Source organism: Rutidosis leptorrhynchoides, chromosome 3 (assembly GCF_046630445.1).
Source record: "Rutidosis leptorrhynchoides isolate AG116_Rl617_1_P2 chromosome 3, CSIRO_AGI_Rlap_v1, whole genome shotgun sequence".
Lineage (NCBI taxonomy): Eukaryota > Viridiplantae > Streptophyta > Magnoliopsida > Asterales > Asteraceae > Rutidosis > Rutidosis leptorrhynchoides.
The window spans coordinates 423,124,888-423,196,976 of record NC_092335.1 but is presented as its reverse complement, the minus strand read 5'-3'; the positions used below and the strand labels follow the sequence as shown (position 1 = coordinate 423,196,976).

Sequence of the window (72,089 nt, the reverse complement as noted above, 5' to 3'; positions counted from 1 at the left end):
AATATGCGCCCCTCTTTTCGGTAAAGTTATTTCGGTTCCAAGACCTAATTTAACTCATGACGAATTTTTGAAATATTTTGGTTTGATTGATTAAAGATATTTATACCTTAAGAATAAACGTTAAATTTCGCAGTGATGTAATAAATTTTTGAATGATATCAATAATTTCGGTCGCCAAACCTAATTTTATTCAATACCAATTTAATACTTTTTAGCGAACAAATTAGCGTTTATTATCAAAAGGTTAAAAATAAAAATAAAAATAAAAACTGTACAGACATACCTGTTGAATAGATTTTTTAGTTATATGATCTATCCCATTCATAAGATAGTCGGTTTAATTGATTTTCCATGGCTACATAGGCGTAACCTCGAGCATTCAGTGTCTTTTCTTCTAAACATATGAACGGTCCGTCTCTGCATAAAGTAACAAATTCGGTATTTGAATAGGTTTGATTATTTGAACATTTACCTCCATGTGACCATTTTCCGCATTTGTGACATCTTTCTAGGTGTCGTGCTCTACTTTTCGCTGCGGATTTTGATTTTCCTTTACCAAATTGTAACTTATTATCTTCGCATCTGGATTCTTTTCTAACTCCGTCCATTCTTTCTCTGATTACTGATACTATTTCACTCGGTAGTATGTCATTATTACGTTTAGTGATCAAAGCGTGTAGCATTAGACCATGGTTTAGTTCACAGGCAGTCTTCATTTTGTAAAAACCTAAAAAAAAATAAAAATTCAGAATGGGGGGAGAAGACTAGTTCTTTAGGGTCTGCTAGGGAAAGACCATTCGGGTTCCATTTTCGAGAACTACACGAAAACAGACAATCTAACTCTAACAGAAATACATATTATCCTTTAAAGACTTGATTCTCCCCACACTTAATTAGCTGTGTTGTCGAAATTGTGATTAACTTCGTTGTCGACTTCCATCGGACCATGTATGTAATGTTTAACTCTGTGACCATTAACTTTAAATTCAATCCCATTTGAATTTATCAATTCTATCGTTCCGTATGGGAAAACTCTTTTGACTATGAATGGTCCAGACCATCTTGATTTCAATTTTCCAGGAAATAGCTTGAATCGTGAATTGAAAAGAAGAACTCTGTCTCCTTCTTTAAATTCTTTTGAACTTCTGATTCTTTTATCATGCCATTTTTTCGTTCTTTCCTTATAGATTAACGAATTTTCGTATGCTTCATGTCTTAATTCTTCTAATTCATTTAGTTGACTTAATCGTAGACGTCCGGCTTCATGTAAATCAAGATTACATGTCTTCAAAGCCCAAAATGCTTTGTGTTCAATTTCTACTGGAAGATGACATGCTTTTCCATAAACAAGTCTAAAAGGTGTGGTTCCAATTGGAGTTTTGTAGGCTGTTCTAAAAGCCCAGAGTGCATCCTCCAATTTAATGGACCATTCCTTCGGATTTGATCCTACGGTTTTCTCTAGAATACGTTTTAAGGCTCGGTTGGTATTTTCAACTTGTCCACTTGTTTGTGGATGATATGCGGTGGAGATTTTATGAGTTACTCCATATCTTTTAAGAACTTTCTCAAGTTGATTATTACAGAAATGAGTACCCCGATCACTTATTGGTCGTTTGCGTCTTCAATTCGTCGAATCTGTCTTTTATCTTCACCTTTTATTATTTAAACGAATATCACTTGTAAATAGAACAATTGCAACTAAAAGCTTGTCTTTCTTGAGGAATAATGCTATGAAATATATGTTCGTTTTTAGCATTATCAAATATTCCCACACTTGAGCGTTGCTTGTCCTCAAGCAATATCGTCTTGAAATACTAGAATCACTTCTTTATTTTTCACACTTTGTACATCAGTGATTTCTATACGGCGGTATAAACAATGGTAGTAACGATATGGTTTACAGTCCCACATGACTATAAAAATTTAGATCCATTAAGGAAATTGGATCTTTATGAAAACATTTGATCTTTTGAAAATTAAATCTAGTTTTTACCCTAGATAAGTTTTCCGGGATAACCCTTTACCGGTGTTTGCAAAATATTTTTGTGGGTTTGGTGGGGTTCAGAATTGAAAATTTTAGCTCAAAACTTGCTGTTTTGTGTCACCCACTTGCTAACCTTGTATTTGGAAAGCAACACATCCAGTTTACTTGTTCCGTATATTACCTTTCGGCAAACTACTGTCCGGTTGTAAAGGAAAGCGTTGAACAAGCAACTGTTAAGGCAATGTCCCGTGACATGCTTTTGATTATGGTCTATAACGTGTCGGACGCAATTACTATCCTTGGTAGGAGCAATAGTAAAGCTTACCCTTATAATTTTTCGGTCTGGCACAAGGTCCTGTCTTTGACCACTATGCAACCACCGTTCTTACGGTTGACACCCGATTTAGTTCAGGTGACCTAATGAATTCCAGGTGAATTCCTAGAATTTTACGTTCAATGGTAATGAACGCATTGAAAATAGGGTTTTCAGAAAACAAATCGGTTTGTAATTTTGATCAAAATATTTTCTCGTTTAAGCTTGAGTTTAGATATCATCGAATTCCATGAGTTTGTAATTCTCAATCTTTAAGGTCAATCTCTAGGATTGAGTAATATCAGTCTTAAAAGCTGATTTTTAATCTTTAAGGAGATTATCCTTTCTGGGGATCTGATTCATTAGTCTTATCAAGCTAATTTGCACGGTGCCCCCCATTGTACGAAATAAATCCTTCTCATGGTTAGGATAAATCTGACCACATGGCGACCCTGTTTAATGCTGAGGTCCGTGGATTTCCTGCTGATTTTAGTGATGACTTTTCTAGATTTTTCGTCAACCTACAGCTGGTCTGGACGACAACTTCTTGACCTAAATCAAGAAGCGCGTGTCTTTTTCGGAAGACTTTACTTACTTTAATGATGGAATTGATTCATCGTGTAGATCCATCTCTTCTTTTCTTTCATCGGGTAAAACAGTTTAGTTTAGTCCAAAGCAAAAGTATTTTCAGTTATTTGTTACAGATATATGTGACATATGTTTAAGATAACTTGGTAAATTTTCCCACACTTGGCTTTTATTTTCCTTTTTATCGTCCTCTATTCCATTTTAAATGAATTTTAACATTTTAGTTTGTTTCTCAATTTATGTCCTTTCCGAGGTAACAATAATTTCGGTGTTAAAACCTAGTTTTATCGTTCATAAATATGTATAAACATGATTTTGAATTCATTTAATTGAAAATTTTGAAAAATTTTACTAGAATTGGGTAGTCAGTATATAAGACTAGGGCTGTTCTTTTTTATCAGAGAGCACTAGATTCTAATACAACTACTGTTTTACTAGTATTTTTAATGGTAACCAAGTGTTTAAGATAAAAATTTTTAAAATCCGAAAGAATTTAACCCCTTCCCACACTTAAGATCTTGCAATGCCCTCATTTGCAAGAAAGCAGTAACAATTTAAATTATTGAGGGTGATTAGTGTGAAAATGATTAAATTTTACCAAAGTTTCCAAATATATTGGCGTTTGTTTGCTGAATGATAAATGGTGCACATCATTTGTTCATTCCGTCTTGTTGTTATTTCACATATATTTTGCATCTTGTCGTCAAAATTAGTTGCTTTTGCTGAACTTAATGCCAGTCTTTGAAAATGCGTTGTTTTACCCTGTTGTGTACATAAGATAAACTGCAAACATATATACATATTTTTGAAGTTTGGTATATTACCCCACATTCAAAAATTATTAAAATCTAAGAATAAAAGTTAGATAATTATAAAAATGATTACAATATTAACAAAAGTATTAAACGTATCAATAATTACAAATTACAAAATAAAAAAAAATAATAAGTAAACTAAGGATGATATTGGTACCAATAGGGGATCCAGGCATAACCATAGGTGCTATAGAATGCTTCGGCAGGGTCATACGTAGGATATGGTGGCTGCATCTCTATAGACCAAGGAGGGAAGATGGGTTTCGGTGTAGGAATATAGTTTCTACCTATATGTTGGCAATGAGCTATGATTTGGTTCTGATGAACTTGCCAATCTTCAAATGCTCTCTGTCTAGCATTTTCGTATTCCTGAGAAGCTATAAACCTATGCATTTCTTGCATCTCATTCCCCCCTCCTACATTACCTTGCTGCTGGTTTCTCTCCACCTGTGGATGTCTACCATGGTATCGTACTGCGGCGTTATTTCGCCTCTTCAAAACTTTCGCACCATGGTATACATTTAAACCTATAGTATCGCGGGGTTCTGGTTCTTCTACTAATAATCCCCCCCGACTTATATCCACACCGAGATATTCACCAATCAAAGTAATAAAAATACCACCTCCTATTATGCTATGCGGTCGCATCCCCCGAACCATAGCTGATAAATAATAACCCACACAATATGGTATACTTACAGCGCTTTGTGGGTCTCGAATACACATATGGTAAAACAAATCTTGTTCATTTACTTTTTCCTTGTTCTTACCCCTTTGTGTAATCGAATTAGCTAAAAACCTATGTATCACTCTTAATTCGGCTCTATCTATATCCAAATAAGAGTAATTTCCCCCTTTGAAACGGTGATGGCTTGTCATTTGACTCCACACACCGTGTGTATCAAAATTTTCATCTATCTTTCTACCGTTTAGTATCAATCCTCTACAATCGGCAGACGCTAACTCCTCAGGCGTATATATACGTAAAGCCTGAGCCATGTCCAGTAAAGACATGTGGCGCATCGAACCGCCTAACAAAAATCTAATAAAAGAACGATCGGTTAAACTAGCTACCCGATCATTCAACTCTATACTACATAACAATTCTTCACACCATACTTTATATACAGGTCTACGTATGGTGAATAAACATATCCAGTCATTAAAAGAAGAATTACCATACCTCTGTACAAGTAATTCTCTAATTGGCCCGGCCAATTCTACAGCTTCTAAGGGTCCCCATTCTATGACCCTTGGTACCTCAACAACCTTAGAATGAATAGTATGCAAACCCCTTTGATATTTTGGATAATCTATCCAAAGTCTGTCAAATCTCAGGTTCGGGTGCAACTCTTCCAAGTGCATATCGGAAAAGGTCATGACTGGATGAGGTATATCCTGCTTGTAGTAGTTATCCACCTCCTGTTGTTCCAAATTCTCAGCAGGAGCATTACGGGCTTGGGATGAAGATTCACCCCTTTCATTCTGCAAAACACATCAAACACAATTTTTGTGCATCCAAATATGCATTAGTGTCAGCAAAATCATCAATCAAAATAATTACAATGACATTATCAATTTATATCAAATTTAAGCTCATTTTCACATTTTTATCAAATCTACACTTTTTCAAATAAGCATATACGAAAATGTTCGGCAAGTTCATAAACATTCAACTCAAATAACATGTCAAAATAATCATTACTAGCAATTAAACAAGTCTCAAATGGCATTATCTTTCAAAAATCAAGTTCATGAATTTTAGACTTGAAAAAGTCCACTTTAATTCTCAAAATCATGTTTAGGCTCAAAGTTTGGATCATTTAACTACCTAGACATGTTACACTACTCAATTTAGCAACAATTCATGACAAAAATTGGCCATAACCTGTTTATATCAAAAAGCCCCAAATTGCTCAAGAACACAAACCCTAGATTATTCAAAATTTGAAGTTTAAGGCTTCTAATCATGTTAAACAGCATCAATCTAGGTTATACAAGCATAATACATAAACAATTTAAGCATAATTACACTAAAAAGCATCAAAATCAAATTGAAAAAAAAATAGCTCAAGAACACCAAATTTCGGATTAAATGGTGTTTAGGTGTAGAAATTTACCGTTTTTCTTGAGTAATTCTTAGATAGCATCCTTCTCAACATGATTTTAGCAAAAGATTTGGTGATTAACGGTTAAAAATTGGGATTTTTGGTGTGTTTTTGGGTGTATTTTCGGCAGTATTTCGCAGCTGTTTTTGAGTTTGTGGAGTGTGAAACTGAGCTGTTGCAGCTCTTATTTTTTTTCTGTAATCCGGTCTCTCCGCGAGTCGCGGGGATTAACCCTCCAAACTCCGCGACTCGCGGAGTTTGGTATATTTTTTTTTTTTTTTAATCATTAACTTATTAAAACAATTAAGTAATTAATTTTAAAATTTTGTTTCCCTTGTTATTTAGGACGAGGTCGTTTCGGATCGATGTCCTAGTCCGTCCTTCGACAAAATTTTAAAATTTGTCTTTTTGTAGCGATTGTTTTAAAAGCTAAGATTTTTGGGTTTTTTCAATGTTTTTGGCATACTCTAATTCAATAAGATTAAAAATAATGATAATAAAAGTTCTCGTCCCTCCCTCGGGTAAAGCAATTTCGGTTCAAAGACCTAGTCTTCAACTTACGACGAATTTTTAAAAATCATATTCTTAACTTAATGAGATAAAGTAAATTTTTGTTTTTAAATTCACACAACTTAAATATAAAATTCAAAATTATTATTAAAAATTCACACCAAACTTAAAATTTGAAATGCATAAAATTAAAAATTTATATTTTAAAAATTAAAAATTCACACCAACTTAATTTCAAACTTATATTAATTTTTCAAATATTTACAATTTTAAATATATTGTTTTTACAAAAATTACAATATTAATTTAAGATTTAAATATTAATTTTAAAAACATGGTAAAAATAAAATTAAAAATCTTTTTGTCTTTTTATCCCACTTTAATCAATCAAATATTATCAAAAATATGCGCCCCTCTTTTCGGTAAAGTTATTTCGGTTCCAAGACCTAATTTAACTCATGACGAATTTTTGAAATATTTTGGTTTGATTGACTAAAGATATTTATACCTTAAGAATAAACGTTAAATTTCGCAGTGATGTAATAAATTTTTGAATGATATCAATAATTTCGGTCGCCAAACCTAATTTTATTCAATACCAATTTAATACTTTTTAGCGAACAAATTAGCGTTTATTATCAAAAGGTTAAAAATAAAAATAAAAATAAAAACTGTACAGACATACCTGTTGAATAGATTTTTTAGTTATATGATCTATCCCATTCATAAGATAGTCGGTTTAATTGATTTTCCATGGCTACATAGGCGTAACCTCGAGCATTCAGTGTCTTTTCTTCTAAACATATGAACGGTCCGTCTCTGCATAAAGTAACAAATTCGGTATTTGAATAGGTTTGATTATTTGAACATTTACCTCCATGTGACCATTTTCCGCATTTGTGACATCTTTCTAGGTGTCGTGCTCTTCTTTTCGCTGCGGATTTTGATTTTCCTTTACCAAATTGTAACTTATTATCTTCGCATCTGGATTCTTTTCTAACTCCGTCCATTCTTTCTCTGATTACTGATACTATTTCACTCGGTAGTATGTCATTATTACGTTTAGTGATCAAAGCGTGTAGCATTAGACCATGGTTTAGTTCACAGGCAGTCTTCATTTTGTAAAAACCTAAAAAAAAATAAAAATTCAGAATGGGGGGAGAAGACTAGTTCTTTAGGGTCTGCTAGGGAAAGACCATTCGGGTTCCATTTTCGAGAACTACACGAAAACAGACAATCTAACTCTAACAGAAATATATATTATCCTTTAAAGACTTGATTCTCCCCACACTTAATTAGCTGTGTTGTCGAAATTGTGATTAACTTCGTTGTCGACTTCCATCGGACCATGTATGTAATGTTTAACTCTGTGACTATTAACTTTAAATTCAATCCCATTTGAATTTATCAATTCTATCGTTCCGTATGGGAAAACTCTTTTGACTATGAATGGTCCAGACCATCTTGATTTCAATTTTCCAGGAAATAGCTTGAATCGTGAATTGAAAAGAAGAACTCTGTCTCCTTCTTTAAATTCTTTTGAACTTCTGATTCTTTTATCATGCCATTTTTTCGTTCTTTCCTTATAGATTAACGAATTTTCGTATGCTTCATGTCTTAATTCTTCTAATTCATTTAGTTGACTTAATCGTAGACGTCCGGCTTCATGTAAATCAAGATTACATGTCTTCAAAGCCCAAAATGCTTTGTGTTCAATTTCTACTGGAAGATGACATGCTTTTCCATAAACAAGTCTAAAAGGTGTGGTTCCAATTGGAGTTTTGTAGGCTGTTCTAAAAGCCCAGAGTGCATCCTCCAATTTAATGGACCATTCCTTCGGATTTGATCCTACGGTTTTTTCTAGAATACGTTTTAAAGCTCGGTTGGTATTTTCAACTTGTCCACTTGTTTGTGGATGATATGCGGTGGAGATTTTATAAGTTACTCCATATCTTTTAAGAACTTTCTCAAGTTGATTATTACAGAAATGAGTACCCCGATCACTTATTAAAGCTTTCGGTGTTCCAAACCTTGCAAAAAGACGTTTTAAAAAGTTGACTACAACTCGTGTATCGTTAGTTGGGAGAGCTTGTGCTTCCACCCATTTAGATACATAATCAATGGCTACGAGTATATATAGATTATTATTAGATTTTGGAAATGGACCCATAAAGTCAATACCCCAAATGTCAAATACTTCACATACTTGGATGACATTTTATGGCATTTCATCACGTTGACTTATTTTTCCGGCCCTTTGACATGCATCACAGGATTTGCAAAGAAGGTGTGTGTCTTTGTAAATTGTAGGCCAATAGAATCCAGCTTCATAAACTTTTATTGCTGTTAGTTGAGGCCCATAATGCCCTCCTGTTGGTCCTGTGTGACAATGGTTTAAAATTTTACTAGCTTCATCTCCAAATACACATCGGCGTATTATTCCATCGGGACAACTTTTAAACAGGTGTGGATCTTCCCAGAAATAGTGTTTTATATCACTGAAGAATTTCTTTCGTCTTTGGTACGATAATCCTTTTTCAAGGAATCCACAAACTAAGTAGTTTCATAGTCTGCAAACCATGGGATTTCTTTATAATCTATCTTCAATAGATATTCATCTGGGAAGTTGTCTTGTATGGCCGATTCATTTAGAACTTCTAATTCGGGATTTTCAAGACGAGAAAGATGATCAGCGGTGAGATTTTCTGCTCCTCTTTTATCTCGGATTTCAATATCAAACTCTTGTAAGAGTAAGATCCAACGGATTAATCTTGGTTTAGCATCTTGTTTTGAAAATAGGTATCTAAGAGCAGAATGGTCGGTATAGACCACCGTTTTTGCTAGAACGAGATATGATCGAAATTTGTCAAAAGCAAAGACAATAGCAAGGAGTTCTTTTTCAGTAGTTGTATAGTTCGTTTGTGCTCCTTGTAATGTCTTACTAGCATAATATATAGGTTGAAATCGTTTTTCAATCCTTTGTCCTAAAACGGCTCCCATTGCAAAATCACTTGCATCGCACATTAGTTCAAATGGTAGATTCCAATTTGGTGTTATCATGATCGGTGCATTAGTGAGTTTTTCTTTAAGAATATTAAAAGATTTGATACACTCATCTGAAAAGATGAATGGCGCATCCTTTTCTAGGAGTTTATTCATAGGAGTGGCAATTTTAGAAAAATCTTTTATGAAACGTCGGTAAAAACCGGCATGCCCTAGGAAACTCCTAACTCCTCTAACATTGGTGGGATGTGGAAGTTTAGCAATTACATCTACTTTAGCTCTATCCACTTCAATTCCTTCTTTTGAAATTTTATGTCCAAGAACGATGCCTTCTTTAACCATGAAATGGCATTTCTCCCAATTAAGTACTAGATTTGATTTTTTGCATCTAATTAGCATTCGTTCCAGATTAACTAGACATGATTTAAATGTATCACCGAAGACTGAAAAGTCATCCATGAATACTTCCATGCATTCTTCTATCATGTCGTGAAAAATCGCCATCATACACCTTTGAAAGGTTGCAGGGGCGTTGCAAAGTCCAAATGGCATGCGTTTGTAAGCAAAAGTACCATAAGGGCACGTGAATGTGGTTTTCTCTTGGTCCTCGGGTGCTATTGGAATTTGAAAATATCCGGAAAATCCATCTAGAAAACAATAGTAACTATTTCCGGCTAATCTTTCCAACATTTGATCTATGAAAGGTAAGGGAAAGTGATCTTTTCTGGTGGCGTCATTTAATTTTCTATAATCAATACATACACGCCATCCTGTTACAGTCCTAGTAGGAATAAGCTCATTTTTCTCATTTGTAATGACAGTCATGCCACCCTTCTTAGGTACGCATTGAACTGGGCTTACCCATGGACTATCAGAAATTGGATATATCAAACCTGCATCTAGCAGTTTAATAATCTCTTTCTTAACTACATCTTGCATATTAGGATTTAGTCTTCATTGGCGTTGCACATACGTTTTATGACCTTCTTCCATAAGGATTTTATGTGTGCAATACGAAGGACTTATTCCTTTAATATCATGAATCTTCCATGCAATGGCTGGTTTATGAGCTTTCAACACAGAAATGAGTTGTGATTTCTCATTTTCAGTAAGAGAAGACGATATTATTACAGGTAATTCAGATTCACCATGTAAATAAGCGTATTCCAAATGGTTTGGAAGTGGCTTTAACTCTAATTTCGGAGGTTCTTCTATCGATGATTTATATCGATATCTGTCTTCTTCTTTTAGCATTTGAATTTCTTCTGTTGTTGGTTCATATCCATTAGCTATAAGTGTAGCTAACATTTCAGCTTCATCAATTGGTTCATTACCTTCTCCTAAAGAACATTCGCCTGTTCCTTGTAATTCTGGAAATTCTTCTAATAATTCTGCATGTGCATCTATAGTTTGAATATAATAACATGTATCATCTGCAGATTGTGGTTGTTGCATTGCTCTATCAACTGAAAAGGTAACACTCTCATCCTCTATACTTAGGGTCAGTTTCTTACCGAACACGTCTATCATTGCTTTAGCCGTGTTTAAGAATGGTCTTCCTAATATGAGAGGAACTTGAGAATCTTCTTCCATGTCCAAAACCACAAAATCTACTGGAAATACTAAAGTACCAACTTTAACTAGCATGTTCTCCATTATCCCTCTAGGATATTTTATTGATCTATCGGCTAGTTGTATGCTTATTCTGGTTGGTTTCAATTCTCCAAGGTCTAGTTTAGTGTATAGTGAATACGGCATTAGATTTATACTAGCACCTAAATCAGCCAATGCTTCTATTGAACTAAGACTACCCAGAAAACATGGAATTGTGAAACTTCCTGGATCAGAGAGTTTTTCGGGTATCTTATTAAACAGCACTGCTGAACAATTTGCATTCATAGTGACAGCCGAGAGTTCTTCCATTTTCTTTCTATTTGTGATTAGATCTTTCAAGAATTTAGCATATCTAGGCATTCCTGAAATCACATCAATGAAAGGAAGATTTACATTTATCTGTTTAAACATATCCAAAAATTTGGATTGCTCGGCTTCAAGTTTTTCTTTCTTCATTTTACTCGGGTAAGGAAGTGGTGGTTGGTATGGTTTAACATAAGGTTTATCCTTAACTGTGTTATTTTCATTAACTTTTTCAACTACCGGTTCTTTTTCCTTATCTTGATCAGGTTGTGGTTCTTGTGGAGTTGGAATGGTTTCATCAGAAGTTACAGGTATTTCAGGTGGTTTAAGTGTTGTACCACTTCTTGTGGTAATGGCTTTAGCTGTTTCATTCCGGGGGTTAGCATTTGTATCACTAGGTAGACTTCCCGGTTTTCTTTCACCTATTAACCTTGCTAGGTTACTTACTTCTTGTTCCAGATTTTGAATAGAAGCTTGTTGATTTCTAAATGCTTGAGCATTTTGTTCATTTGTTTGTTTCTGAGATGTGAAAAACTGCGTTTGAGTTTCAACTAGCTTCGTCATCATATCTTCTAAATTCGGTTTTTTATCATCGGTTTGTTGTGGTGGTTTGTTTTGAAAATTAGGTCTTTGCTGGTTGTAAGTATTATTGGATACTTGTTGATTGCTAGGACCTTGTTGGTTGTTGTATGGAATATTTCGGTTATAATTCTGGTTTTGATTGTAAATTGGTCTTGGCGGTTGATAATTATTCTGATAATTATTTCCAGGCCTTTGGTTTATGTATGAAATATTCTCTCTTTGTTCCATTGTTAATTCAATACTGAGACAATCTTTTGTCAAATGTGGTCCTCCACACTGCTCACAACTAATTCGTATTGAGTGAATATCCTTAGTCATCTTTTCCATTCGTCTCTCCACAGCATCTATCTTTGCGGAAATGGAATCTAAGTCATGGCTAGAATCGGCTCTAGCTGCTTTAGATGATCTAATGATGTCTTTTTCTTGGTGCCACTCATGTGAGTGGGAAGCAGTATTATCAATAATTTTGTAAGCATCAGTTTCGGTTTTCTTCATAATAGAACCACCAGCTGCTATATCTATGTCTTTTCTTGTAGTGATGTCGCATCCTTGGTAGAATATTTGTACTATTTGACAGGTGTCTAAACCATGTTGCGGACATCCTCTTAACAACTTTCCATATCTTGTCCATGCCTCATATAGAGTTTCATTTGGTTTCTGTGTGAACGTAACAATTTCTGCTTGAAGTCTTACGGCTTTAGATGCAGGAAAGAATTGTTTAAGAAATTTGTCAACTAAAACGTCCCATGTATCGATCGCCCCTTCAGGTAACGATTCCAACCAATCTTTGGCTTCTCCCTTTAAAGTCCAGGGAAATAACATGAGATATATCTGTTCATCCTCCACTTCTCGGATTTTAAATAGTGTGCAGATTCTATTAAAGGTACGTAGATGTTCATTTGGATCTTCCTTCGGTGCACCACTAAATTGGCATTGATTAGTCACCATGTGTAGAATTTGTCCTTTGATTTCATAATCTGGCGCATTAATGTCTGGATGAGTAATTGCGTGACCTTGGCCAGTGCGTTTAGCTCTCATTCGGTCTTCCATACATAAAGGTTCCAGATTCTCCATAATTAAATTTGTTGAATCGGTATCACTAGATGATTCTGATTTAATGGTTCGTTCCTCAACAATCTCTGTTTGAATGATTGGTGGCTCCGGAGGAAAGTTTAGTGGTTCAGGATCTACGAACCGTTCATGAATATTCTCTGGATTCTCAATTGTGAGGTCGGGTTCAAAAAATGGATTATCGGAAATTTGAACTGAAGTACTTGGTCGACTGGATGACGATTCTAAAGAAAAATCAACGGCGGTTATATTTGCTAAATGTCTTGATCTAGTTACAGGTGGTGAACGTACAAAAGGTGATGAACGTCTTGCTCGGTGCATTCACTGAATATCCTATTAGTTTTTAAAAGGAAAGAAAAATTATAATAAGTTATCCAATCAATAGACTTTTCTGATTTTGCCCACGTTTCGAATAGCCAAAAGATGCAGCAGAGGGGCAGGATTCGTTTGGTCTCAATATAATTGAGGACTGTTTGGCTCCAATAACCCGGTCCACGTACAAATCCAACTATTACTACGAACCAGAAAATTTTGATGTCTATCAATTTAACCACTCAAAATAAATTTTCGTAATTTTAAGAAATTTTAGATAAGAAGTAGAAAAAAATTCTAAGTCCTAAAAACTAGAATGGCCAGAAATAAGAAAGAAAAAGAGAGTTCGTCGAAAAAGGTCGAAAAAGAAAAAAAATGGTTGAAAAATAAAAGGTGACGGAAAAATAAAAGAAACTTATCAAAACTTAAAAATACTTAACTAACCTAACCTTATTACTACAACTAACTTAAAATTATAATCGCAAATTGAAATTACTAATTGGAATGATAATTGATACATAGTAAAAAGGTGTCTAAAAATATTAAAGCTTACAAGAAAAACTAAATCCCAATTGGAAATAACTTAAAAAGAAACTAAAACTTAAAATGGCGTCGCAAAATTCTAAAGCACCTAAATCTTAGTCTAAAGAAAAAGCACTTAAGGAATTCTACGGCAAAGCCTAAAAATCTAGGAGTAAAAATAACTATAGCAAAAACTAAGTTTAAAATTAAATATGAGAGAAAAATACAAATATTATGCTACAACGATTAAAAAGGAACAAAATATAAAAATATACAAAAAGTTGTAAAAAGTACAATTTTTATAAAAATATTATTTTTATATTATTTTTTTAATAAAACTACTAATTTTACAATTTAATTAAACTAATTTAACTAAATAAAACAAATTAAATAAAAAGTAAATCTTAAAATAAAACTAATAATAATAATAATTATTATTATTAGGGTTAAATAATAATAATAATTAATTAATACCCGTAATTAATGCTGAATTAGGGCTTCTGTCGCCTGTCAGAGAAGCTCCGCGAGTTGCGGTAATTTATAAAGAAAACCCCGCGAGTCGCGGGGTTCAGAAATTCAGATGACAGCTTATTAAATTCGACACGTTTTTCTTTATTTAATTTTTTTTTTATTTTCTGTTTTTATATAAATAAAAGATATTTAAATAAAACTTATATTTTTATAAACTAAAATAAAAATAAAGAAACTTATAAAACTTAAATATTTAACAAAATCTTAAAAATACTTATATTTTTGTTTTTCTTTTTATATTTTTGAATAATTAAAACGTATTTTTACAAAAACGAATTTTAATAAAAGTTAACTAAAAATCTTTTTTTTTTATATTAGCGTTGCGCTTCCGGCGTTTAAGAGTGTCCCCGGCAGCGGCGCCAAAAATACTTGATGTTATGCGAGGTGTATATAAAATAGCTTTATATTTTACTAGGAAAAACTATTAAATACGATACAATTTTACACAAGATATTTATTTATTTATAGAATGGATATACTTAAACCTTGCTACAACACTTATAGGCAGTGTACCTAATCGTAAAGTAGTGTAGTTTTTAGTAAGTCCGGTTCGTTCCACAGGGAAATCTTTAAACAAAGCTCAACGCTATATAAAAATACAAACATATATATAAGTAATATTATTATTATAAAGGGGGGTTTTTACCGTTTAATGACCGGTTTGTCGATTTTAAAACTTTAGTCGCAGTTAAAACCTAATGTAAAATATTAAATAAATAAAAGACTTAATTTAAAGCGTAAAGTAAATAACGATAATGAAATTGCGAATAATAAAAGTGCGATAAAATAAACTTGCGATAATTAAAAAGTACGATAATTAAAAATGCAATTAAATATAATAACAATAAAAAATGCGATAATTAGAAGTGCAATTAAATATAAAATAAAGGAAATTAAATATGAAATAAAAGAATTATGCTTATTTAAACTTCCGTAATCATGATGTTTGACGTGTTGATTTTAGTTTTATGCCCATAGGTTAATTGTCCTTTGTCCTGGATTATTTAATATGTCCGTCTGGTTTTTGTCCATAACAGTCCATCAGTCATAAATATAAAGTGCGAGTGTCCTCGTCAAATTATTATTATACCCGAAGTTAAATATTCCAACTAATTGGGGATTCGAATTGTAACAAGGTTTTAATACTTTGTTTAATGAATACACCAGGTTATCGACTGCGTGTAAACCAAGGTTTTATTACTTTGTTAACAATTACACCAATTACCCTTGAATGTAATTTCACCCCTGTTTTAATTATTCTAGTGGCTATTAATCCATTCCCGTGTTCGGTTAAATGAACGATTATTCGTACATATAAATACCCCGCCCATCGTGTCCGATCGAGTGTATATGGTAATTTATAGGGACGTCCAATTGTAAATCTTTATATTAACATTAACAAACTATCATTTAGTTAAACAAATATAAAGCCCATTAATAGCCCATAGTCTAATTTCCACAAGTGTCGTTCTTTTATCCAAACCCCAATTATGGTACAAAGCCCAATTACCCAATTTTAGTAATTAGCCCAACATCATGATTACTTCGTTTTAAATAAGCATAATAATAACTTAGCTACGAGACATTAATGTAAAAAGGTTGAACATAACTTACAATGATTAAAAATAGCGTAGCGTTACACGGACAGAATTTCGACTTACACCCTTACAATATTCGCTAACATACCCTTATTATTAGAATTATAATTAAAATTAAAATTAAAATATAAATTATATATATATATATATCGTTTACGTATGATAAGAGAAGAAAAAGATTATGAATTTTGATCAGAAATCGGTTGGCTTTATAGGGATTTTTGATTTTTGGGGCTCCGCGACTCGCGGCAAAATCCTCTTCAAACTCCGCGAGTCGCGGAGAATGAATTTACAGCTCACACCCTTGGAGTCTTTCTCTGCCGACGGTTTTATAATATATATATAATATATATATAATTAATATAATTAATTATATATTATATTATATTTATATACATAGTTAACTTGTAATTTTTAGTCCGTTGCGTCGAGCGTTAAGAGTTGACTCTGGTCCCGGTTCCGGATTTTCGAACGTCCTTGCGTACAATTTTATATTTTGTACTTTGCGTTTTGAATCTTGTACTCTTGTAATTTCGAGACGTTTCTTATCAATAATTGGAACCTTTTTGATTGTCTTTTGTATTTTTGAGCTTTTTGGTCGTTTGCGTCTTCAATTCGTCGAATCTATCTTTTGTCTTCACCTTTTATTATTTAAACGAATATCACTTGTAAATAGAACAATTGCAACTAAAAGCTTGTCTTTCTTGAGGAATAATGCTATGAAATATATGTTCGTTTTTAGCATTATCAACGCTCCTGTTTTGTTTGTGAAGAAGAAGGAAGGATCTTCCAGCATGTGTATCGACTACCACGAACTCAACAAATTGACGATTAAGAATCGGTATCCCCTTCCCAGAATTGACGATCTTTTCGATCAGCTGCAAGGATCAAGCGTTTACTCTAAGATCGATTTGCGATCCGGTTATCACCAGTTGAGGGTGAAGGAGAGCGATGTGATGAAGACTGCGTTCAGAACCCGTTATGGCCATTATGAGTTTCTTGTGATGCCATTCGGTTTAACTAACGCACCTACCGTGTTTATGGATCTCATGAATCGCATATGCAAACCATATCTGGACTAGTTTGTTATCATCTTCATAGATGATATTCTCATCTATTCCAAAAGCGAAGAAGAACATGAGGAACATCTTTGACTCATGCTTGAACTCTTGAGACAAGAGCAACTCTATGCCAAATTCTCCAAGTGTGAATTTTGGTTGAAGGAAGTCCAATTTCTTGGTCATATCGTGAGCGATAAAGGTATCAAAGTTGATCCCGCAAAGATCGAAGCTATCAGCAAGTGGGAAACTCCCACTACTCCTACTCATATCCGCCAATTCTTAGGCCTCGCCGGTTACTATCATAGATTCATCGAAGTTTTCTCTTTGATTGCGCGTCCTTTGACTGCATTAACTCACAAGGGGAAGAAGTTCGTTTGAGAAACCAAGCAAGAGTCGGCATTCCAAACCCTGAAGCAGAAGTTAACCACTGCTCCTATTTTATCGCTTCCCGAAGGCAGTGATGAATTTGTTGTTTATTGCGATGCCTCGAAAAATGGTTTTGGGTGTGTACTAATGCAACGAACGAAAGTTATTGCTTATGCCTCCCGACAACTAAAGATTCACGAGCGAAATTACACAACGCATGATCTTGAACTTAAAGCTGTTGTCTTCGCACTCAAATTGTGGAGACACTATCTTTATGGAACCAAGAGTACTATCTTCACCAATCATAAAAGCCTCCAACACATCTTTGATCAGAAGCAACTGAATATGAGACAGCGTCGATGGATTGAGACGTTGAACGACTATGATTGTGAACGTTGTTAACACCCTGGCAAGGCAAATATTGTAGCTGATGCCTTGAGCCGAAAGGAGAGAATGGTACCACTTCATGTCCGTGCATTGAACATCACCATTCAGACGAATCTCAATAACCAGATCCGCGTAGCTCAAGATGAGGCCCTCAAGGAGGAGAATATTTCTCAAGAGCACTTGAACATTCTCTTTTCTCGATTTGAGGTCAAGGGGACTGGACTCCGATACCTTACCGGAAGAATTTGGGTGCCTAGTTATGGGGATTTATGGAGCCTTATTCTAGACGAAGCCCACAAGTCAAGGTATTCGATTCATCCAGGAGCTGGTAAGATGTACCACGACCTCAAGGTTCAATATTGGTGGCCGAACCTTAAAAGGGATGTTGCAGCTTATGTTGGAAAGTTTTTAACTTGTTCCAAGATCATAGCCGAATGTCAGAAGCCGTCTGAATTACTCCAACAACCCGAAATCCCGCAATGGAAGTGGGAAGGAATAACAATGGATTTCATCACAAAACTACCGAAGATGGTAGGAGGTTATGATACCATCTGGGTTATCATTGACCGTCTTACCAAATCTGCACACTTCCTAGCCATGAAGGAAATTGATACGATGGAGAGACTCGCGCAATTATACATAAAGGAAGTTGTATCTCGATACGGTGTACCATTATCGATTATTTCAGACCGAGATAACCGTTTTGCTTCTAGATTTTGGCGTTCCTTGCAAGAAGCCTTGGGAACACATCTCGACATGAGTACCGCATATCATCCGCAGACTGATGGACAAAGTGAACAACGATTCAGACTTTGGAGGACATGTTGCGTGCTTGCGTTATTGATTTCGAAAAAGCTTGGGAAAAGCATTTGCCGCTAGCAGAATTTTCTTACAACAACAGCCATCATTCTAGTATTAATGCCGCACCTTTCAAAGCATTATATGGCCGCAAGTGCCGTTCTCCTATCTGTTGGGCCGAAGTAGGTGAAAAGCAACTCACCGGACCCGAACTCGTTCATGAAACAACCGAGAAGATTGTCCAAATTCAAGCGAGACTCAAGACAGCCCGTGATCGTCAAAAGAGTTATGCTGACCTTAAACATGGAGATCGTGAATTCCAAATCAGCGACCGCGTTATGTTGAAAGTCGCACCATGGAAAGGTGTAATCCGTTTCAGAAAGCGTGGGAAGTTAAATCCGCGATACATTGGCCCTTTTGAAGTCTTGGAGTGTATTGGACCCGTTGCTTACCGTTTGGATCTTCCGAATCAGTTGAGCGATGTTCATCCTACTTTTCACGTGTCGAATCTGAAGAAGTGTCTTGTGGAACCAGAACTCGTCATACCACTTGAGGAGCTTACGATTGATAACAAGCTTCATTTCGTGGAAGAACCTATCAAAATTATGGACCGTGAGGTCAAGACCTTGAAACGCAATAAGATTCCGATCGTCCGAGTCCGCTGGAATGCCAAACGAGGACCCGAGTTTACTTGGGAACGAGAGGATCAAATGATGCAGAAGTATCCTCACCTCTTCCCGACTCTACCATCTACCTCATCCTAAATTTTTGGGATGAAATTTTCATTAACAAGTGGGTAATGTAACGACCCGACGTTTTTGACTTGCTTTTGTGCTTTGTGTTTTCGCGAAACTGCATATTTGTGTGTACTGAGATATATTATGCTCTGGGATCTTTCTACATATGGATTACTTTCGTTTATATATTAAAATGTTCCTTTAAGTACGTAGGATACTTAACTTAACCCTCGGAAGCCTTTATTGCCGTTAGTGTCACTTGACGTTTTTAACGAACTGCGTACTGCGTACACGTTTAACTTTTTTCGTAATTGAAATATTATGACTACGAAATACTAATTGTTATTTTAGAATAACAATTACCTGGGTTTTTGGATGCTTAATTACGCTTAGTAATTTACTAGAGCACACTAGTTAGTCTTGTTGGACTTTCTACCTTGTTAGACCTTATGCCATCCTACACTAGCTAGTGGACTATTTAATTAGCCCAATTATACATAACTAGTGACCCATTAATAAGTAAGACAAATGCCCATTTATTAGAGGGAACATACTAGCATATTTGTCAAGTATTATCCTTAATGTTACATGGGATCCTAACATAAGCACCAACTTTAGACAACCATTAACCAAAAAGCAAAAAGGTGTCCCCCTTGTCCCCCCTTGAAACCCACGGCCACCACACCCCCACCCTCACCTCACCACCTATAAATACAAGCCTTATTTCATCTATTTTACACTTGCTCTCATTTGCATTTTACACACACTTACTCTTTAATTCATTCTCTAGTCTTTCTCTCTCTAAAAAGTGTAAGTATTTGATTTTTCTTCCTCTTATTCTCTTCTCTTTCACGAATTCATCATCATCATCATGGGTCTAGCTTTTTAGCTTTTGATCTTGATTACATCTTGTAGATTCAAACATGGATTTGAATCCTTCAAGAACATGGAAGATTCAAGCTTTCTAGCTTTGAATCTTCACCTATTTTGTAGATCTAAATCTTTTAGCTTTAATCTTATTATTTTATTATAAAGATTCAAACTTGTGTTTGTAATCTTCATGTAACTTAAAGATCCAAGCTTTATGCTTCAAGATCTTCAAGAACAACCAAGATTCAAGCTTTCTAGCTTTGAATCTTCATATCTTTTGTTGGATCTAAGTTTTCTAACTTATGATCTCATTACTTTGTTATAAAGATCAAAACTTATGTTTATGGTCTTCATGTAACTTAAAGATCTAAGCTTTATGCTTCAAGATCTTCAAGAACACCAAAGATTCAAGCTTTCTAGCTTTGTAATCTTATAACTTGTGTGAAAAGGATCCAAGCTCTCTAGCTTAAGGTTCCATCACTTCATTTGATTAAGATTGTGTTCATATTTGTTTGATTGAAGTAAAGTTTGTAGCTTTAGTTGTAAATAGAATTTGTATTTGTGTTAAGAGTAAGGATATGATGTAACCTTGGTTCATCATCCATCTAAGACTCTTAAATGAGTTGTGTTCTTAATTGGTCTTAACATATTATGTTTTTATGGTTGAATCTTGGTCAATGTGATGCTAACCCATCAAAGATTTGTACACTTGAAGCTTACAAGCATCAAGAATAAGAACCGTGATGAGCATCAAGCACCAAGAACCACACCAGAGCACTTGTTTATAGATTTTCGGGATCTGATCAGATTCTTGGACTTCTGTAAAACTGATTTTCAGTTACTTCGTTTCGAGTAGATGACTTTTCGTTTAGGCCTCATCTTAATCTGATATACGGTTTAGGATTTATAGCCCTCCGAAAGTCACTACGCCTTTGTAACGTTGTGCTGAAATTTCTGACCTACTCGCACTTAAACCGTCGCCACGGTCAAATGAAGATGAGTTAGGTTCTGAAAATTGGTCAGCTCTTAGAGGACTCATATACCATAGCCCACTGACTACGTATCTTTTCGTTTTGTATAGAGGTCGTAGCAGCTGGCCGAATTCAGCCTATTGTTTCGATCTCTATTCTTGTCAAACTTACTTAGCTTTTATGATGATGAATGATGATGATGATGACACTTAAACTTAATTTTTTCACTTTTAAACCTTTTGGGACAACATACTGACCTAGTAACCTTTGACTTAGCTTGACAACCTTTCGTACGGACTTACTACATGCATACGTTTCATATCGACTTTTACTGCTTATTCACTGTGAGTTATAGCTTCCCTTTTTACTTATACTATTTTTGGGACTGAGAATACATGCGCTTTTTATGTTTTACTTACTTGACACGAGAACTTAAACTTATTGCATGTGTGGGTTATATAACGGCATAAACTTTCCCCTTAGCACGGTAACGTTTAATCATTGGTTTTGAACCGGTGAACGCGAATATTAGATATGGATCCATAGGGTTTGACATCCCCACTTGAGCTAGTCGCGCTAGCATTTAACGGGTGTTTGAAACTTCGAGGACATACGCGCACACCAAGTGTACTTTTAGAGGGTATTATTATTACGTTAAGTTAGTTACCGGGTGCCCACGGACAAGCATATACTTTTCATACTGTTTTGAATACGATAACTCGTGGTCTACATTACTTTACTATTTACAAACTATAGCTCACCAACATTCGTGTTGAATTTTAAGCGTGTATTTCTCAGGTGCTTAGACGATGTTGCTTCCTCTGTTAGACTTGCTGTCTTGGTATTATAGACTTGCTATTATGGACCTGCTGTGTTAGATTTCTGCTGCATTACTTAGAGATGTCTCAATCATGAAACTTTTATCTTGCATTCGTAACTTATGTTATTTTCAAATAATGACTTTGTAACGACTTTTGTGTCACGTTATCTTTTGTAAACGCTATCTTTTTATGAATGCAAAACTGGTTTTCAAACAACATGTAGTATTTGACCGTGTAAAGATCCTGTTGTTGACGAATCGTACACGATGGTTTTGTACAGGGCGTCACAATACCACTCAAGGCAATTTTGTGGGACAATCTGATGTTGATGTTCCTCCGGGTTTTTTTACCAACTATACGATATATGCACGAAATACATAATTGGCTCCCGGTACATCGGAACAAAGAAGGTGACAACGAGACCTTAGATACCGTTAATAATAAAGATAGTGACACCATTAACCCAACCGATGCTAATCTTGCACTAGCTATGTCATTGCCGAATGATTCTGTTAATGTACATGTTGATCATATTAATGAGAATGTGTGCTCTAATAGGACCGATTTAAAGAATCCAAAGATGGAATGTAATGTTTCAAAGATCAAGGCTCCAAGCAATCCTACATCTAGCAACGAACAATCGCTATCAAATTGTAGCTCGGGTTTAAAAGAATTTGACTCGGATATTGGGCTTGAGTGAATCCGTCAGGGAAGTAACTTTTATTACTCATTCGTTTTCTTTTTAAATAATTGTTTAAAAAGAAAATAATATCGTTAAACGTAAGTGGGATTGGGAAACTTGAAAAACAAAAATTTAATTGGGTTAAAAAATTAATTCGTTTTCATAATCCGGACATTTTTGCTATTCAAGAATCCAAAAGCCTTATTCCATACAAGCCTTATTCCATCTATTTTACACTTCTTCTCATTTGCATTTTACACACACTTACTCTCTAATTATTTCTCTAGTCTTTCTCTCTCTAAAAAGTGTAAGTATTTGATTTTTCTTCCTCTTATTCTCTTCTCTTTCACGAATTCATCTTCATCATCAGGGGTCTAGCTTTTTAGCTTTTGATATTGATTACGTCTTGTAGATTCAAATCAAGAACATGGAAGATTCAAGCTTTCTAGCTTTGAATCTTCACCTATTTTGTAGATCTAAATCTTTTAGCTTTAATCTTGTTATTTTGTTATAAAGATTCAAACTTGTGTTTGTAATCTTCATGTAACTTAAAGATCTAAGCTTTATTCTTCAAGATCTTCAAGAACAACCAAGATTCAAGCTTTCTAGCTTTGAATCTTCATATCTTTTGTTGGATCTAAGTTTTCTAACTAATGATCTTATTACTTTGTTATAAAGATCAAAACTTGTGTTTATGGTCTTCATGTAACTTAAAGATCTAAGCTTTATGCTTCAAGATCTTCAAGAACACCAAAGATTCAAGCTTTCTAGCTTTGTAATCTTATAACTTGTGTGAAAATGATCCAAGCTCTCTAGCTTAGGGTTTCATCACTTCATTTGATTAAGATTGTGTTCATATTTGTTTGATTGAAGTAAAGTTTGTAGCTTTAGTTGTAAATAGAATTTGTATTTGTGTTAAGACTAAGGATATGATGTAACCTTGGTTCATCATCCATCTAAGACTCTTAAATGAGTTGTGTTCTTACTTGGTCTTAACATATTGTGTGTTGATGGTTGAATCTTAGTCAAGGTGATGCTAACCCATCAAAGAGTTATATACACTTGAAGCTTACAAGCATCAAGAATGAGAACCGTGATGAGCATCAAGCACCAAGAACCCCACCGGAGCACTTGTTTACTGATTTTTGGGATCTGATCAGATTCCTGGACTTCTGTAAAATTGATTTGAAGTTAATTCGTTTCGAGTAGATGACTTTTCGTTTAGGCCTCGTCTTAATCTGATATACGGTTTAGGATTTATAGCCCTCCGAAAGTCACTACGCCTTTGTAACGTTGTGCTGAAATTTCTGACCTACTCGCACTTAAACCGTCGCCACAGTCAAACAAAGACGAGTTAGGTTCTGAAAATTGGTCAGCGATTAGAAGACTCATATACGGAGCCATAGTCACTGACTACGCGTCTTTTCTATTTGTATAGAGCTCGTAGCAGCTGACTGAAGTCATCCTATTGTTTTGATCTCTATTCTTGTCAAACTTACTTAGCTTTTATGATGATGAATGATCATGATGATGACACTTAAACTTAATTTGTTCACTTTTAAACCTTTTGGGACAACATACTGACCTAGTTACCTTTGACTTAGGTGGACGACCTTTCGGACCGACTTACTACCTGCATACGTTTCATATCGACTTTTACTGCTTATTCACTGTGAGTTATAGCTTCCATTTTTTACTTATACTATTTTTGGGACTGAGAATACATGCGCTTTTTATGTTTTACTTACTTGACACGAGAACTTAAACTTATTGTATGTGTGGGTTATATAACGGCATAAACTTTCCCTTTAGCAGGTAACGTTTAATCATTGGTTTTGAACCGGTGAACGCGAATATTAAATATGGATCCATAGGGTTTGACATCCCCACTCGGGCTAGTCGCGCTAGCTTTTAACAGGTGTTTGATACTTCGAGTACATACGCGCTCGCCAAGTGTACTTTTAGGGGGTATTATTATTACGTTAAGTTAGTTACCGGGTGCCTACGGACAAGCATATACTTTTCATACTATTTTGAATACGATAACTCGTGGTCTACATTACTTTACTGTTTACAAACTATAGCTCACCAACATTTGTGTTGACTTTTAAGCGTGTATTTCTCAGGTGCTTAGACGATGTTGCTTCCGCTGTTAGACTTGCTGTCTTGGTGTTATAGACTTGCTATTATGGACCTGCTGTATTAGATTTCCGCTGCATTACTTAGAGATGTCTCAATCATGAAACTTTTATCTTGCATTCGTAACTTATGTTATTTTCAAATAATGACTTTGTAACGACCTTTGTGTCACGTTATCTTTTGGAAACGCTATCTTTTTATGAATGCAAAACTGGTTTTCAAACATCATGTAGTATTTGACCGTGTAAAGATCCTGTTGTTGACGAATCGTACACGATGGTTTTGTACGGGGCGTCACAATACCACTCAAGGCAATTTTGTAGGACAATTTGATGTTGATGTTCCTCCGGGTTTTTTTTACCAACTCCACGATATATTCACGAAATACATAATTGGCTCCCGGTACATTGGAACAAAGAAGGTGACAACGAGACCTTAGATACCGTTAATAATAAAGATAGTGACACCATTAACCCAACCGATGCTAATCTTGCACTAGCTATGTCATTGTATAATGATTCTGTTAATGTACATGTTGATCATATTAATGCGAATGTGTGCTCTAATAGGACCGATTTAAAGAATCCAAAGATGGAATGTAATGTTTCAAAGATCAAGGCTCCAAGCAATCCTACATCTAGCAACGAACAATCGCTATCAAATTGTAGCTCGGGTTTAAAAGAATTTGACTAGGATATTGGGCTTGAGTGAATCCGCCAGGGAAGTAACTTTTATTACTCATTCATTTTCTTTTTAAATAATTGTTTAAAATGAAGATAGTATCGTTAAACGTACGTGGGCTCGGGAAACTTGAAAAACAAAAATTTAATTGGGTTAAAAAATTAATTTGTTTTCGTAATCCGGACATTTTTGCTATTCAAGAATCCAAAAGAAAACGTGTTGCTGATTTTATGATTGAGTTGTTATGGGGCATTAAATTTTTTGAATATATCTTTAAACCATCGGTGGGGCTATCAGGCGGGTCAATTTCAATTTGGGACCCTACTAGATTTTGTGTCTCCGGGGTGGTTGAAGAGAATTTTTCTTGGGAATACGCGGTCGATGGGCGGGCAAAACGGTTGACTCTATTATATTTAACATTTATGGACCACATAATGATCACTTGAAACATAAATTTTGGGAAAGCCTTGAAAATATTATGCAGGTGGATATTGATGATTGTGTTATTTGTGGCGATTTTAATGAAGTAAGGCAAAGATCGAAAAGAAAAAATTGTGAATATATTGAAAGTAGAACTGTAGTGACCCAAACTTTTCCATGTTTATATATATTAAATGAAATTTTTATTTACATGATTAAGTGTTTCCAACATGTTAAGCAATCAAACTTGTTAAGACTTGATTAATTGAAATAGGTTTCATATAGACAATTGACCACCCAAGTTGACCGGTGATTCACGAACGTTAAAACTTGTAAAAATTATATGATGACATATATGTGGTAATATATATAGTTAACATGATATTATAATAAGTAAACATATCATTAAGTATATTAACAATGAACTACATATGTAAAAATAAGACTACTAACTTAATGATTTTGAAACTAGACATATATGTAACGATTATCGTTGTAACGACATTTAATGTATATATATCATATTAAGAGATATTCGTACATCATAATATCATGATAATATAATAATTTAAAATCTCTTTTGATATTATAAACATTGGGTTAACAACATTTAAGAAGATCGTTAACCTAAAGGTTTCAAAACAACATTTACATGTAACGACTAACGATGACTTAACGACTCAGTTAAAATGTATATACATGTAGTGTTTTAATATGTATTCATACACTTTTTAAAGACTTCAAGACACTTATCAAAATAATTCTACTTAACAAAAATGCTTACAATTACATCCTCGTTCAGTTTCATCAACAATTCTACTCGTATGCACCCGTATTCGTACTCGTACAATACACAGCGTTTAGATGTATGTACTATTGGTATATACACTCCAATGATCAGCTCTTAGCAGCCCATGTGAGTAACCTAACATATGTGAGAACTATCATTTGTCAACTAGCATGAAATATCTCATAAAATTACAAAAATATGAGTAATCATTCATGACTTATTTACATGAAAACAAAATTATATATCCTTTATATCTAATCCATACACCAACGACCAAAAACACCTACAAACACTTTTCTTCAATTTTCTTCATCTAATTGATCTCTCTCAAGTTCTATCTTCAAGTTCTAAGTGTTCTTCATAAATTCCAAAAGTTCTAGTTTCATAAAATCAAGAATACTTCCAAGATTGCAAGTTTACTTCCAAGTTTTCTAAATCCATTCTAAGTAATCATCCAAGATCATGAAACCTTTGTTACTTACAGTAGGTTATCTTTCTAATACAAGGTAATAATCATATTCAAACTTTAATTCAATTTCTATAACTATAACAATCTTATTTCGAGTGGAAATCTTACTTGAAATTGTTTTCGTGTCATGATTCTGCTTCAAGAACTTTCAAGCCATCCAAGAATCCTTTGAAGCTAGATCTATTTTTCTCATTTCCAGTAGGTTTATCCAAGTAACTTGAGGTAGTAGTGTTGTTCATAACATCATTCGGTTCATACATATAAAGCTATCTTATTCGAAGGTTTAAACTAGTAATCACTAGAACATAGTTTAGTTAATTCTAAACTTGTTTGCAAATAAAAGTTAATCCTTCTAACTTGACTTTTAAAATCAACTAAACACATGTTCTATATCTATATTATATGCTAACTTAATGATTTAAAACCTGGAAACACGAAAAACACCGTAAAATCGGATTTACGCCGTCGTAGTAACACCGCGGGCTGTTTTGGGTTAGTTAATTAAAAACTATGATAAACTTTGATTTAAAAGTTGTTATTCTAGTAAAATGATTTTTATTATGAACATGAAACTATATCCAAAAATTATGGTTAAACTCAAAGTGGAAGTATGTTTTCTAAAATGGTCATCTAGACGTCGTTCTTTCGACTGAAATGACTACCTTTACAAAAACGACTTGTAACTTATTTTTCCGACTATAAACCTATACTTTTTATGTTTAGATTCATAAAATAGAGTTTAATATGAAATCATAGCAATTTGATTCACTCAAAACGGATTTAAAATGAAGAAGTTATGGGTAAAACAAGATTGGATAATTTTTCTCATTTTAGCTACGTGAAAATTGGTAACAAATCTATTCCAACTATAACTTAATCAACTTGTATTGTATATTATGTAATCTTGAGATACCATAGACACGTATACAATGTTTCGACCTATCATGTCGACACATCTATATATATTTCGGAACAACCATAGACACTCTATATGTGAATGTTGGAGTTAGCTATACAGGGTTGAGGTTGATTCCAAAATATATATAGTTTGAGTTGTGATCAATACTGAGATACGTATACACTGGGTCGTGGATTGATTCAAGATAATATTTATCGATTTATTTTTGTACATCTAACTGTGGACAACTAGTTGTAGGTTACTAACGAGGACAGCTGACTTAATAAACTTAAAACATCAAAATATATTAAAAGTGTTGTAAATATATCTTGAACATACTTTGATATATATGTATATATTGTTATAGGTTCGTGAATCAACCAGTGGCCAAGTCTTACTTCCCGACGAAGTAAAAATCTGTGAAAGTGAGTTATAGTCCCACTTTTAAAATCTAATATTTTTGGGATGAGAATACATGCAGGTTTTATAAATGATTTACAAAATAGACACAAGTACGTGAAACTACATTCTATGGTTGAATTATCGAAATCGAATATGCCCCTTTTTATTAAGTCTGGTAATCTAAGAATTAGGGAACAGACACCCTAATTGATGCAAATCCTAAAGATAGATCTATTGGGCCTAACAAACCCCATCCAAAGTACCGGATGCTTTAGTACTTCGAAATTTATATCATTTCCGAAGGGTGTCCCGGAATGATGGGGATATTCTTATATATGCATCTTGTTAATGTCGGTTACCAGGTATTCACCATATGAATGATTTTTATCTCTATGTATGGGATGTGTATTGAAATATGAAATCTTGTGGTCTATTGTTACGATTTGATATATATAGGTTAAACCTATAACTCACCAACATTTTTGTTGACGTTTAAAGCATGTTTATTCTCAGGTGAATACTAAGAGCTTCCGCTGTTGCATACTAAAATAAGGACAAGATTTGAAGTCCATGTTTGTATGATATTGTGTAAAAACTGCATTCAAGAAACGGATTTTGATGTAACATATTTGTATTGTAAACCATTATGTAATGGTCATGTGTAAACAGGATATTTTAGATTATCATTATTTGATAATCTACGTAAAGCTTTTTAAACCTTTATTTATGAAATAAAGGTTATGGTTTGTTTTAAAAATGAATGCAGTCTTTGAAAAACGTCTCATATAGAGGTCAAAACCTCGCAACGAAATCAATTAATATGGAACGTTTTTAATCAATAAGAACGGGACATTTCAGTTGGTATCCGAGCGTTGGTCTTAGAGAACCAGAATTTTGCATTAGTGTGTCTTATCGAGTTTGTTAGGATGCATTAGTGAGTCTGGACTTCGACCGTGTTTACTTGGAAAAAAAAAAGATTGTTTAACAAATTTTGTTGGAAACTATATATTTTTAACATGTGAATATTATGTGATATATTAATCTCTTAACGTGTTTGATATTATGTGATAGATGTCTACCTCTAGAACTAGTCCCATTGACTCACCTAATAATAATGAAGAGTCAAATGTAAATTGGAATGATTCGTGGACTGATTCACAAGTTCCCGAAGAGGAACCGGAAGAAGAGTCGGAATCGGAAGAAGAATCGAAACTGGAAGAAGAATCGGAACCGGAAGAAGAACCAGTGGGGGAAATAATAAAACGGTTAAGTAGAAGAAAATCCTCAACCAACCGACCAAAGTTAATTATGGTCAACGGTGTTTCCGCCAAGGAAGCAAAATATTGGGAGGATTACCAATTCTCCGATGAATCGGATCCCGACGAGGATTCCGATGATGTTATAGAAATTACCCCAACTGAATTTAAAAAGGCAAAAGAGAACAATAAGGGAAAGGGCATAAAAATAGAGAAATCTGATTCTAACCCCGATGAACTTTATATGTATCGTCAACACCCGTATTTCTTAAGTTGTAACAATAACCCGGGAACCTCTAAACCACCAGGTTTTTCTAGACCAATGTGGAAAACGACGGCTCGTATTAGGAGAACATCATATATCCCTAAAAACTTAGCTAAAAGAACCAAGTTCGAAAAAGAAGAAACGAGTGAGTCGGAATAAAATAGTTGTATTTGTGCGGTGTAATATTTGTAATATAGTGTGCTTATGCTTTACGATATATGTAAAAATTGCTTGTATTAATAAGTATCTTTTATGAATCTAACTCTTGTCTATTTTACAGTATAAAAACACAAAATGGATAGACAACCCAATATTTTAGAAGACTTACCCGGAGACATGATTGATGAAATCTTGTCTAGAGTCGGTCAGAATTCCTCGGCACAACTATTTATGGCAAAATCAGTTTGTAAGACATTCGAAGAACGTTCCAAGAATGCCTTGGTTTATAAAAGGCTTTCGTTTGAAAGATGAGGGATATCACATTGGGAAACCCATAAGTTACGATGTGTTTCCTTTGACGCATATATTACGGGGAACCCAAATGCTATTTTACGCAACGGGTTAAGAAATTATTTTGACTCAATGTATCCGAATATAGGACTTCATGATTTAGAAAAATCGGCTAACATGCAACATAAAGAAGCATGTTATGCTTATTAGTTAGTAATGTTCGCTTCTCACCAAAGTGAGAAAAAGAACATCGGGCTACAACTATTAAACAAAATGTTCCCACAAGTGACGGAGTCGGTAATTGGGGTAAGAAATGAGGTTTTTAGGTTATTACGAGACTGTTGGTCATTACGTAACCTTCGCCCTTTTGATGATGTTACAACACGTTGTCATACTATCGGTCACAACGGTTACATTCCGCAAGACCAAGGATGGGAAGTGATATTAGTAAAACCAGAATGCATGACTTGTTTCTGGACGTATGAATTATGTGTCTTTGTTGCCTTTGCTGAACACCTTATTTATTAACTAGAATTATCTTCGCAACTACTTTGTATCAAAGTTTTATGTGCTATATTTCATGCTATATGTAAAATAGCGGTATTGTAAGTTTGCAAGTTATTGTATAAAGGTTTGAATATGATATATTTTTTTTTTTTTGTGATTAGTTTTTCATATAGAATTGTAGTAGTTGAAATGGTATGTTAGCTACTAAGTATGAACTTAACGGGTAGGTACTACCCGAATTAAAGAGTATAAAATGCTAATATGAAGAAAGAGCTTTTATAAATAAGTTCATATTACGCTACGAAATACTATTGACTACTCTTGATATTCTATATGATTAACTCGTTTCATTTGACTATTTTGAAGGAAATGGCACCGACTACTCGACACACCTTGAATATGAGTGAAGAAGAATTTCGTGCCTTTCTTGCTTCAAACATAGCCGCAGTACAGGCTGCGCTACATACCAACAATAACCTTGGATCTAGCAGTACAGGAAATCGTGTAGGATGCACCTACAAAGAATTCACTGCCTGCAAACCTTTGGAATTTGATGGAACCGAAGGACCGATCGGATTGAAACGGTGGACTGACAAGGTCGAATCGGTGTTTGCCATAAGTAAATGTACTGAAGAGGACAAAGTGAAGTACGCTACGCATACCTTCACAGGTTCTGCGTTAACATGGTGGAATACCTATCTAGAGCAAGTGGGACAAGATGATGCTTACGCACTACCGTGGTCAGCATTCAAGCACTTGATGAACGAGAAGTACCGTCCCAGAACCGAGGTCAATAAGCTCAAGACAGAACTTAGAGGGTTACGAACCGAAGGATTTGATATTACCACGTACGAAAGACGATTCACAGAATTGTGCCTATTGTGTCCGGGAGCGTTCAAAGATGAGGAAGAGAAGATCGACGCGTTTGTGAAAGGATTACCGGAAAGAATCCAAGAAGATATAAGTTCACACGAGCCCGCCTCCATACAACAGGCATGTAGAATGGCTCACAAACTAGTGAACCAGATTGAAGAAAGAATTAAAGAACAGACTACTGAAGAGGCCAATGTGAAGCAAGTCAAAAGAAAGTGGGAGGAAAACGGTGATAAGAATCACCAATACAACAACAACAGCAATTACAACAATAATCGCAACAATCGCAACATCAATCGCAACTACCACAAACGGCCCAACAATCACAACAACAACAACAACAACAACAACAACATCAACTACAACAATCATCCCAACAACAATAATAACCGCAACAACAACAACAATCAGAAGCCGCTATGCCAAAGGTGTGAAAAGTATCACTCGGGGTTCTGCACCAAATTTTACAACAAGTGTAAAAGAAATGGTCATAGCACGACGAAGTGTGAGGTCTACGGACCAGGGGTTAACAGAACGAAAGGAACAAATGGTGTCGGAACGAGTAATGGCGGAGCAAGTAGTGTCGGAGCAAGTTATGCCAATGTAGTTTGTTATAAATGTGGAAAACCGGGCCACATTATTAGAAATTGCCCGAACCAGGAGAACACGAATGGACAAGGCCGCGGAAGAGTTTTCAATATTAATGCGGCAGAGGCACAGGAAGACCCGGAGCTTGTTACGGGTACGTTTCTTATTGACAATAAATCTGCTAACATTTTATTTGATTCGGGTGCGGATAGAAGCTATATGAGTAGAGATTTTTGTGCTAAATTAAGTTGCCCATTGACGCCTTTGGATAGTAAATTTTTACTCGAATTAGCAAATGGTAAATTAATTTCAGCAGATAATATATGTCGGAATCGATAAATTAAACTGGTTAGCGAAACATTTAAGATTGACTTGATACCAGTAGAGTTAGGGAGTTTTGATGTGATAATCGGTATGGACTGGTTGAAAAAAGTGAAAGCAGAGATCGTTTGTTACAAAAATGCAATTCGCATTATACGAGAAAAAGGAAAACCCTTAATGGTGTACGGAGAAAAGGGCAACACGAAGCTACATCTTATTAGTAATTTGAAGGCACAAAAACTAATAAGAAAAGGTTACTATGCTGTTCTAGCACACGTTGAGAAAGTACAAACTGAAGAAAAGAGCATCAATGATGTTCCCGTCGCAAAAGAATTTCCCGATGTATTTCTGAAAGAATTACCGGGACTACCTCCACATCGATCTGTTGAATTTCAAATAGATCTTGTACCAGGAGCTGCACCAATAGCTCGTGCTCCTTATAGACTCGCACCCAGCGAGATGAAAGAATTGCAAAGTTAATTACAAGAACTTTTAGAACGTGGTTTCATTCGACCAAGCACATCACTGTGGGGAGCTCCTGTTTTGTTTGTCAAGAAGAAAGATGGTACATTCAGGTTGTGTATTGACTACCGAGAGTTGAACAAACTTACCATCAAGAACCGCTACCCACTACCGAGAATCGACAACTTATTTGATCAACTACAAGGCTCGTCTGTTTATTCAAAGATTGACTTACGTTCCGGGTATCATCAAATGCGGGTGAAAGAAGATGATATTCCAAAGACTGCTTTTAGGACGCGTTATGGTCATTATGAGTTTATGGTTATGCCGTTTGGATTGACTAACGCACCAGCTGTGTTCATGGACCTTATGAACCGAGTGTGTGGACCATATCTTGACAAGTTTGTCATTGTTTTCATTGATGACATACTTATTTACTCAAAGAATGACCAAGAACACGGTGAACATTTGAGAAAGGTGTTAGAAGTATTGAGGAAGGAAGAATTGTACGCTAAGTTTTCAAAGTGTGCATTTTGGTTGGAAGAAGTTCAATTCCTCGGTCCTATAGTGAACAAAGAAGGTATTAAGGTGGATCCGGCAAGGATAGAAACTGTTGAAAAGTGGGAAACCCCGAAAACTCCGAAACACATACGCCAGTTTTTAGGACTAGCTGGTTACTACAGAAGGTTCATCCAAGACTTTTCCAGAATAGCAAAACCCTTGACTGCATTAACGCATAAAGGGAAGAAATTTGAATGGAATGATGAACAAGAGAAAGCGTTCCAGTTATTGAAGAAAAAGCTAACTACGGCACCTATATTGTCATTGCCTGAAGGGAATGATGATTTTGTGATTTATTGTGACGCATCAACGCAAGGTCTCGGTTGTGTATTAATGCAACGAACAAAGGTGATTGCTTATGCGTCTAGACAATTGAAGATTCACGAACAAAATTATACGACGCATGATTTGGAATTAGGCGCGGTTGTTTTTGCATTAAAGACTTGGAGGCACTACTTATATGGGGTCAAAAGTATTATATATACCGACCACAAAAGTCTTCAACACATATTTAATCAGAAACAACTGAATATGAGGCAGCGTAGGTGGATTGAATTGTTGAATGATTACGACTTTGAGATTCGTTACCACCCGGGGAAGGCAAATGTGGTAGCCGACGCCTTGAGCAGGAAGGACAGAGAACCCATTCGAGTAAAATCTATGAATATAATGATTCACAATAACCTTACTACTCAAATAAAGGAGGCGCAACAAGGAGTTTTAAAAGAGAAAAATTTAAAGGATGAAATACCCAAAGGATCGGAGAAGCATCTTAATATTCGGGAAGACGGAACCCGGTATAGGGCTGAAAGGATTTGGGTACCAAAATTTGGAGATATGAGAGAAATGGTACTTAGAGAAGCTCATAAAACCAGATACTCAATACATCCTGGAACGGGGAAGATGTACAAGGATCTCAAGAAACATTTTTGGTGGCCGGGTATGAAAGCCGATGTTGCTAAATACGTAGGAGAATGTTTGACGTGTTCTAAGGTCAAAGCTGAGCATCAGAAACTATCAGGTCTACTTCAACAACCCGAAATCCCGGAATGGAAATGGGAAAACATTACCATGGATTTCATCACTAAATTGCCAAGGACTGCAAGTGGTTTTGATACTATTTGGGTAATAGTTGATCGTCTCACCAAATCAGCACACTTCCTGCCAATAAGAGAAGATGACAAGATGGAGAAGTTAGCACGACTGTATTTGAAGGAAGTCGTCTCCAGACATGGAATACCAATCTCTATTATCTCTGATAGGGATGGCAGATTTATTTCAAGATTCTGGCAGACATTACAGCAAGCATTAGGAACTCGTCTAGACATGAGTACTGCCTATCATCCATAAACTGATGGGCAGAGCGAAAGGACGATACAAATGCTTGAAGACATGCAACGAGCATGTGTTATTGATTTCAGAAACAGTTGGGATCGACATCTACCGTTAGCAGAATTTTCCTACAACAACAGCTACCATTCAAGCATTTAGATGAGGCCGTTTGAAGCACTTTATGGTAGAAAGTGCAGGTCTCCGATTTGTTGGAGTGAAGTGGGGGATAGACAGATTACGGGTCCGGAGATAATACAAGAAACTACCGAGAAGATCATCCAAATTCAACAACGGTTGAAAACTGCCCAAAGTCGACAAAAGAGCTACGCTGACATTAAAAGAAAAGATATAGAATTTGAAATTGGAGAGATGGTCATGCTTAAAGTTGCACCTTGGAAAGGCGTTGTTCGATTTGGTAAACGAGGGAAATTAAATCCAAGGTATATTGGACCATTCAAGATTATTGATCGTGTCGGACCAGTAGCTTACCGACTTGAGTTACCTCAACAACTCGCAGCTGTACATAACACTTTCCACGTCTCGAATTTGAAGAAATGTTTTGCTAAAGAAGATCTCACTATTCCGTTAGATGAAATCCAAATCAACGAAAAACTTCAATTTATCGAAGAACCCGTCGAAATAAAGGATCGTGGGGTTAAAATACTTGAGCAAAACAAGATACCAATTTTTAAGGTTCGATGGAATGCTCGTAGAGGACCCGAGTTCACCTAGGAACGAGAAGATAAGATAAAGAAGAAATACCCACACTTATTTCCAGAAGATACGTCAACACCTCCAACTGCTTAAAATTTCGGGACGAAATTTATTTAACGGGTAGGTACTGTAGTGACCCAAACTTTTCCATGTTTATATATATTAAATGAAATTGTTATTTACATGATTAAGTGTTTCCAACATGTTAAGCAATCAAACTTGTTAAAACTTGATTAATTGAAATAGGTTTCATATAGACAATTGACCACCCAAGTTGACCGGTGATTCACGAACGTTAAAACTTGTAAAAACTATATGATGACATATATATGGTTATATATATAGTTAACATGATATTATGATAAGTAAACATATCATTAAGTATATTAACAATGAACTACATATGTAAAAACAAGACTACTAACTTAATGATTTTGAAACGAGACATATATGTAACGATTATCGTTGTAACGACATTTAATGTATATATATCATATTAAGAGATATTCGTACATCATAATATCATGATAATATAATAATTTAAAATCTCTTTTGATATTATAAACATTGGGTTAACAACATTTAAGAAGATCGTTAACCTAAAGGTTTCAAAACAACATTTACATGTAACGACTAACGATGACTTAACGACTCAGTTAAAATGTATATACATGTAGTGTTTTAATATGTATTCATACACTTTTGAAAGACTTCAAGACACTTATCAAAATACTTCTACTTAACAAAAATGCTTACAATTACATCCTCGTTCAGTTTCATCAACAATTCTACTCGTATGCACCCGTATTCGTACTCGTACAATACACAGCTTTTAGATGTATGTACTATTGGTATATACACTCCAATGATCAGCGCTTAGCAGCCCATGTGAGTCACCTAACACATGTGGGAACCATTATTTGGCAACTAGCATGAAATATCTCATAAAATTACAAAAATATGAGTAATCATTCATGACTTATTTACATGAAAACAAAATTACATATCTTTTATATCTAATCCATACACCAATGACCAAAAACACCTACAAACACTTTCATTCTTCAATTTTCTTCATCTAATTGATCTCTCTCAAGTTCTATCTTCAAGTTCTAAGTGTTCTTCATAAATTCCAAAAGTTCTAGTTTCATAAAATCAAGAATACTTCCAAGATTGCAAGTTTACTTCCAAGTTTTCTAAATCCATTCCAAGTAATCATCCAAGATCAAGAAACCTTTGTTACTTACAGTAGGTTATCTTTCTAATACAAGGTAATAATCATATTCAAACTTTAATTCAATTTCTATAACTTTTACAATCTTATTTCGAGTGAAAATCTTACTTGAAATTGTTTTCGTGTCATGATTCTGCTTCAAGAACTTTCAAGCCATCCAAGGATCCTTTGATGCTAGATCTATTTTTCTCATTTCCAGTAGGTTTATCCAAGGAACTTGAGGTAGTAGTGTTGTTCATAATATCATTCGATTCATACATATAAAGCTATCTTATTCGAAGGTTTAAACTTGTAATCACTAGAACATAGTTTAGTTAATTCTAAACTTGTTTGCAAATAAAAGTTAATCCTTCTAACTTGACTTTTAAAATCAACTAAACACATGTTCTATATCTATATTATATGCTAACTTAATGATTTAAAACCTGGAAACACGAAAAACACCGTAAAATCGGATTTACGCCGTCGTAGTAACACCGCGGGCTGTTTTGGGTTAGTTAATTAAAAACTATGATAAACTTTGATTTAAAAGTTGTTATTCTGGGAAAATGATTTTTATTATTAACATGAAACTATATCCAAAAATTATGGTTAAACTCAAAGTGGAATTATGTTTTCTAAAATGGTCATCTAGACGTCGTTCTTTCGACTGAAATGACTACATTTACAAAAACGACTTGTAACTTATTTTTCCGACTATAAATCTATACTTTTTCTATTTAGATTCATAAAATAGAGTTCAATATGAAACCATAGCAATTTGATTCACTCAAAATGGATTTAAAATGAAGAAGTTATGGGTAAAACAAATTGGATAATTTTTCTCATTTTAGCTACGTGAAAATTGGTAACAAATCTATTCCAACCATAACTTAATCAACTTGTATTGTATATTATGTAATCTTGAGATACCATAGACACGTATACAATGTTTCGACCTATCATGTCGACACATCTATATATATTTCGGAACAACCATAGACACTCTATATGTGAATGTTGGAGTTAGCTATACAGGGTTGAGGTTGATTCCAAAATATATATAGTTTGAGTTGTGATCAATACTAAGATACGTATACACTGGGTTGTGGATTGATTCACGATAATATTTATCGATTTATTTATGTACATCTAACTGTGGACAACTAGTTGTAGGTTACTAACGAGGACAACTGACTTAATAAACTTAAAACATCAAAATATATTAAAAGTGTTGTAAATATATTTTGAACTTACTTTGATATATATGTATATATTGTTATAGGTTCGTGAATCAACCAGTGGCCAAGTCTTACTTCCCGACGAAGTAAAAATCTGTGAAAGTGAGTTATAGTCCCACTTTTAAAATCTAATATTTTTGGGATGAGAATACATGCAGGTTTTATAAATGATTTACAAAATAGACAGAAGTACGTGAAACTACATTGTATGGTTGAATTATTGAAATCGAATATGCCCCTTTTTATTAAGTCTGGTAATCTAAGAATTAGGGAAAAGACACCCTAATTGACGCGAATCCTAAAGATAGATCTGTTGGGCCTAACAAACCCCATCCAAAGTACCGGATGCTTTAGTACTTCGAAATTTATATCATATCCGAAGGGTGTCCCGGAATGATGGGGATATTCTTATATATGCATCTTGTAAATGTCGGTTACCAGGTGTTCACCATATGAATGATTTTTATCTCTATGTATGGGATGTGTATTGAAATATGAAATCTTGTGGTCTATTGTTACGATTTGATATATATAGGTTAAACCTATAACTCACCAACATTTTTGTAGACGTTTAAAGCATGTTTATTCTCAGGTGAATACTAAGAGCTTCCGCTGTTGCATACTAAAATAAGGACAAGATTTGGAGTCCATGTTTGTATGATATTGTGTAAAAACTGCATTCAAGAAACGGATTTCGATGTAACATATTTGTATTGTAAACCATCATGTAATGGTCGTGTGTAAACAGGATATTTTAGATTATCATTATTTGATAATCTACGTAAAGCTTTTTAAACATTTATTTATGAAATAAAGGTTATGGTTTGTTTTAAAAATGAATGCAGTCTTTGAAAAATGTCTCATATAGAGGTCAAAACCTCGCAACGAAATCAATTAATATGGAACGTTTTTAATCAATAAGAACGTGACATTTCAAGAACAAAGATGTTTAATGATTTCATTGACAAGGCAAATCTCATTGAAATTCCATTTGGTGGGATGAAGTTTACTAGGATTAGTGATGGCGACTTGAAATATAGTAAACTTGACAGGTTCTAGGTCTCGGAATTGTGTTATGCATCATCGGATGGAATTTACACATGTACTCTTGATAGGGATTACTCTGACCATTGACCCATCGTTTTGAATGATTCAAATAATGACTTCGGGCCGAAACCTAATAGAATTTTCAACAATTGGTTTGATGATGAAAAAAGTGATGACTTGATTAAAGATGCGTGGAAAGCTACCATTCGGAATCCAGGGGTTGATTGTATATTTCGCGATAATCTAAATAACGTCAAAATGATGTTGAAGGAATAATGTAATCCCAATTATAATTGTCTAAATGCCGAAATTGACTCACTTTACAAAAAAATTTATGATTGGGAAAACATCATCGGTACTCGTGATCTTTCGGACACTGAAATTGCCTCTTGGTTAGATTCAAAAAAAGTGGTTTAAAAAGATAAGGAGAAAGCCGATATATTGAAACAAAATCTAAGATCTAATGGGTAATGGAAGGGGACGAAAATAGTAAATTTTTTCATTCTTGTATTAAAAGGAGGCAAAAAAAACAACAACATAAAGGGTGTCAATTCAAACGGTTTATGGATCGAGAACCCGGATGATATTAAAATGGCGGCCTTTACATACTTCAAAAATTGTTTCAGTGAAAACAACTATCGCACCTTTAAAATACGTGGTCCCTTGAGCAAATGAGTAGGTGATGATGAGGCGTCGAGCCTCGAAATTCCTTTCGCACTCTCCGAAATTCACGATGCTATATTAGACTATGGTGGTGAAAAGGCCCCGTGACCGGACGGGTTTAACATGATTTTTTTTCAAAATATTGGGATGTTGTCAAAGAAGACCTTCTCGCGGTATTCACTCATTTTTAGGAGGTTGGTGAGATTTCTAAAGGTTGTAATTCTTCTTTTGCTGCACTAATCCCGAAAAAGAATGACCCATAAGGTTTTGGTGATTATCATCTAATTAGTTTAATCGGGAGCCTTTATAAAATTCTATCAAAAGTTTTGACCAAAAGGCTACAAAGGGTTATTTATTCGGTCATCGGTTTCGAACAAAGTGCATATATTAAAAATCGATACATTCTTGACAGTGTGTTAATTGTAAATGAAGTTCTTCATGATATCAAAGTAACTAAAAGAAAAGGCTTCTTATTTAAAGTCGACTTTTAGAAGGCTTTTGATAGCATTGGTTGGGACTTTCTTATGGAAATTATGGAGTTAATGGGTTTCGGTCATCGATGGAGACAATGGATTTTCGCATGTCTCTCATCCGTTTCCATTTCGATTTTGGTCAATGGTTCTGCAACTAAAGAATTTACTCTTCAGAAAGGTGTGAGGCAAGGGGATCCCCCTTCCCCTTACCTTTTTATCATGGTCGCCGAAGGTTTGAACCACCTAACTAAATCAGCTGCACTTCATAACCGATTTTCAGGGATCCCAATCGGGCGGGGGGATTTACGTGTCACGCACTTGAAATATGCGGATGACACTTTATTTTTTGGTGAATGGAATAGACGTAACGTGCAAAATCTTACTAAAATTCTTAAGTGCTTTGAATCGACATAGGGTTTAAAAATTAACTTTCATAAAAGCTGTGTTTATGGACTTGGGGTCTCAGAAGTAGAAACGGAAAATATGGCGGCCTGGCTTGGGTGTGTATCAGGTACACTCCTTATTACCTACCTTGGGGCTTCCACTTGGGTTGTCGATGAAACTTTCGAAGTCATGGGATCTGGTGTTCGAAAAGTTTGGCAAGAGGCTGGCAGATTGGAAAGCTAGATCCCTCTCATATGGCGGTAGACTCACATTAATTAAATCGGTATTATCTAGTCTACCTCTCTATTTCTTTTCGCTTTACTTATCCCCGTCTTGTGTAATTGAAAAACTTGAGGGTTTGAGACGTCGGTTTTTTTGGGCTTGTCTTCCGAGGTCTCAAAAATAGCATGGGTTAAATGGGATACTTGTCTTAAGCCTCCTGAATATGGTGGGTTAGATATTGCCCCTCTTACTTTTAAAAATCGTGCCCTACTTTTAAAATGGTGGTGGCGTTTTAAACATGAAAATGATTCACTTTGGGTGTCAATTATTAAAAATCTTTACGGTGAGGATGGGGGTTTTAGTACTTCATTTTCTACGCCTTCCTCACTAGCTTCTTCCACATGAGCGGGCATCCTTAAGGTGGTAAAAAATATCTTTAACACTAACTCTGCTTCCGCTAATTCTTTCAAAAAAAGAATTATAGACGGGTCTAATACACGTTTTTGGGAGGATTTATGGCTTGGGGAGACGGCTCTTAAATAGACTTTATAGACTTGACACAAATAAATTTGCCACAATTCTTGACCGGGCTCGATGGGAGGGTGAAAATTTTCATGCGACCTGGTTTTGGTCCCACAATATGTCGGGGAGATTGGTCGGGGACCTCACCACCCTCACTAATCGTTTATCTGGTTTTGTCCCTTGCAGCTCAGGTCGAGAAGAATGATCATGGTCTTGGAGTAATGACGGCTTGTTTTCGGTTCACAAGCTTACGGATATTCTGGTTCGGAGCAGCCCCGACATCGCATCCGTGAGCTTAAAGTCGATCCGCCACAACCTGGTACCCCTCAAAGTTGAATTATTTATTTGGCGTACTCGACACAAAAGGTTACCTACAAGAGTTGAACTTGACAAAAGAGGTATGGACTTGGGCACTGTACGTTGTCCGGTTTGTGATAATGATTTGGAATCAGTTGAGCACTCCATCATCTTATGCACGTTCGCTTTTGACATTTGGAATCGGGTTTATGATTTGTGGAAGCTCGGTCCTTTTACAAACTTGAGCATAAATGAATCTTTTCTTGGGAACGTGTATAATTTCACCTCCGACTTGGGAAAACAGTTGTGGCAAGCCACGGAAAGGGTTACGGGATACATGATTTGGAAAAGTAAAAACGCTTTCACTTTCACTAAGACAAAACCAAGGTGTTTAATGATTTTTAAAGACATCCAACTTAAATGTTTCGAATGGTTCTCTAATAGGATCAAAGACATCAATATCGAATGGGATGTCTGGCTAGCAAATCCATGAGTATACGATTCGTTAGCTTTATCTTCTAGGAGATCCGGGATTGGTTAATTTGTTGTCCTCCACGCAGATTTTTTGCCCCTCTCCTGGAGTAGTCGTTTTGGTCGAGATAATTTGGGGTGGATCGGGGTGCTTTGTCGTTAAATTACCAACACTGTGCTCCGTCCCCACTCCAGCTTGTTTAGTTAATTCTTCTCAAGTCCAATCTCGCCCTTAATGATAATGAACGGACTAAGGCGTTTTCCCGCACACTTGTGGAGTATTACCATCTCGTTTATATAGACTTTCGTTTTGTTATTCCTAGATGTAGTTTCGTTTTTGTAATTGTGACACTATTGTAATTATTTCGTGTTGGTATATATAATATTAGGTTTGAGCCCGTGCGTTGCACGGCTACTCAAAATCTATTTGAAAATTAGTTACGTATAGATATAATTTTTTTTTTGTCTCAGGACCTTGGTTCACAATAATAACATATAGATGAATAATGACACACAAATGAATATGTATCATAAGTGGTCTCCTAATTCGCTTTTACTAAACTGTTTGTGTGATGAACCATGCCAAACCACAATAGTTGTGCCAGAAAAAAAAACCTTCTACAACAACATTGTATTAAATAAATGATAAATAAAGGACAACACATACTGTAGTATTATAAAGTGTATTATAGGATCATACATGCTCACTATTTCACCGACTAAGAAGCAAATACGAAGAGATGTATAATAATAAAAAGGTATATATATTTATAATAAATATATTCAATTTTTAAGGTTATTAAGAATGCATAAGTATCGTTTAAATTGTTAAAATGATAGATATGTTCTTAATTTAAGGGGAATGATACTCACACACTCAATATTGATCAATACACACCTAATTAACTTTTATGTCCTACTTACAATAATAGAAGTTCAAGTCCTAACATAAATTTATGGTAAAAAATGTGCATGGATCAAAAATTGGTGTGTGTGAGTATCACCTCCTTTAATTTAATGGGATTAATCATAATCAATGAGAATTTGACAAGTGTAAATTCCACTTGTCATTAACTCCTTTGAAAATGGATTTGTTGACAATTAGGATAAACAATTCTCCATTTTATATAAGTATATATAGATATAGATATACTTCCTTGCCGTTAAAAAAAAACAGAAAAAAAAGTTGTCGAACAGGAAGACATGCATATCATGTTTCTCATGGATGGTAAAAGCTCCACTCTCACCCTCTCTCAAACCTAATTAATCATTCCAAACTTATTTTAGCCATTGCTAACCCTATCCACTAACACATCTACTAGCTAGTTGTGGGGACCACCATGTTCACTTGGTTGTTGTTTCACGCGCCCCCTGTTTGCGTTAATGTCATGCCTGATCATCAACAAGAATAATACCATCCGCAATGTTAATTGTGACTTAAATTGATTTTGGAATGTTTTTGGGTGAGATTACTATAATGATATAATGTGATAATGTTGTGGGATGAAAAAATGTTGTAAAAAATATTATGAGTGATGTAGCAATATATAGTAAAAGTTGATTGAAAAAATAGAATAATAAAGTGAATGTGATAAACAACTTTCATTTTACACGTAAAAAATCACAAATGACCCACTATAATCAAGGCATACTCTCATTGTGGGCGTTTTGACATTTTTCCTTAGACATGTTAACACAAGGAGCATTCTTTTCCAACTAAGAATGGTGTTAGGGATGCGCTTTGTGGGTGATGAACGTGGATTTTATATACATGAGACTTGCCCGTCGAGTTTTTTTTTTGTTCGTTGAAACCAGTTATTCGTTTGCGGATAAAAAAATTTCACCCAGGATACCCGTGAACCGAACTATTATTTCGCCTTTCACTAAAGAATACTATACCTATGCTGCTTTAAGTGGCATACGCCTATTTTTGGAGAGTTAAATAAAATTTAAAAAGTTAAAAAAATATTATTTATGGGGGAGTCAATGTGCTTGTTCATAGAAGGTTTCCTCGCTTACCAAAAAAAAAAAAAATGTTAGTTATAAATCATATGTACAAGCTATATGTAAAAATGACATTAAAATTAAGTGTTTTTTTAATTAAATAAAATATTATATATTCAATTATTACCCTATTATAAGTAAAGTAATAACTTTTAAATTGAGCAATTGTATATGTAAAGTCGCGGGTAAGTTAAAAAAAAGTTTCATGGATTTGCAGATCAAATTTTTCCCGCGACGGGTAGTATGTACCTATGACCTGCCGACATGTATAAATTTTTACCCGTACACGTACCCACAAGTAGAATTTAATGATTTTACCCATTTATCACAGATCAAATACATGCAGGTCACGATTTTTTTCTCTCCCATTATCATCTCTTAATGGTATAAGTATTTGTGTTAGTAAAAACATACATACATACATATATATATATATATATATATATATATATATATATATATATATATATATATATATATATATATATATAGTTTGCTTTTTGATAAAACAAAATAAAGTAAATAAAATGCTTAGGTTTTTGAGCTTTTCTCTACATATTTTTATTTAAAAATTTAGTTAGCTTATTTATTTATTTATTATTTATTATGCTATTAAAATAAAAACAATTTCTCTATCCATAGAACATTGAGAGAGATAACTTTCTCTATTCTTGTTACTATTTCACTTCGGGTGGAGAAATGACTTATCTTTATTCCATGATCGGAGAATGATTATCTACATCTCACATCCTTCGTACCTCGCATATGTGAAATTGAGTTTTATTGTTGTTGTTGTTGTTGTTGTATAATAAAAACAATATATTTTTTTAACGGATGCATACATAACTATAGATAGTATCACTTTAAGATTAGAACTCACAATTTTATAATTAATAGTCTTTTAAGTAAAATCAACACTTCGCAAGTTTAAATCTACATGTTCACTGATGATACGCATAATGATCCGTGATTATACGCATAATGATCCGTATCAAAACGACACATTATTGACAACGTTCCGTCCGAAGCAAAACTGGCGTGAACGGTCTCGGTCAAAGAACCTCTCCCCGGCCCCACTTTAGTAATCCGACCAGAAGGTTATTTATGTGCACATCCGGAAATAGGTGTTCCGGACAAAGGCTGGTCGTGACGATACATGAAACACATTCTACCCGGATAAGTGTGCAGGCCACCGGCATCACTTAGTCGGGTACAAAACACTGGGAGTTTATGAACCATGTTATCACGTAAAGGCCTACTGAACCAAGTACGTCGGGAATCCGAAAATCGTTACAAAATCATTTATGAATTGGTTGCAATCAACACATGTCAAGAGAATACCGTGAAGAAGCACTTAAAATAAACATCATGTAAAATCCTTTGCCCAAACAAGAGCAAGACGTTCATCCGTCACACCATAGACGGATTCGTCACATTCTAGCCTTATCTCTCCAAGAAAAGCACCAAGTCCCGGAACAGACACTTGGTCCCGGAAAAGACATCTGGTCCAGGAACAGACACTCGGTCCTGGAACAGACACTTGGTCCCGGAACAAACACTTGTCCCGGATCAAGCGCGTGATCCTGGAACGAACACTTAAATGGGCTGCACGCCACGTCAGCCCACGAATCTAGGGAAGTTTGTTAGGATCTGTTTGTTATTTCAAATGAAAGGGACATGTGCTACGTCAGCTCTCGGATCTCGTGAAGATTGTTATAACCATGAAAGGGACATGTGTCACGTCATCATTCCCTCATAACAACTATAAATACACGAACATAATCATTCATTCCACAACACTGGATGCATTAATGTTACTCTGCCCAAATTTATAACTGTAACATTCTCCAGCTGCTAGTACAACTCCGATAGAGATTTCGATCGATATCGGAGTTAATTCTTTATAAGATATTAACTTAATCGATCTCAATCGAGTAAGGTTAAACTTATCGGTTGTTTTACACCCTTGAAATCCATATTTCAAATCGGGTTTGCACAGTTATTGGAGATAAAACATTTGATCCATTCTTTTCCACTAATTTAGCACTCAAATCTAAAATATACTTCTTTTATTACGATTTTGGTTTGATCAAATGGCGCTATCTAAGGGTACGAAATTAATTTCTCCTTACCTTCATGAGCTAGACGATGCAAAAGCACACCCAAACAACGCGACGAAGGCCTATTTATACATGATTCACTCATGGACTGCTGGACAACGACGGAAAGCAGGGGCATTAGCTGAATGGAAACACGAGTCCATCATCTTCCCTTCGTTATTTGATGTTAACCCTTCTTGTGAACCAGTCATTATTAGAGCACACATCTCTAATTGCCAAATCGGTCGAATATACACTGACACCGGTGCAGGAGCAGAGGTCATGTTCGAACACTGTTTTTTGCAGCTACCGGAAAGCATCCGCCGGCAAAAGAAGGTCGCCACCTCACCATTGGTAGGATTCAACAGTGCTGCAACTTGGCCAGTAGGCACCATCACGATGGAAGTGGTGCTAGGAAAATTATCTTTTCAAAGAACCGCAAACATAGAATTTTCTATTGTCAAAACCGACTCGAGGTATAACGTCATACTCGGTTGTAACGCTATGAAAAAATTTGGAGCAATTACATCAACAGTACACGACATGTTGAAGTTTTCAACTCCAGCCGGCATAGCAACAATCCGAACACAAGAGCTGGAACCGATTAAGTGCTTGCAGATATTTAAAGGTACCGACGACATCATAATGCATGATGACGGTTATATATCACCAAATCCTAAACATCCGGAGCAACGGATCTAGGTTGGTACCAGTTTGAGTGCTAACGCCAGAGACACTCTCTGCAAGCTTTTAGCACCAAACATTGACGTCTTTGCTTAGGATCCATCCGACATGATCGATGTTCCGCGAAAGATAGCACAACACCGGTTAAATGTGAACTCGAACGTTACACTCGTCGTCCAGAAGAAACGAGCGATGGCTTTCGAGCGAAGAAAATTTCTGGACGACGATGTACAGAGGCTAGTCGATGCAGGGATAATGAAGGAGGTGAAATATCAAACATGGGTCGCCAACCCAGTTATGGTAAAAAAGGAAGACGACTCGTGGTGTGTTCGTCGACTACAAAGATATCAATAAAGCTTGTCCAAAGGACAACTACCCCTTATCGGAGATCGACTGGAAAGTTGAATCCCTTGCGGGTTTCGGGTTCAAAATCTTCCTGGATACATATCGAGGTTACCAACAAATACCAATGGCAGAAACTGACGAAGTAAAAACCGTGTTCTTTACAAACAAGTGAATCTTTTGTTATACCAAAATGCCATTTGGTTTAAAGAACGCAGGGGCAACATACCAAAAAGTGATCAATAAGGCATTCCGGGATCAAATTGGATGGAACATCGAAGCCTACGTAGACAACATCGTCATCAAAAGCGACTCGGAAGAGAAAATAATTTTAGACGTCGTCGAAACATTCGAGTCATTACGCAAAATCAATATGAAACTAAATTTGTCAAAATGTTCCTTCGGGGTTGAAGAAGGTCGATTCTTAGGGTTCACGATCACCCCGAGAGGAATCAAGGCAAATCCGAAGAAAATTCAGGCAATTGAAAACATGCAATCGCCCAGGAGTAAAAAAACATGTGCAGAGTCTGAACGGAAAGCTAGCGGCATTAACAAGATTCCTGTCACGGAGGTTGCCGAGAAGGCCTTCCAGGATATGAAGGCATTCCCAAAGGTACTACCTACACTCGCGGCACCAGTTCGGGGAGAAGCCCTTACAATATACCTTGCCGCTTCCTCCGAGGCAATCAGCGCGGTACTAATTGCGACCGGGGTAAAACCCAAATGCTGGTATACTTCGTAAGCAAGGTACTCCAAAATGGAGAAGTAAACTACCATGCAATGGAAAAGCTAATCTATGCCCTGGTACACATGGCATGGCGGTTACAACGATATTTACAAGCACATCCGATACAGGTCCTCACAGACCAACCAATCAAGCATGTCCTGATGAGGCCAGAAATTTCCAGGAGGATGGCTAAATAGGCAGTTGAGCTCGGCGAGCATGAAATCTGCTTTCTCCCAAGAAATTCCGTTAAGGGCCAGGTAATAGCCGACTTCTTGGTGGATCACCCTTCCGAGGTAATCAAACACGGTGGAACTCCCGTTACAAGAAGGGATGAAGATGAATTTAGGGAGTTATATACTGATGGAGCGTCCAGCGAAGAAGGGCCCGGCATAGGTTTGCTTTTAGTATCCCCGAATGGAGAAGAAATAACATATCCCATCCGACTGAAATTCGCCACCTCAAACAACGAGGCCGGGTATGAAGCCTTGTTATCTGGCTTACGACTGGAAAAAAGCATCGACGTACAACGACTCATGGCCTACATTGACTCATAACTAGTAGAAAGTCAGCTGAATGGTAGTTTTGAAGCACGAGACGTATCGATGCAATAATACCTAGAACTCGCAAAAGTACTAGTCAAAAACTTTGCAACATTTGAAATCAAGCAAATCGCACACAACCATAACAAAAAAGCAGAAGCCTTAAGAAAACTCGCCTCCTTGCTATACGATCACTTCACTAGAAAAGGTCATGGTTGAGGTATTAGAAAGAAAGTCAACCGACGAAGATACCCTCTTGGCAACAATAACAGAAGAAGAATGTAAGTAACTAGAGGGGGTGAATAGTTACTTAGTACATTTTTAACACTTTTTCAATTGATCACTAAATTTGATTAACTATGATCAACCAATTCAACTCAATCTTGATGTGTGTGGTTTTATATTCAAAATGATAAGTAAAGTAATGTAAAAAACATAGACACAAGGATTTATAGTGGTTCAGGTAAATGTTAACTAATCCACCTTAATCCACTCCTCGATTACACTAATCGGGATTTCTTTCTTCACTAAGAACTTTTCTCCAAACTCGATGGAGATCCGATTTATAAGTATTCAACTTCTTTAGTAGACAACATACCTAATCTTTCTAACCCTTTGAAAGACCAACTCCAACCTAGCTCAACTTATCTTCAACTTGGACAAGTATTAATTACCAAATAAGATTAATCAACTTCCTAAGTCCATTTAAGGAAGTAGATCACTAAGCTAGCCTATGCTTCTACTAATTGAAGTTACAAGACTCATACAATTTTCAATTATGATCCTAAGGCAATTTTAGGACATACATCACACTAAGTAAACTCACAAGATAAAAAATTTTGATTAGTAAGTTTACAAAAACCAAATTCTATATCTATAAGATCATAGAATCTTCTCTTGCTTGATCAAATTTGAGTAGTAATTAAAGCCCTTGTGACCTCTGGAAATAAGCCTTTGAAATGTGCAAGAGGGTCAGCTTCAAATGCTCTTCAATGCTTTCTATTTATAGTGGATTTGAAAAATTAGCCGTTGTTACACTGTCACTGGCACGGTCGACCGTGGTTCGACCGTACGTACCTCTGTCCAAAATAGGTATCCGTTGTATAGGCGTTTGACTCAGATTTGAACACCACATTTTGGAATCTTTACTTCATCTAGAACCTGCAAAAGAAACCCAATATCCTATACAAGTACTATATGCATTAAGTGTGTGAGATTTGGTCTTATTGTGTGAAAATAACATAACATTCCAAATGTGGTAAACCCAACATTCTTAGAGAAGTGTATTGATTGTCATTTTGGGTAATCTCAATTTGGTCAAGACTTAGTTAGGTTCATTAATGCATTTGGATCAATCCTAAAGACTAGCCAACATGTCATTAACTTCCTAGTTTCAATTAATCACAAATCATATTCATTTCAAGATTAAATAAAGATTAATTGAAAGATGTCTTTCTAAGTTAAACATTAAGTGTTTGAAAGATGTCTTTCTAAGTTAAACATTAAGTGTGTAAAGACATCAATGTTAAGTTGTACGTGGACATGTTACATAATGTGTTAATTAGACAAGACCAAATTGATTATTGACCTTTATTGTTTGTGAACCATTTTACACTTAATTCATTGAAGTAAACTAGTTATTTGAATCCTAGTGTAATAACTAATAACACATAGCAAACATGTTAACAAGTTGGCAAATTAATGAGTATTAAACATATTAGCAAGTATCAAATAATACTCACACATAGCAAGAGATAGTTATTCTAAAATCAATCATATGGATATTTGCACAACACTATGATTTAAGCTTTCGCAAGCTTACTTGCAATATAACATATTGCATGATTAATGTGTAAGCACACATTAATGTTCAACACATGTACAAGGGAAGAGCAATCTCTAGTTAGGACTTGGTGACCATCCTAAATGTATCTAAGTGTATTTTAGGATTATAAGTCGTTACTAATTACACTTAAAAATTTTGTTCTTCATTTGTCCTTAATTTGTTACTAAGTGATCTTTAATTGTAATTAGTGTTCTAGTGACTTTAGCTTATGTGTGTTGGTACTTGGTGATCATTCTAAGAATGTCTAGACAAAAGATCACAAGTTATTGATTAACACTTATGTGTTATGCCTAATCATGGTTAAATTGTCATTAAGATGTAATTAAGTGTAATTAACCAAGATTAGTGTTTTTATGACCAAAACTCAATCGAATATGGAGGTGACATCTATTCTAAGCGTGTTGAGAAAGGTTTCATGAATTATAGATGTCGGGAAGTGGTCAAACTAAATTTGATCAAAAATGGTGACAGAGAATTCTGCGGTCGCACAGCGGTTGACCATGGTGGCGATCGTGCAACTTGTTTTCACAAAACTGTATTGCAGATTCAGTCTGGGCTTCTACGGTCAGGTATACGGTCGACCGTACTTTGATCGTGTACTTTAATGATCTTTATTTCCATTCTAAGTTTTGTTTGATTTGGTCATTTGCAAGATCAAGTATGGATTAGTGAACTTGCGTGTTTTATGTTAAGATGTCGATCATCACTTATGCATATGTATGTGTTATCATCAAAACATATTCTTTGGTTAAGGATCTGTCACGACCCTACTTTTTCCGTTATCTTTTACCGTTTATTATTTAATGTCCATTTATTGTTATTAGTGCCATGTCATTTCTATGACCTATGTTATTATTTTTGTAATAATATATTAATTATTATGTGTTATGTGAATATTTTTATTCATATTTAAAGTTGTGCGATTCTACGTGTCGTGGATTTCTATCCGGCGAATCTTTTCGGTTTTCAAACCAACGGTCAAACTTTTGGGGTTTTTAAATCTAAATTATTTTAAATATGATATTTTGATGTTATATGATTATATATAGTGTTGATAATGCTAAATACGAACATATATTTCATAGCGTTATCCTTCAAGAAAGACAAGCTTTTAGTTGCAATTGTTCAATTTACAAGTGATATTCGTTTAAATAATAAAAGGTGAAGACAAAAGACAGATTCGACGAATTGAAGACGCAAATGACCAAAAAGCTAAAAAGTACAAAGTACAATCCAAGTGGTTCAAATTATTGATGAGAAACGTCTAAAAATTACAAGAGTACAAGCCGTGAAACGCAAAGTACAAGATATTAAATCGTACGAAAAGGCGTTCGAAAATCCGGAACCGAGACATGAACCAACTTTCAGCGCGCGACGCAACGGACCAAAAATTACAAGTCAACTATGCACAAGAATACAATATAATATATAATTAATTATATATATTATTATATATTATATTTATAAGCAGCCCACGTTTAACTCAAAGAGATGAGCTGGAATCCAATGCTCCACGACTGCGGAGCTTTGAAGCAGGAAAATGCCGCACTCGCCGAGATGTACATTTCAACGTGGGCCTGTAAAAGGCAACAAATTCTGCTCGATCAAACACACCTTTTTCTTTTCCTTTCTCTCAACATATACGATATATATATATATATATTTATATTTTATAATCATAATTTTAATTTAAGTTTAATAATAATAAGGTTATGTTAGCGAATGTTTTAAGTTTGTAAGTCGAAATTCTGTTCGTGTAACACTACGCGATTAATACTCATTGTAAGTCATGTTCAACCTTTTTAAATTAATGTCTTGTAGCTAAGTTATTATTATGCTTATTTAAATCGAAGTAATCATGATGTTGGACTAAATATTAAAGACGAGGTTATTGGGCTTTGGACCATAATTGGGGTTTAGACAAAAGACCGACACTTGTAGAAATTGGACTATGGGCTATTAATGGGCTTTATATTTAGTTAACTGAATGATAGTTCGTTAATTTAATATAGAGATTTACAATTTGAGGTAATTATAAATAACCACATACACTCGATCGGATACGATGGGCGGGATATTTATAAATACTAATAATCGTTCATTTAACCAGATACGGGGATGGATTAATAGTCAATGGACTTATTAAAATAGGAGTGGATTACATACAAGGACACCTGGTGTAATTGTTAGTAAAGTATTAAAACCTTGGATTGCACACAGTCGATAACCTGGTGTAATCATTAACAATGTATTAAAACCTTATTACAGTTTAAGTCCCCAATTAGTTGGAATATTTGACTTCGGGTATAGGATAATTTGACGAGGACACTCGCACTTTATATTTATGACTGATGGACGATTATGGACAAAAACCAGATGGACATATCGAATAATCCAGGACAAAGGACAATTAACCCATGGTAATAAATTAAAATCAACACGTCAAACATCATGATTACGGAAGTTTAAATAAGCATAATTCCTTTATTTTATATCTCATCGTATTTTTAATTATCGCAATTTTATTTATCGTCATTTTATTTATCGCACTTTTAATTATCGCAATTTTATTATCGTCATTTACTTTACGCTTTAAATTAAGTCATTTGTATATTTAATATTTTACATTAGGTTTTAATTGCGACTTAAGACATAAAATCGACAAACCGATCATTAAACGGTAAAACCTCCTTTTTATAATAATAATACTACTTATATATATTTATATACAAATATAGTTTAAAATATAATATAGCGTTAAATTTAGTTGTATCCTTGTGGAACGAACCGGACTTACTAAAAACTACACTACTTTACGATTAGGTACACTGCCTATAGTGTTGTAGCAAGGTTTAGGTATATCTATTCTATAAATAAATAAATAACTTATGTAAAATTGTATCGTATTTAATAGTATTTCGCAATAAAAATATAACTATTTCGTATACACCTCGCATAACATCAAGTATTTTTGGTACCGTTGCCAGGGATCTTCAACAACGCCGAAAGCGAAACGCTATAAAAAAATTAGTTTCTAAGTTATTTTTGTAAAAATATATGTTTATAAGCTTTAAATATTAAAAATACAAAAATATAAAAAAAAGATAAAAATATATATCTATATTTTTAGAGTTAAAAATAAAAAGTTCATATTTATTAGAAGTTATAAAAGCTAATAAGTAATATTTTTTTTAAGTTTTATTATGTTTTTTTTATAAATTAAAAATTTAAAAATCAAAAAAAAAAAAAAAATACACGCTGAACCTGTCAAATTTGAGCATGCAATCGTTTGAATCTACATACTCCGGACTCACGGAGGTTTTGGGCAGCTAAAATCCGCACTCGCGGAGCTGTCAGACAGCTGCAACCTGGTACGTGCATTAATTACGGGATTAGGGTTATTTATTAATTATTATTATTATTATTATTATTAAACCTAATTATGGTTTTAGTTAATTAATATATTTAGTTTAGTTTTAATTTTATTTGTAATATTAAGTGTAATTATGTTTTATAAATTTATAAAATTAATACTTTTATACAATAATAAAAATAATATTTTTATAAAAATTGTATTTTTATAACTTTAAGTTTTATTTTTATATTTTGTATCTTTTTATTTCGTTTAATCGTAATTTGTATATTTATCGTTCGTATTTAGTTTAAACTTAGTTTTTGCCGTAGTATTTTATATTTTTAGATTTTTAGGCATTGCCGTAAAATCCCTTAAGTGCTTTTTCTTTAGATTAAGAGTTAAGAGCTTTAGAATTTTATGACGTCACTTATCGCTTTAATATTTAATAGATTTTAGTGCCTAATTAAGTTATTGCCGTTTTGGATATAGAATTCCTTTAAGCTTTAATACCTTTAGACGTAAGTTTTAATTCTTAGTTTTTAGGCTTTTAAGTTTCGACGCCTTATTTTATAATTATTATTTTTCGACTTTTATTTTTCGACGATAATTTTCCGACCACTTATTTTTCGACGCGCTTTTCTTTTTCATTTCGGCGCTCTAGTTTTTAGGACATAGATTTTATTTTCTTTAAAATTTCGACGAAAAAAATTATTTTAAGCGGTTAAATTGATAGACATCCAAAATTTTCTGGTTCGTAGTAATAGTTGGATTTGTTAGTGGCGAGTTGTGGACTTCCGATTTAAAGGGTCCTGGCTACCTGCTGCATCTATTGGCTATTCGAAACGTGGGCAAAATCAGAAAAGTCTATTAATTTGATAACTTATATAATTTTTATCTTTATAACTAATAGAATATTCAGTGAATGCACCGAGCAAAACGTTCACCACCTTTCATACGTTCACCACCTGTAACTCGATCAAGACATCTAGCCAACATTGTCGCCGTTGATTTCTCTTTAGAATCGTCATCTAGTCGACCAAGTACTCCAATTCAAATTTCCGATAATCCATTTTTTGAACTCGACCTCACAATTGAGAATCCGGAGGATATTCAGGGACAATTCAGAGATCCTGAACCACTAATCATTCCTCCTGAACCACAAATCACTCATCCAGAGATTGTCGAGGAAGAAACCCTTAAGTCAGAATCCTCTAGTGATTCAGATTCAACAAACTCAATCATGGAAAATCTGGAACCTCTAAGTATGGAAGATCGAATGAGGGCTAAACGCACTGGCCAAGGTCACACAATTACTCAACCAGACATTAATGCGCCAGATTATGAAATCAAAGGACAAATCCTACACAAGGTAACTAATCAATGCCAATTTAGTGGTGCGCTGAAGAAAGATCCAAACGAACATCTTCGTACCTTTAATAGGATCTGTACTCTGTTCAAAATCAGAGAAGTTGAGGATGAACAGATCTATCTCATGTTATTTACCTGGACTTTAAAGGGAGAAGCCAAAGATTGGTTAGAATCGTTACCTGAAGGGGCGATTGATACATGGGATGTCTTAGTTGAAAATTTTCTTAAACAATTCTTTCCTGCATCTAAAGCTGTGAGACTTCAAGGAGAAATTGTCACGTTCACACAAAAGCCAAATGAAACTCTATATGAGGCATGGACAAGATTTGGAAAATTATTGAGAGGATGTCCTCAACATGGTTTAGACACTTATCAAATAGTACAAATAATCTACCAAGGATGCGATATTACTACACGAAAAGACATTGATATAGCAGCTGGTGGTTCCATTATGAAGAAAACCGCAACTGAAGCTTACAAAATTATTGATAACACTGCTTCCCACTCACATAAGTGGCATCAAGAAAAAGACATCGTTAGATCATCTAAAGCGGCTAGAGCCGATTCTAGCCATGACTTTGATTCCATTTCCGCAAAGTTAGATGCTTTCGAGAGACGAATGGAAAAGATGACTAAAGATATTCACGCAATACGAATTAGTTATGAGCAGTGTGGAGGACCACATTTGACAAAAGATTGTCTCAGTATTGAACAAACAATGGAACAAAGAGAGAATGTTTCATACATGAACCAAAGGCTTGGAAATAATTATCAGAATAATTATCAACCGCCAAGACCAAACTACAATCAAAATCAGAATTATAACCGAAATGTTCCATACAACAACCAACAAGGTCCTAGCAATCAGCAAGTATCCAATAATACTTACAATCAGCAAAGACATATTTTTCAAAATAAACCACCACAAACCGATGATAAAAAGCCAAATTTAGAAGACATGATGTCAAAGCTAGTTGAATCTCAAACTCAGTTTTTCACATCTCAGAAACAAACCAATGAACAAAATGCTCAAAAATTTAGAAATCAACAAGCTTCTATTCAAAATCTGGAACAAGAAGTGAGCAACCTAGCAAGGTTAATAGGAGAAAGAAAACCGGGAAGTTTACCTAGTGATACAAATGCTAACCCCCGAAATGAAACAGCTAAAGCCATTACCACAAGAAGTGGTATTACACTTAAACCACCTGAAATTCCTGTAAATTCTGATGACGCTATTCCTACTACACAAGCACCACAATCTGATCAAGAAAAGGAAAAAGAACCGGTAGTTGAAAAGGTTAATGAAGATAACACAGTTAAGGCAAAACCTTATGTTAAACCATACCAACCACCGCTTCCTTACCCGAGTAAAATGAGAAAAGAAAGACTTGAAGCCGAACAATCCAAATTCTTAGAGATGTTTAAACAAATAAATATCAATCTTCCTTTCATTGATGTAATTTCAGGAATGCCTAGGTATGCTAAATTCTTGAAAGATCTAATCACAAATAGAAAGAAAATGGAAGAACTCTCGGCTGTTACTATGAATGCTAATTGTTCTGCAGTGTTGTTGAATAAGATACCAGAAAAATTATCAGATCCAGGAAGTTTCACAATTCCATGTTTTCTGGGTAGTCTTAGTTTAATAGAAGCATTGGCAGATTTAGGTGCTAGTGTAAATTTAATTCCATATTCATTATACACTAAACTAGACCTCGGAGAATTAAAACCAACACGAATAAGCATACAACTAGCAGATCGATCAGTAAAATATCCTAGAGGGATAATGGAAAACATGCTAGTTAAAGCTGGTACTTTAGTATTTCCAGTAGATTTTGTTATTCTCGACATGGAAGAAGATTCTCGAGTTCCTCTCATATTAGGAAGACCATTCTTAAACACGGCTAAAGCAATAATAGACGTGTTCGGTAAGAAACTGACCCTAAGTATAGAGGACGAGAGTGTTACCTTTTCTGTTGATAGAGCCATGCAACAACCGAAATCTGTTGATGATACATGTTATTATATTCAAACTATAGATTCACATGCAGAATTGTTAGAAGAATTTCCAGAATTACAAGGAATAGGAGAATGTTCTTTAGGAGAAAGAACTGAACCAATTGATGAAGCTGAAATGTTAGCCGTACTCATGGCTAATGAATACGAACCAACAACAGAAGAACTTCAAATGCTAAAAGAGGAAGACAGATATCGATACAAATCTTCGATAGAAGAACCACCGATATTAGAGTTAAAGCCACTTCCAACCCATTTGAAATACGCTTATTTATATGGTGAATCCAAATTACATGTAATAATAACGTCTTCTCTTACGAAAAATGAAAAATCTCGACTCATTTCTGTGCTAAAAGCTCATAAACCAGCTATTGCATGGAAGATTCATGACATTAAAGGCATAAGTCCTTCGTATTGCACACATAAAATCCTTATGGAAGAAAGTCATAAAACATATGTGCAACGTCAACGAAGACTAAATCCAAATATGCAAGATGTTGTTAAGAAAGAAATTAATAAACTGCTCGATGCAGATTTAATTTATCCAATCTTTGATAGTCCATGGGTTAGCCTAGTTCAATGTGTACCTAAGAAGGGTGGCATGACTGTCATCACAAATGAAAAAGATGAGCTTACTCCTACTAGGACTATAACAGGATGGCGTGTCTGTATTGATTATAGAAAATTAAATGACGCCACCAGAAAAGATCGCTTTCCCTTACCTTTCATTGATTAAATGTTGGAAAGGTTAGCTGGGAACAGTTACTATTGTTTTCTTGACGGTTTTTCCGGATATTTTCAAATTTCAATCGCACCCGAGGACCAAGATAAAACCACCTTCACGTGCCCTTATGGTACTTTTGCTTACAAACGCATGCCATTTGGACTTTGCAATGCCCCTGCAACCTTTCAAAGGTGGATGATGGCAATTTTTCACGACATGATAGAAGAATGCACGGAAGTTTTCATGGATGACTTTTCAGTCTTCGGTGATACTTTTGAAACATGTCTAGTTAATCTTGAACGAATGCTTATTAGATGCGAGCAATCAAATCTAGTTCTTAATTGGGAGAAATGCCATTTCATGGTTAAAGAAGGCATCGTTCTTGGTCATAAAATTTCAAAGGAAGGAATTGAAGTGGATAGAGCTAAAGTAGATGTAATTGCTAAACTTCCACATCCCACCAATGTTAGAGGAGTTAGGAGTTTTCTAGGGCATGCCGGTTTTTACCGACGTTTCATAAAAGATTTTTCTAAAATTGTCACTCCTATGAATAAACTCCTAGAAAAAGATGCTCCATTCATCTTTTTGGATGAATGCATCAAATCTTTTAATATTCTTAAAGAAAAACTCACTAATGCGCCAATCATGATAACTCCAAATTGGAATCTACCATTTGAACTCATGTGCGATGCAAGTGATTTTGCAATGGGAGCCGTTTTAGGACAAAGGATTGAAAAACGATTTCAACCTATTTATTACGCTAGTAAGACGTTACAAGGAGCACAAACGAATTACACAACTACTGAAAAAGAACTCCTTGCTATTGTCTTTGCTTTTGACAAATTTCGTTCATATCTCGTTCTAGCTAAAATGGTGGTCTATACCGACCATTCTGCTCTTAGATACCTATTTTCAAAACAAGATGCTAAACCACGATTAATCCGTTGGATCTTACTCTTACAAGAGTTCGATATTGAAATCCGAGATAAAAAGGGAGAAGAAAATCTCACCGCTGATCATCTTTCTCGTCTTGAAAATCCCGAATTAGACGTTTTAAATGAATCGGCCATACAAGATAACTTTCCTGATGAATATCTCTTGAAAATCGATTATAGTAAAATTCCATGGTTTGCAGACTATGCAAACTACTTAGTATGTGGATTCCTTGAAAAAGGGTTGTCGTACCAAAAATGAAAGAAATTCTTTAGTGATATAAAACACTATTTTTGAGAAGATCCACATTTGTTTAAAAGTTGTCCCGATGGAATAATACGCCGATGCGTATTCGGAGATGAAGCTAGTCAAATCTTAAACCATTGTCACACAGGACCAACAGGAGGGCATTATGGGCCTTAACTAACAGCAAGAAAAGTCTACGATACTGGATTCTATTGGCCTACAATTTTCAAAGACGCACACCTTCTTTGTAAATCCTGTGATGCTTGTCAAAGGGTCGAAAAAATAAGTCAACGTGATGAAATGCCACAAAATGTCATTCAAGTATGTGAAGTATTTGACGTTTGGGGTATTGACTTTATGGGTACATTTCCAAAATCACATAGTAATCTCTAAATTCTCGTTGCCATTGATTATGTATCTAAATGGGCGAAAGCACGAGCTTTCTCAACTAACGATGCACGAGTTGTACTCAACTTCTTAAAACATCTTTTTGCAAGGTTTGGAACACCGAAAGCTTTAATAAGTGATCGGGGTACTCATTTCTGTTATAATCAACTTGAGAAAGTTCTTAAAAGATATGGAGTAACTCATAAAAATCTCAACCGGTTATCATCCACAAACAAGTGGACAAGTTGAAAATACCAACCGAGCTTTAAAACGTATTCTAGAGAAAACCGTTGGATCAAATCCGAAGGAATGGTCCATGAAATTGGAGGATGCACTCTGGGCTTTTAGAACCGCTTACAAAACTCTAATTGGAACCACATCTTTTAAACTTGTTTACGAAAAAACATTTCACCTTCCAGTAGAAATTAAGCATAAAGCATTTTGGGCTTTGAAGACATGTAATCTTGATTTACATGAAGCCGGACGTCTACGATTAAGTCAATTAAATGAATTAGAAGAGTTAAGACATGAAGCATATGAAAATTCGTTAATCTATAAGGAAAGAACAAAGAAATGGCATGATAAAAGAATCAGAAGTTCAAAAAAATTTAAAGAAGGAGACAGAGTTCTTCTTTTCAATTCACGATTCAAGCTATCTCCTGGAAAATTGAAATCAAAATGGTCTGGACCATTTATAGTCAAAAGAGTTTTCCCATACGGAACAGTAGAATTAATAAATTCAAATGGGATTGAATTTAAGGTTAATGGTCACAGAGTTAAACATTACATAGATAATCCAATGGAAGTTGAAGATGAAGTTAATCACAATTTCGACACCACAGCTAACTATGTGTGGGAAGATTCGAATCTTTTAAGGATAATATGTATTTCTGTTAGAGTTAGATATTCTGTTTTCGTGTAGTTCTCGAAAATGGAATCCGAATGGTCTTTCCCTAGCAGACCCTAAAGAACTAGTCTTCTCCCCCCATTCTGAATTTTTATTTCTTTTAGGTTTTACGAGATGAAGAATTCCTTTGATTTGAACCATGGTCTACTACTACACGCTTTGATTACTAAACGTAATAATGACACACTCCCGAGTGAAGTGGTATCATTCATAAGAGGCAAAATGGACGAATTGAGGAAAGAACTCAGGAAGAATCATCATAAGATACATCTTGGTAAAGGAAAATCAAAATCCGCAACAAAAAGAAGAGCACGACACCTTGAAAGATGTCATAAATGCGGAAAATGGTCACACGAAGGTAAATGTTCGAACAATCAAACATATTCAAATACCTAATTTGTTACTCTATGCAGAGAAGGACCGTTCATATGTTTATAAGAAAAGTTATTGAAGAATCGAGGTTACACTTATGTAGCTATGGAAAACCAAATCACACGACTCTCCTATGAGTCGGCTAAAGCAGGTCTCTGAGAATTCTTTCTCATAGGTAAGTATGTACAGTTTTTATTTTATTTTATTGCTTTTAACCTTTTGATAATAAACGCTGAATCGTTCGCTATAAAGTATTAAATTGATATTCAATAAAATTAGGTATGTGAAACCGAAATTATTGATATCATACAAAAATTTATTACATCACTGCGAAATTTACCATTTATTCATAAGGTATAAATATCTTTAATCAATCAATCTAAAATATTTCAAAAATTCGTCATGAGTAAAACTAGGTAAAATAGCCGAAATTACTTTACCCAAAAGAGGGGAGTATATTTTTGATAATATTTGATTGATTAAAGTGGGATAAAAGACCAAATTTTTTTTTTTATTTTTATTTTTACCTTGTTTTTAAAATTAATATATAAATATTAAATTATTATTGTAAATTTTTAAAATCAATATATTTAATTTTGTAAATATTTTAAAAAAACCAATATTTTTAATATAAGTTTGTAAAACTAATATATATAAATATTAATAATATTTATATGAAATCTTATGTATTTTAAACTTAAGTTTGGTGTGAATTTAAAAACAAAATTTACTTAATTTCATTAAGTTAAAAATTTGATATTTAAAATTCGCTGTGAGTTGAAGACTAGGTTATGAAACCGAAATTGCTTTACCCGAAGGCGGGACGAGAAATTTTATTATCATTATTTTTAATCTTATTGAATTAAAGTATGCCAAAAACATTAAAAAAAAACTCAAAATCTTTGCTTTTAAAACAATCGCTTTAAAATGACAAATTTTAAAATTTGGTCGAGGGACGGACTAGGTAAACGTACCGAAACAACCTCCTCCTAAATAAAAAGGAAAACAAAATTTTAAATTACTGAATTAATTGTTTTATTAATAAAGGTTTTATATAAAAAAAAACAAAACAAAATCCGCACTCGCGGAGCTGCAAAGGGTCCCACTTCCGCACTCGCGGAGTTTGAAAAACCCAGAAAAGATAAACTGGTCGAACAGACCAGTCTCTACACACCAACACAATTTTCTATAAAAATACCCAAAAACACTCTCAAAATCACGATTTTTCACCGTTAATCATCAAATTTTTTGTTGCACGATGAGGAGATTCTTCCCAAGAAGTTACTCAAGGAAATCGGTAATTTCTACATCTAAACACTCTTTAATCCGGATTTCTAGTGTTCTTGAGCAAAATTATACCTAATTTGATTTTGATGATTTCTAGTGTAATTGTGCTTAAATTGTTTGTATATTATGCTTGTATAACCTAGATTGATGCTATTTAACATGATTAGAAGCCTTAAACTTCAAATTTTGAGTAATCTAGGGTTTGTGTTCTTGAGCAAAATTGGGGCTTTTTGATATAAACAGGTTATGGCCGAATTTTGTTGTTGGTTTATGCTAAATTAAGTAGTGTAACATGTTTAGGTTGCTAAATGATCAAAACTTTGATCCTAAACATGATTTTTGAGAATTAAAGTAGACTTTTTGAGTCAAAAATGCATGAACTTGATTTAATTGATATGAATGTCATGTGGAACTTGTTTAATTGCTATAATGATTATTTTTGACATGATTTAGAAGATGAATGCTAAGGAACATTGTATACATTTTCATATATGTTTATTTGTAAAAGTGTAGAATTGTTAATATTGTGAAAATGCGTATAAAGTTTAATATGGATTAAATATGTCATTATGATTGTTTTGATTTATGATTCTGCTAACACTATTGCATATTTGGATGTACAAAAATTGTGTTTAATGTGTTTTGCAGACTGAAAAGGGTGAATCTTCATCCCAGGCTCGCAATGCTACTCCTAATGCAGACGAGTAGGAGATTAACGACCAATACAGACAAAATATACCTCATCAAGTCATTTCATTTTCAAATATCACTGAGGCAAATTTACACCCAAACTTGAGGTTTGACAGATTTTGGATAGACTCTCCAAAATATCAGAGGAACTTACACACCCTTCAGTCTAATGATGTTGAAGTACCCAGGGTAATAGATTGGGAACCATTAGAAATAGTGGGATTGGCCGATCCAATCAGAGAATTACTTACACAAAGGTATGGTAATTCTACTTTTAATGATTGGGAACGTTTGTTCAATATAAGTAGGCATGTATATAGAGAATGGTGTGTGAAATTATTATGTAGTATTGAAATAAATGATCGGGTAGCTACCTTAACCGATCGGAGCTTTATTAGATTTTTATTAGGAGGTGAGATGCTCCATATGTCTCTAGTAGATACGGCTCAGGCTTTACGTATATATATGCCTGAGGAACTAGCATCTATTGATTGTCAAAGATTGATAGTTAATGGTAGGAGGGTTGATGAAAATTTTGATATGAATAGAATATGGAGTAGAATGACTAGCCATAACCGATTTCGTGGGGGATCTTACTCTTATATTGATATTGATAGAGCTGAGTTAAGAGTGATCCACAGGTTTTTAGCAAACTCGATTACACAGCGAGGTAGGAACAAAGAAAAGGTAAATGAACAAGATTTATTTTACCACATGTGTATTCGAGACCCACAGAGCGCTGTAAGTATACCTTATTGTGTGGGTTATTATTTATCGGCTATGATTAGGGGTATACGGCCTAATAGTATAATAGGAGGTGGTATCTTTATTATTTTAATTGCTGAGCATCTCGGTGTGGATAGAAGTCGGGGGGGATTATTAATGGCAGAACCAGAACCCCGTGATAGAATAGATTTACGCATGTATCATGGTGCTAAGGTTTTAAAGAAATGACATAACGCTGCAGCACCATATGATGGCAATCATCCACAGGTCGAAAGAGATCAGCAGCAAGGTAATGCGGGGGGGGGGGGGGGGGGGGGAATCAGATGACACAATTGCAAATTTTTATGGCTCAACATGAGTATGAAATGGCTAGACAACGAGCATTTCAAGATTGGCAGTATCATCAAAGCCAAATCATAAGTCATTGTGCATACATAAATACAAATTACATTCCTACTCCAATGCCCGTATTTCCTCCCTGGAGTATACAGACCCGACCACCGTACCCTACATGTGACCCAGCTCAAGCATTCTACAGCACTTACGGCTATGAATGGAATCCCTACTGGAACCATCCTCATCAACCCTAATTTTCTTTTATGCCTATTTTTATTTATTTGGTAAGTTGTAATTGTATACTTTTAATACTTCTTTTGATACTATAATAGTTTTTATAATTTTCTAACTTTTATTATTAGATTTTAATAATTTTTGAATGTGGGGTGATATACCCAACTTCAAATATATATATATATATATATATATATATATATATATATATATATATATATATATATATATATATATATGTTTGTAGTTTATCTCATGTACAAAACAGGGTAATACAGCGCATTTTCAAAGACTGACATTAAGTTCAGCAAAAGAAACTAATTTTGATGACAAGATGCAAAATATATGTGAAATAACAACAGGCGGAATGAACAAATGAAGTGCACCATTTATCATTCAAAATAAACGCCAATATGTTTGGAAACTTTGGTAAAATTTTAATTATTTTTCTACGCTAATTACCCTCAATAATTTAAATTGTTACTGATTTCTTGCAAATGAGGGCATTGCAAGATCTTAAGTGTGGGAAGGGGTTAAATTCTTTCGAATTTTTAAAAATTTTAATTTAAACACTTGGTTACCATTAAAAATACTAGTAACGCAGTAGTTGTATTAGAATCTAGTGCTTTCTGATAATAAAGAACATCCCTAGTCTTATATACTGACTACCCACTTCTAGTAAAACTTTTAAAAATTTTTAACTAAATGAATTCAAAATCATGTTTATACATATTTATGAACGATACAACTAGGTATTAACACCGAAATTATCGTTACCTCGTAAAGGACATAAATTGAGAAACAACTCAAAACGCTTGAATTCATTTAAAAATGGAATAGACGACAACTCAACATAAATTCATTTACCAAATTATTCAAATTACATATATCACATATTTTTGTACAAATAATTGAAGATACTTTTGTTTTGAACGATTTAATCAGTTTTACCCGATTTTTTATAATATATTTGAAAGAAATGTGCCACTTGATTTAAAAAGAAGTAAAGTCTTCTGAGAAAAAGACACACGCTTCTTGATTTAGGTCAGGAAGTTGTCGTCCAGACCAGTTGTAGAGTTTACGAAAAACCTTGAAAAGTTTTCTCTAAAATCAGCTGGAAATCCACGGACCTCAGCATCAAACAGGGTCGCCAAGTGTAACAACCCTCACTTTTCGACTTCTAAATTACTGAATTAACCCTAGGGTTATATGTCTGACTATATGTATTAAGGGTTGTTATATACAATTAAATATTAACCGAATAGTAATTTTTAGTCAACAATGTACGCTTAAATAAAAAATATATTATTAATTTATATAATTTGACATAATTTAACTAAGTATATAAACTTTGTATCACTTTTATTATTTAGTTAATATATTTAACTATATAATAAATCTAATTATATATAAATGTAATAATATTTACAAAATTACTAAAGCTATAGTTTAATAATTAAAATCATAATTATTATTAAAGATACAAAATACCGAATTATTTATTATTTTTATGCAAAATTTGTATTTATTAATTAAATAAAAAAAATAATAAAAAATAAAATAAAATATTATTGACAAATATTCTTGGAAAAACAGTAAATAAATTTGTTTATTTACAAAAAAAATCCTTAAAATAAAAAAATAAATAAATAAATAAATAAATAAATAAATTACTTTTTAATTAAAAATTGTACTGGAAAAACTACTTTTATTATTTTATTTTGTGCATTATCCCATGACCTAACATTTAATACTTTTTAATTTTAAAATCCCATTAAGAATTAAATATTTTTTTCTTTTAATTATTTTATTCTTTTTACCTAATTTTTTCAAGTATAAATACCCCTCATTTCTCATTCAAACTCACACCAAAATTTCTCTCATTCTCTCTTTGAAGAATTACTACTAGTAAGTATTCTTTTCTTACTTTTTATTTTTTTTACTTTTTACTTTTTACTTTTTTACTTTTTACTTTTTACTTCGGTTATTATTTTTACCGAAATATGTAAATAATGTTATAAATTATATGCAATTAAAAATAAAATAAATAACATGTATACACTATTACTATTACTAGCACCTATAACTTACTACTTATATTGTAACATAAAAACATTTTGGGATATGTATTAGAGATGTATAGATCTTCGAACTTTCTTGACGAATGGTTTCTATGAGATTCTAGGCAGAGGGTTTGGATTTCCGATTTAAAGGGTCCTATGGCTCAAGCCCCTAGATCTAAATTAGCCATTCGAAGGGAAAGGGGTGATTGGAAGCTTATCTAATACGGCAAGTATCCTAAAATGGAAAACATTGATAAAAGTAGAAACTCTCTAGTCATAGAAACTTAGTAAAATAAGAAACTTTCTAAAAATAAAAACTTTATAAAAATAGTAACTTACTAGGAATAGAAACTTAGTAAAACAAACTATACTTAAACACATACTTAAACTTAAACATGAGCAAAACACTTAACTACTCTTAAATGTCAATAGGTTGACTTTCCTGCTCACTCGTTCAACTCTTTATTTCGAGGAATAACACTCTCTCCACTTACTAAGGTGAATTCATAGCCCCTCTTTAATTGCTAGCAAACTTACTTACTTTTACTTGGGGTGAAACACATGCTGTTTTTTACTTTTTACACTTTAGACACAAGTACCAAACTGCTAAACTATGCTATACCCGGCTATGTCCGACTAAGTCCCTACAGTGATATTTTTAATTTCTGCGGCATGCTTAATTATTGGGGGTAGGCCTATCGGGAGTAACATCCCCGATACATTTGACCAAGTCATTGTATTACTTAATAATGAAATTAAACCGACAAGGACAGACACAACTTGTCATGGGGCAAACTTGAACTTTTAGTCTAAATATCACGCATTGGCGTAACTTTTTGATCCTGCGGGAGATCAACTTTACAAACTAAATCTTGTGGTCTAAAACAACGACAAACTTTTTGTTAAACCTATGAACTTCACTCAACCTTTTTGGTTGACACTTTAGCATGTTTTGTCTCATGTGCTGTTTGATTCAAGCTCTTATACTTACTGGTTATGTGATGCTACTTGGACATAGGATCAAGAGATATCGCATTTATTACTTCTGCATGTGAACATTTACGATATTGTTATTCCTGTCATTGTAACGACATTTCATTTTCCGCTGCGTACTCATTAAAGTTAAATTCATCATTTAGTATTGTTCTCATTTATTATAATATGTTGGTATGTTTTGATATTAGTGACGTTCCTTCCAGACCCTATTGGGAGGACGTTACAGATTGGTATCAGAGCATAACCAGGCTGTTATTGAGAACCAGGATTGCATTTTTATGTGTGCCTTACTTGTTAGCTAGGGTGCCTTAGCAATCTTGGAAACTATAACCTTTCCTGCCTTAGACTTAAAGCACTTAGGATTACCTTATAATCTTAACAACCTTGCTTTGATAATCTTGGCTTAAAATGCTAATCAAAGTCTCTTTCCTAATGTTAGAATATCTAATTTTCATCAAGCGAACAAAATGACTCTTTTCAATCCGACCGAAGAAGATACTAAATGGTCTTCCACTGAAAGACCAGCCCAAAGTCCACCTTATAGCTTTGGTGGTCCTCGTTCACCAAACTATAGTCCGGATACTTTACCTAATTCTCCCGATCACTACCCGACCCCTAAAACTGAAGACAAGGGGAAACGTCCTGAGGAAACTGGTCCGTCTAGGAAAAGAGTCCGATCTCCTTCTTATGATGATGCTGCTAAGTATGAGGTCATGATCCTGCGAAAAGATACCGAGAGAAAAATGGAAGGTTTGCTTCGCCACGTGGCGAGAATGGAGGTTACGTCTATTGAGAATTTAAGATAGACCTTTTGCCGGTCGAACTCAGAAGTTTTGACGTCGTAGTTTGAATGGATTGGTTACGTCCATTGAGAGCTACCATCATGTGTTACGACAAAACCGTTCATGTTCCATTGGGAAATGGAGAGACTCTTATCATCCAAGGTGAAAAGAGTGGTTCCAATCTCAACATTATCTCATGTATTAAAACCTGCAAACACCTTATAAAAGGTTATCCAGCTATTCTAGCCCACGTTAAGATGATCGAATCAAAAGAGAAGTGTATTGCAGATGTACCAGTGGTTAAAGACTTTCCCAATGTGTTTCCCGAAGATCTTTCTGTTCTTCCACCTCCTCGACAAGTTAAATTTCAAATTGATTTAGCTCCCGGTGCTGCTCCTATTGCTAAAGCACCATACCATTTAGCACCTTCCGAAATGAAGGAACTTTTCAACCAGCTCCAAGAACTATTGGATAAAGGTTTCATTCGTCCAAGCTCGTCCCCATGGGGAGCTCCTATTCTATTTGTTAAAAAGAAGGATGGTACGTTAAGGATGTGCATTGATTACCGCGAACTTAACAAGCTTACTATCAAGAACCGTTATCCGTTGCCACGTATTGATGATCTATTCGACCAACTTCAAGGGTCAATTGTTTATTCAAATATTGATTTGAGGTCCGGATATCACCAACTTAGAGTCAAGGAATCTGATATTCCTAAGACTGCTTTTCGCACTCGTTATGGGCACTATGAATTCTGTGTCATGCCTTTTGGTTTGACCAATACTCCTGCCGTTTTCATGGATCTCATGAACCGTGTCTGCAAATCTTATCTCGATAAATTCGTCATTGTTTTCATTGATGACATTTTGATCTACTCTAAGAGTGAGAAGGAACATGAGCAACATCTGCTCGTGATTCTTGAACTCTTACGAAAGGAACAACTCTACGCTAAGTTTTCTAAGTGCGAGTTTTGGCTCAAAACCGTATAATTCCTCGGACACGTTGTTGATAGTAATGGAATACATGTCGATCCAGTTAAGATTACCGCTATCCAGAACTCGAAGATACCAAAGACTGCGAAGCATATTCGTCGATTTTTGGGACTTGCCGGTTATTATCGGAGATTCATAAAGGATTTTTCCCTTCTTGCCAAACCTCTTACGAAGCTAACTCAAAAAGGGAAGAAGTTTGAGTGGTCCGAAGAACAGGAATCTGCTTTCAAGATTCTGAAAGCGAAGTTGACCACAGCCCCGATTCTATCTTTACCTGAAGGTACTGACGATTTTGTTGTTTACTGTGATGCCTCAAAGCAAGGCTTTGGTTGTGTTTTAATGCAACGTGAAAAGGTTATTGCCTGCGCATCTAGACAGTTGAAGAAACACGAGGAGAACTATACCACACACGACCTTGAGTTAGGTGCCGTGGTATTTGCATTAAAGATATGGAGACATTATCTATATGGTACCCAGTTTACGGTGTACACTGACCATAAAAGTCTTCGACACATCTTTGATCAAAAACAGCTGAATATGAGGCAAAGCAGATGGCTCGAGTTATTGAACGATTATGACGGTAAGATGGAATATCATCCTGGCAAGGCAAACGTAGTTGCCGATGCCCTCAGTCAAAAAGACGATGTTAAACGTGTTCGTGCCTTAAACCTGAAAATCAAATCAAATCTTATATCACGAATCTGTGAAGCTCAACTGGAAGCTATTAAACCAACACTCATCGAAGGTGAAGGACCTATCGGTTTCGAGAACCAACTCCAAGTGAAAGCTAATAGTACACGGTACTTTGGCAACAGAATTTGGGTTCCTCGCTTCGGTAATCTCCGTGAACTAGTCTTGGATGAAGCGCATAAGACTAGGTATTCTATTCATCCGGGTTCTAGTAAGATGTACCACGATGTGAAGGAATTCTACTAGTGGCCTAATATGAAAGCCGACATTGCTATTTATGTTAGTAAGTGTCTCACTTGTTTGAAAGTCAAGGCTGAACATCAAAAGCTTTCTGGTTTGTTGACACAACCCGATATTCCGCAGTGGAAGTGGGAATGTATTGCTATGGACTTTATTACTAAATTGCCTAAGACTTCTAGTGGCAATGATACTATATGGGTCATAGTAGATCATCTTACTAAATCTGCTCATTTCTTACCGATCAAGGAGACTGACAAGATAGAGAGATTGTCACAACTGTATATCAAAGAAATTGTCTCTCGTCATGGTGTTCCTATATCAATCATATCCGATCGCGACAGTAGATTCACTTCCAGATTCTGGAAATCCTTACAAACTGCTCTTGGAACTCAACTCGACATGAGTACTGCTTATCATCCGCAAACCGATGGTCAAAGTGAACGAACCATTCAAACATTGGAAGATATGCTTCGCGCTTGTGTTATCGACTTCAGCAAAGGCTGGGATAGACATTTGCCTTTGGTTGAATTCTCTTACAATAATAGTTACCACTCAAGTATTAAGGCTGCACCTTTTGAGGCCTTATACGGACGAAAATGTAGATCCCCACTGTGCTGGGATGAATTAGAGGACAAACAGTTAACTGGTCCTGAAATCATACACGAGACAACTGAAAAGATAGTTTAGATTAAGAAACGAATAGAAACTGCCCGCAGCCGACAGAAGAGCTATGCTAATAAAGGTCGGAAAGATTTGGAATTCCAAGTTGGTGACAAAGTCATGTTGAAAGTATCCCCTTGGAAAGGCGTCGTTCGTTTTGGTAAACGAAGCAAACTAAGTCCGCGTTTTGTTGTACCCTTCAAAATTACTGAAAGGATCGGACCCGTGGCTTATCGATTAGAATTACCTACTGAACTTAGCAGCGTACACGACGTATTTCATGTCTCGAATCTTAAAAAGTGTCTCGCTGATGACACTCTCGTTATTCCTTTAGATGACATTCGCATTGATGATAAAATGCACTTCATAGAGGAACCCGTAGAAGTCATGGACCGATCTGCTAAACGCTTAAAATAAAGCACCATACCTATTGTTAAGATCCGTTGGAATTCACGACGTGGCCTCGAGTATACCTGGGAACGTGAAGACCAAATGAAACAGAAATATCCCCATCTCTTCTCAACCGCTGATGCATCTGAGAAGTCTACCTAAAACTTCGGGACGAAGTTTTTATTAACGGGGAGGTACTGTAACAACCCTCACTTTTTGACTTCTAAATTACTGAATTAACCCTAGGGTTATATGTCTGACTATATGTATTAAGGGTTGTTATATACAATTAAATATTGACCGAATAGTAATTTTTAGTCAACAATGTACGCTTAAATAAAAAATATATTATTAATTTATATAATTTGACATAATTTAACTAAGTATATAAACTTTGTATCACTTTTATTATTTAGTTAATATATTTAACTATATAATAAATCCAATTATATATAAATGTAATAATATTTACAAACTTACTAAAGCTATAGTTTAATAATTAAAATCATAATTATTATTAAAGATACAAAATACCGAATTATTTATTATTTTTATGCAAAATTTGTATTTATTAATTAAATAAAAAAAATAATAAAAAATAAAATAAAATATTATTGACAAATATTCTTGGAAAAACATTAAATAAAGTTGTTTATTTACAAAAAAAAATCCTTAAAATAAAAAAATAAATAAATAAATAAATAAATAAATAAATAAATTACTTTTTAATTAAAAATTGTAATGTAAAAACTAATTTTATTATTTTATTTTGTGCATTATCCCATGACCTAACATTTAATACTTTTTAATTTTAAAATCCCATTAAGAATTAAATATTTTTTTTTCTTTTAATTATTTTATTCTTTTTACCTAATTTTTTCAAGTATAAATACCCCTCATTTCTCATTCAAACTCACACCAAAATTTCTCTCATTCTCTCTTTGAAGAATTACTACTAGTAAGTATTCTTTTCTTACTTTTTATTTTTTTTACTTTTTACTTTTTACTTTTTTACTTTTTACTTTTTACTTTTTACTTCGGTTATTATTTTTACCGAAATATGTAAATAATGTTATAAATTATATGCAATTAAAAATAAAATAAATAACATGTATACACTATTACTATTACTAGCACCTATAACCTACTACTTATATTGTAACATAAAAACATTTTGGGATATGTATTAGAGATGTATAGATCTTCGAACTTTCTTGACGAATGGTTTCTAAGAGATTCTAGGCAG

General features: G+C 34.5%; 2 non-coding genes across 2 annotated transcripts; one reads left to right on the top strand and one right to left on the bottom strand.

Annotated features, from left to right (window-relative positions):
* Nucleotides 1-44,046: 44,046 nt before the first annotated feature.
* Nucleotides 44,047-44,164, top strand: LOC139903711 (U5 spliceosomal RNA). The gene has a single exon (XR_011778510.1). It is a non-coding gene; the product is annotated as a U5 spliceosomal RNA (small nuclear RNA).
* An 11,264-nt stretch (nt 44,165-55,428) lies between these two features.
* LOC139903564 (small nucleolar RNA R71) lies at nt 55,429-55,535 on the bottom strand. The gene has a single exon (XR_011778375.1). It is a non-coding gene; the product is annotated as a small nucleolar RNA R71 (small nucleolar RNA).
* Nucleotides 55,536-72,089: the final 16,554 nt, after the last annotated feature.